This window comes from Protopterus annectens, chromosome 2.part1 (assembly GCF_019279795.1).
Source record: "Protopterus annectens isolate FY-2018-M chromosome 2.part1, PAN1.0, whole genome shotgun sequence".
In the NCBI taxonomy this organism is placed as follows: Eukaryota; Metazoa; Chordata; order Ceratodontiformes; family Protopteridae; genus Protopterus; species Protopterus annectens.
In genome coordinates this window covers 959,288,543-959,360,631 of record NC_056729.1, presented here as the reverse complement: position 1 = coordinate 959,360,631, position 72,089 = coordinate 959,288,543, and positions in this window count along the sequence as shown.

Below are 72,089 nucleotides of genomic sequence, written 5' to 3'. Positions count from 1 at the left end.
TGCATGCAGTGTTTGAGTCTCACAAGGGATAATTGGCTAGGCTGAAAATGGCTCACAAGGGCAATTAGCCTATTACTAATCTATGAACCTATTAAAGTGATACCAGCACTGGTAAAGCTACTACAGAGAAGAACTTGCAGGCCTTAGAAAACGTTCTTTAAAACTAATGGGCATAGGCTTGCATTTTAGAAAAATGAAAAACACATTTAATGATCCTTTTAAAAGAAGTGTTATCTTTATGGTAAACATCATTTGCATCCTATTTATACAATTATGAAAGACATTAACCATCTTGGAGATACAATTTTTACAGATATTACTGAACTAATGGGATAATAGGTTTTACTAAAGTATTATATTGTTTTTTTCTCTCCATAGACTTTTTGTTATTTGTTGATGAAACTGATTTCAAGATTCTCACCTAGAGACTAATGCCTTCGATTGATTTTATAGCAGTTATTTTACGGGAAATGTACCTAAGTGAAGTTATCGTGCATGTGTGAAACTTGAGAAGTTTCTCAAGTTAATGGGGAAATTAAACTTGCTTTTTTTGTTATCCCTTTTTCTAAAACAACAGATTAACTTTTTGATTTTGCAAATATAACACTAATAATGTATTTGTTTTAAGGTGGGGTGACTGCTCTAAACTGAAATGTGTCCAAGTAAAATTAAAATACCATTACTTCAAATAGTCTGGCTGTTGATTATATATTTCTGCCAATGAAAGACAAAAAATAGTTCTAATTTATTGCAGTTGTATTACTTGTTTCTGTCTGAGTGATTACAATGGTAGATAGAATGCAACACATCTTAGGTTAAACGACATCTGTTCAGGATTTCAGTTGTTATAACATTTAGATTATTCAGTTTATCAATCTGAAGTTAAGAAAATAAAGCTTCATGGCTTTAGACAAGATTAGCTTGCAAGGAAAAAGTTTTTTTTCACATAGCCTGTACAAATGAAGTCAGAAAAGCACATTTACCAGCTTCACAGTTAAGAATGTTTTCACAACACATGATAACCTGCCAAATAGCTATAAGAAAATGCAGTACTGCCTACAACCTGCAAATAAAGGTTCTTTTACAAACTGAACTGTTGAACAGATTGACAGATACAAACCCTGGTTCACCCTTGCCTTCAAGGCACATTTTCTATTAACTTCCAGCTGTTGAGAATACTATAATTAGTTTTGAAGGCAGCACTTCTTGTTCTAAACATAACATATCCAAATCTGATTATATCTTAAAGAGCCTTAATAAGACACCTAGCAAAAAGCTGTGCCTGTGTCTTTTTTCCATCATTTGTTGGGAATGATGGCACAGAAACATTATTCATTTTCAGGTTTGTACAAATTACTGTGCATGCTCAAATACTGAGGAAGCTTATTTTTAATTTCTTTTGCAGGAATAGAGTTATAATAAGGCTGTGATTGCTTCATGTGTAAGAATCTATCTTTATCAAGATTATTATTCAGAAAATAGAATCTCAGTGTAATAATGTTCTTCTCATGTTTTGAAGTATAATGTTAGCAGTCCATTTGTTACGTGATTTTACAAATATATTATCATAGTTAAATTAGTTGCAAATTTTATAATATATGTATATCCAATGGACATTCAGAAAATAACATAAACTAGAATTTCATTTCAAAAATCCAAAACTTCGCTAGAGGCTACAGAGTAATTGTTCATTTATACATTTCCATTCTGTGTAGAATTAGTCCTTTCCTGTGAAATTTTACACTACAGTCCAGAGGCTGTGCTTACAAACAGAATGTTAAAATGAGAGTAATAAATCCCGTTGTTTTTTGCCTGATACAGTGATGCCTGCTGAAAAAAAATACTCCAGTCAAAACAAAAATGAACTAACTATAATTTTTGGAGTCCAAAGAATTCAAAAGTATTTGTATGATAATATAGCTATACATAAACACATAGATAGTTACACTATATAGAGATATGGATATACAGTTTGCACATGTCTTATAAACTTGCTCAGGAAAAAGAAACTTATACAATGAGTGAATTAGTTGAACAGTGCTACTGAAAGTTTAAAAGTATAAAAACTGTATACATACAAGGAAAATATCCTAATGTTGATACTGTAATTATGCTACTACTTATAAAAGCATTCTTGTTTGGATATAGCTGATAAAGTATTCCTGTTAGATTTTATGGGCATTGTCATACCCATACTGACTAAAGTAAACACTGTACTGCCAAATATGTAGTTGTGTTAGAAGTGCAGCAATATGTTTTGAATAGCTGGTCCAAAATACATTTGCCAGTGTGTATGATAAAGCATTCCAAGAGCCTATCCTTAACTATTGGAGACAACTGTGTATTGACAGAGTTAAGAATCATATTCCATCTGCAACATTGTCTTGTAATACTGAAAATGTTGTACTATGTTCATCCTGGAATGTTCCAAGTGAAAGTCTAAACCATACCCTATGAGCAGTGGACTGACATGGTTCAAGGTGATGCTCTGCATTATAGATAAAACTGCAATGAGACAGGCAAATACATCATCATTTTACATGAGCCAGAAATAGAATAGGTCAGGATTATTCAAAGTAGGACATCTATAACTCAGTTAGATATGCACTAAATCAGAATGATATCTCATCTGCTCAGAAGATTATGTTTTAATATATTTATTGCATCAAGTGGATTTCTTGAGCACTTTTTCAAGTGCTTCTCTTTCAGAATGTACATATTTAATTTTTCCTAAAATTAATATATAATATTAAGCAACTAGCAGGCATTATATCAATTCCATCACCCAAGTAGTAGAACTACAGTTTAAGACAAGTGTAAAAATAACCATTTTAAACAGCATCCTCCATTAGTAGCAGCAGTCATAACAACACTGATAATCATATATTCAGTCTATTACCTTAATGTTAAATAGTTTCCAGTACTGTGACAAATAGAGGTAGAACATGTCAGTGTGTTCAAAATGAGACATGTTTTCATACATTATTAGAACATAAGCACTAAACATTGATGAGCGCTCTGACCACACCCACATATTAATTTTCCTACCTGACCAGACACCAAGACTTTGCCAAGTGTGTAAAAACTACTTCTGCCAATGTGATTCTAATTTCTTCCAAAATTTAATAACAACTGTTAATAATTCAAATAGAATTACTGTTATCCAAGTAAATATCATCATATTTAGTTTGACTGCTCTGGTTATTGTTTCTGTTTCATGTGATTGTGTTTTGGGTTAACTAACACTTTCACAAGGCTTGGAAGGTCTGGTGGAGTTTAGCTGCTGTTTTACTTTTATCAGTTATTTAACTGTTAGACATCTTTTTTTATTTTTAATGTGTCCATTTTTGTTAGTAGAGGTTAAAGTTCTTATTATTTTATGGCAGACTCTAGTTGTATTTAGTTATTGATATAGATTATTTTATTGTTAATGGCAGTCACGTACTTTTTGTACTTACATCTTGAATCTTCTATGGATTTAAACATCTCACCTGGTATTATTTTATGACATAGGTGTACTGCTTCTATATTCTTTCTGTTTCATCTACCTCTTTTTCCAGTTTCTGCCTCCTAGGTGTCTCAGAGTTACAGATGGTAAGCCTGAAAAGCAGGCGTCTATCCAAATAAACATTGTAGATATAGATGGCACCAATGTAAGACACATGGATATACCTCTTACCAGGCTGATCAAGGAATGAGTGATGGTGCCATGATCTGACTACACCTGCACTCAGGTCCTGCAATAATAAGTACCGGTATGACTCCACCATAGTTCATGTGGGGGTCAGTGACTTGAGATGTACCTTCCTGGACTATATGAAGAAAGGGATCAATGTGTATATTTATCAAAATGCTCACATCATCAAAAGCTGTAGCAGTCAGTTCACATCATCAAATGCATTATGTGGGGTGATATCACATAATCAAACTGCTAGCTCCTTGAATATATACAGTGACTACATTAAATATGGTGAAGTCTCATTCACACAACATATCTGATATTCTACTCAAGAGTGTCCAATTTACTGAATCCACATAACACATCAGGAAGTGATGAAAGTGTGCACACCACTTCACTATCAAAGAGAGAAAGCAGTGGATGTATGTATGTGCATGCTTGAGAAAACTGTCAGAAATAAGAAGTATTGAGCATGTAAACTAAAGCTTAGTGAAAAGTCCAAAGACAGACTTTTGACTACGTCCACTGTGTGTGGTGGTGAGGAACTACAGTGGAGCATTCCATGTCAGCACCCTCCTGGATCCCTGTGAGGTGGAGTGTATACTATCGTTTGCTGATTTGAAGTATCAGGCTGATTTTAAAAGGTATACCCCATTCCCACCCCATGTTTTGGACAGTGTCTTAAAATAAACAGACGTTTAATGACTCCAAATTAATGTTAGCGCTTTCGGCTAAATCAAATATTTAGCCTTCCTCAGACAAACAGCAGAACAGGAAATGACATTTCTTAAAATATATGTATAGAACCAATTGAAATAAAGTGCATTTAGTAATTAGTTGTAACTAAGGTTACCTTAAAGTAGTATAATCCATTGCAAACATAAGCCTTGAATAAAGGTAAAAATAGAGTGCCTCTATAGGCATTGCAACGGAACAGCAAGTGATACTTTGTTGCAAATAACTCCATTCATCAAAATATTTACACAGATGTTAAACTCTATAATTACTGGGTTATTTAATCATACAACTTGCTTCATACTTATGTGATGTGTTAAAAATGTTATAAAACAGTGAATGATAAACTAAAAATATTTGTGTATATTTTAAATTGTTACCAAAAATATTTCCACAATTTGGAACATTATTTCCACATTTAAACATTAAAAATACTGATTAGTTTTGCCCAGAATTCCTGTACAATAATCATAAAATAATACAATTTTACATTAGTGCATTCTGTTAGGGAATAATTGATGTTGGGTCCATTTCATATCCAAATGTGAGAGACCTTCCCTATATGTGTTATCTGTTATACGATAACCATTTTAATACACATTTTATTGATAGGTTGTCATTGATGCCAGGTAATAAATGTGCTCTAGTTCGTACCTGCCACATCAATTCATCTATCTCTAACCTAATTTGCCAGGGGCCACCCATGGATCTGGCATTCTTTGTTGGAGTATAACAAAGTTGAAGGAATGCCCTGTATTGCTAATAATATGCTTAGCTAGGGCATTGTTCACATCCCTTCTGCTAATAGCATAAATGTGTTCGTGTATTCTGGTCTTGAATCTACGCTCTGTCTTGCCAATGTAGAAAGCTTCACATTGGCTACACAGAGCAGCATATACCACAGATTTTGATTCACAGTTGTAATGCTTGCTTATTTTATATGTCCTATCTTTAATGTTGAACTGAGTGCCCACTCTAATAAATTTGCATTCTGCACAGGCACCACATTTGTACATTCCTTTGGGGCTGAGAAATGAACTTTTGGTGCCCTTTCCAAAATAGCTTTAAGGTTTTGGCCTCTCCTGTATGTTATGTTGGGTTTTTCACCTAATGCTGTAGACAAAGTACTGTCATGATTAATTACGTCCCAATTCTTATACAGGATCTCCTAATTTTTGAAAATCTAGCAGAAAGTGTGTAAAAAAGACACATTATAATTAGTGTCCTTACTTCTATCTCTAGTTGGCAGACTAACCGAATTAGTGCCAATTCTTCTTCCCGAAAGTTTTGTTATTAAGAAGGGGCATAAAATGGCCTGACTTCCGTTTATTTACTACTTCCTCTATGATGTTGTCAATCAAAGTAAGTGGATAGCCTCTTGCCAAGAACATATTTTTAGTTTGTTGCATTCATGTTGGAAATCCAGATCATCAGTAACCATACGCCCTCACTAACTGACCTTTTACAACCGATCTTTTTGGTAGTAGGGATGGCTACTGGAGAAATGCAAAAAACTATTAGAATATGTGGATTTTCTATATATGTTACTTTTCAGTCTTTTGTTATTAACATCCTTTGTAAGAAGAATGTCTAAATAACTGATCTCACTTTCCTGTGTGTTAAAAGTGAACTGTAAAAGTTTGTCATGTTGGTCATTCGTTCTATAAAGTTAGGAATGTCCTCACTATTGCCTTTCCATAAACAGAAAATGTCATCCTGGTATCTGGTATACCAGGAGACGTACTGTTTAAAAACCTCATCCTTAAATAGAAGTTCTTTTTCCCAATGTGACAGTACTGCATTGGACATGGCGACCCCATTGCTACTCGAGGTTTGAAGGTAAAATTGTTTTCAAAAAGAAAAGTTATTTACCAAAACCATCTCCAACAGTGTTTCAGTCAAATAAATGGTGTTATTGTCAACATTCTTGGCAACCATAAATTCTCTCACCCAATTAAGGCCTATATCCTGTGGTATAACTGTATACAGATCTTTTATATCTATTGTAAGGAAAACTATGTCCGGGTATATTCAATTTCGCCAATGTTTTTCAGAAAGGACCAAGAGTCCTTACAGATATGTGCCTCCTGTGCTAGTAAAGGTTTAATAATACTATCAACTAGTCTTGCACATGAACCCCTGCCATCAACAATAGGCCTGAACGGAGGTGAGTAAAGCTGTTTATGTAATTTTGGTGTTCCAAAGAAGGCTGAGATTCTGGGGGATGGCATCTGCAAATATCTATACGTTTCTGGAATAATGAAACCTTCCATAAGTAAATCATATAGTATGTTATTAATCTTCCTGTAGGCTCCATGTATCTCATTCAGAGATACTTCCTTATAAGCTGGTGTATCCAAGTGCTTCTTCATGTATTCCACATATTTAAAGTGGTCCATTAAAACCACCCCACCCCCTTTATCCGGTTTCATGACACGGATCCTACAATCCCTTAATAAATGGAGAAAATCCCATTCCAGTGTGGTCATATTGTTAAGATCTTTTACTAGCACAGGAGGCACATATCTGTAAGGACTCTTGGTCCTTTCTGAAAAACATTGGCGAAATTGAATATACCCCGGACATAGTTTTCCTTACAATAGATATAAAAGATCTGTATACAGTTATACCACAGGATATAGGCCTTAATTGGGTGAGAGAATTTATGGTTGCCAAGAATGTTGACAATAACACCATTTATTTGACTGAAACACTGTTGGAGATGGTTTTGGTAAATAACTTTTTCTTTTTTGAAAACAATTTTTACCTTCAAACCTCCGGAGTAGCAATGGGGTCGCCATGTGGGGTTCGTCGCCAATGCAGTACTGTCACATTGGGAAAAGAACTTCTATTTAAGGATGAGGTTTTAAACAGTATGTCTCCTGGTATACCAGATACCAGGATGACATTTTCTGTTTATGGAAAGGCAATAGTGAGGACATTCCTAACTTTATAGAACGAATGACCAACATGACAAACTTTTTACAGTTCACTTTAACACACAGGAAAGTGAGATCAGTTATTTAGACATTCTTCTTACAAAGGATGTTAATAACAAAAGACTGAAAAGTAACATATATAGAAAATCCACATATTCTAATAGTTTTTTGCATTTCTCCAGTAGCCATCCCTACTACCAAAAAGATCGGTTGTAAAGGTCAGTTAGTGAGGGCATGGTTACTGATGATCTGGATTTCCAACATGAATGCAACAAACTAAAAATATGTTCTTGGCAAGAGGCTATCCACTTACTTTGATTGACAACATCATAGAGGAAGTAGTAAATAAACGGAAGTCAGGCCATTTTATGCCCCTTCTTAATAACAAAACTGGGAAGAAGAATTGGCACTAATTCGGTTAGTCTGCCAACTAGAGATAGAAGTAAGGACACTAATTATAATGTGTCTTTTACACACTTTCTCGCTAGATTTTCAAAAATTAGGAGATCCTGTATAAGAATTGGGACGAATTAATCATGACAGTACTTTGTCTACAGCATTAGGTGAAAACCCAACATAACATACAGGAGAGGCCAAAACCTTAAAGCTATTTTGGAAAGGGCACCAAAAAGTTCATTTCTCAGCCCCAAAGGAATGTACAAATGTGGTGCCTGTGCAGAATGCAAATTTATTAGAGTGGGCACTCAGTTCAACATTAAAGATAGGACATATAAAATAAGCAAGCATTACAACTGTGAATCAAAATCTGTGGTATATGCTGTCTGTGTAGCCAATGTGAAGCTTTCTACATTGGCAAGACAGAGCGTAGATTCAAGACCAGAATACACGAACACATTTATGCTATTAGCAGAAGGGATGTGAACAATGCCCTAGCTAAGCATATTATTAGCAATACAGGGCATTCCTTCAACTTTGTTATACTCCAACAAAGAATGCCAGATCCAATGGGTGGCCCCTGGCAAATTAGGTTAGAGATAGATGAATTGATGTGGCAGGTACGAACTAGAGCACATTTATTACCTGGCATCAATGACAACCTATCAATAAAATGTGTATTAAAATGGTTATCGATAACAGATAACACATATAGGGAAGGTCTCACATTTGGATATGAAATGGACCCAACATCAATTATTCCCTAACAGAATGCACTAATGTAAAATTGTATTATTTTATGATTATTGTACAGGAATTCTGGCAAAACTAATCAGTATTTTTAATGTTTAAATGTGGAAATAATGTTCCAAATTGTGGAAATATTTTTGGTAACAATTTAAAATATACACAAATATTTTTAGTTTATCATTCACTGTTTTATAACATTTTTAACACATCACATAAGTATGAAGCAAGTTGTATGATTAAATAACCCAGTAATTATAGAGTTTAACATCTGTGTAAATATTTTGATGAATGGAGTTATTTGCAACAAAGTATCACTTGCTGTTCGCAATGCCTATAGAGGCACTCTATTTTTACCTTTATTCAAGGCTTATGTTTGCAATGGATATACTACTTTAAGGTAACCTTAGTTACAACTAATTACTAAATGCACTTTATTTCAATTGGTTCTATACATATATTTTAAGAAATGTCATTTCCTGTTCTGCTGTTTGTCTGAGGAAGGCTAAATATTTGATTTAGCCAAAGCTAACATTAATTTGGAGTCATTAAACGCCTGTTTATTTTACAAGTAGTCTCTCATAGTGTTCTTGTTCGTTACGCTCTTTGGTTCAACAGTTTTTCGTTTGTGGTTTGGTGTTTGATATGGCGCGGAACCGAGATACTTCCACGGCTTTAGGAACGCAGCAGAGCAGTCCTGAAAGGGTTGTGAACAGTTCCAGCAATAATTTGACCACTCTTGTGGAACTGCTTTTGGGCAGGGTTGATGCCCTAACACAAAAGTTGACGCCATTACTGCGCAGCTTCTAACCAGGATAATAGATCTTCTGGTTTGATTTCATCGCAGCAGAGAGACAACGATGATTTTTCATTCCTAATGGGCAGCAATCACCCATTACAGCAACATCATCTACTATACTCACATCAACGGAACGGGTTATACAGACTTCAATGAACAGCCCTGTCCTGTGATTACGCTATCTGGGGTACCAAATCCAGGTAACAATAATGCTAACTTTAATAATAACATTATCAATCAAAAGAACTGTAACCAGCAAGGAATACCAACAATGGCTGATTTTTAATGAACAATAATTTTTCAGCCAAGGGTTCAGTCAGCGTAATGAACCTAATGTAAACCACATGACTGACACAAATGTATTAGGGGATAAAATTGATGAATTTGACAACAAGTTATACAAATATAAAAACTGCAATTGGAAGTCGATATCTTACAGAATGTGTTAAACACAAGGTTGTCCCAAAAGGACTAAGACAATCACGTTTTCCATCTGGGCTAGTGGAAAATTCTCTTTTTCACCAAGAGCTGTTGGCATTATTTGATTGACAAGGGATCAATTCCTACAGGCTCTCATTGCTTTTATTCTAAAGATATTGCGGTTCTTGCAGCTGATTTGGATGCCCTTGAAAAATACATTACTTCCAGTGATGATTTCTTGCGTTTTAAGTACGACTATTGTCGATCTTTTCTAGCATTGAGGCTAGTATGGAGAAATTACTATTTAGTAAAAAGAAAAAATTAAGTTGAGATTTAACGGACTATGCGAATAAAACCGCTTATCCCAGGCCTCAAAATAAAACGCAGGTTATTCAAGGCCAAGTGCCCAATCAAACTGGACAAAATACGAATGTTATCCCAGTAGATAACACCAATAATGACAATAACCAAGAAGGTTTTACAACTCAACGGCAGGGCTATAGAAGGAGCCCAAGGCTGAATAATAACAACAGTACCAACGTTAATAACACCAATCAGCCAAACACCTCAGCAAATGGACTGAGGGATAACATTCAACCACAGGGTCAGTCTATGGTAGATTTTGACCAACAGGACAACCAGGATTTTCATCAGGCCAACAACAGCCGAGCAACCAACCGTACGTGGGCCCAGACAGGGAACAATACGAGGAACAAGAAAAGAGGGGGGAGGAGATGATCCAGGTTCCCTCTTTGGTTTGGAACCAAACATCCTGAAAAGTAGTAACAATGACTTTACAGTGTATAATTATACACTTATTGAAATCCATCAGGATATTGTCAACTTCTTTGCAAAGATCTATCGCTTGTTCCGCGCAACATATGGACATAGGGAAAACACTGGTGGACCTAAAAGTTTTGTTAGAAAACTTAACTTACATTCATTGTTAGGTAACAACACAGAGTTACTGAACCCCTTAGGGTATCTAGTACATATAATCCACCCTCCATCCGAGCTTATTAGTGTTTGAGAAAATGTGTGAAACAGATTTGTGGGCAATTAAAAATCGGATTATGTATAGTAACCAAAAAGATCTTAACAATATGACCACACTGGAATGGGATTTTCTCCATTTATTAAGGGATTGTAGGATCCGTGTCATGAAACCGGATAAAGGGGGTGGGGTGGTTTTAATGGACCACTTTAAATATGTGGAATACATGAAGAAGCACTTGGATACACCAGCTTATAAGGAAGTATCTCTGAATGAGATACATGGAGCCTACAGGAAGATTAATAACATACTATATGATTTACTTATGGAAGGTTTCATTATTCCAGAAACGTATAGATATTTGCAGATGCCATCCCCAGAATCTCAGCCTTCTTTGGAACACCAAAATTACATAAACAGCTTTACTCACCTCCGCTCAGGCCTATTGTTGATGGCAGGGGTTCGCCACTTACGCATGTGCAAGACTAGTTGATAGTATTATTAAACCTTTACTAGCACAGGAGGCACATATCTGTAAGGACTCTTGGTCCTTTCTGAAAACATTGGCGAAATTGAATATACCCCGGACATAGTTTTCCTTACAATAGATATAAAAGATCTGTATACAGTTATACCACAGGATATAGGCCTTAATTGGGTGAGAGAATTTATGGTTGCCAAGAATGTTGACAATAACACCATTTATTTGACTGAAACACTGTTGGAGATGGTTTTGGTAAATAACTTTTTCTTTTTTGAAAACAATTTTACCTTCAAACCTCCGGAGTAGCAATGGGGTCGCCATGTGGCCAATGCAGTACTGTCACATTGGGAAAAAGAACTTCTATTTAAGGATGAGGTTTTTAAACAGTATGTCTCCTGGTATACCAGATACCAGGATGACATTTTCTGTTTATGGAAAGGCAATAGTGAGGACATTCCTAACTTTATAGAACGAATGACCAACATGACAAACTTTTTACAGTTCACTTTTAACACACAGGAAAGTGAGATCAGTTATTTAGACATTCTTCTTACAAAGGATGTTAATAACAAAAGACTGAAAAGTAACATATATAGAAAATCCACATATTCTAATAGTTTTTTGCATTTCTCCAGTAGCCATCCCTACTACCAAAAAAGATCGGTTGTAAAAGGTCAGTTAGTGAGGGCGTCACGTATGGTTACTGATGATCTGGATTTCCAACATGAATGCAACAAACTAAAAAATATGTTCTTGGCAAGAGGCTATCCACTTACTTTGATTGACAACATCATAGAGGAAGTAGTAAATAAACGGAAGTCAGGCCATTTTATGCCCCTTCTTAATAACAAAACTTTCGGGGAAGAAGAATTGGCACTAATTCCGGTTAGTCTGCCAACTAGAGATAGAAGTAAGGACACTAATTATAATGTGTCTTTTTTACACACTTTCTCGCTAGATTTTCAAAAATTAGGAGATCCTGTATAAGAATTGGGACGTAATTAATCATGACAGTACTTTGTCTACAGCATTAGGTGAAAACCCAACATAACATACAGGAGAGGCCAAAACCTTAAAGCTATTTTGGAAAGGGCACCAAAAAGTTCATTTCTCAGCCCCAAAGGAATGTACAAATGTGGTGCCTGTGCAGAATGCAAATTTATTAGAGTGGGCACTCAGTTCAACATTAAAGATAGGACATATAAAATAAGCAAGCATTACAACTGTGAATCAAAATCTGTGGTATATGGTGCTCTGTGTAGCCAATGTGAAGCTTTCTACATTGGCAAGACAGAGCGTAGATTCAAGACCAGAATACATGAACACATTTATGCTATTAGCAGAAGGGATGTGAACAATGCCCTAGCTAAGCATATTATTAGCAATACAGGGCATTCCTTCAACTTTGTTATACTCCAACAAAGAATGCCAGATCCAATGGGTGGCCCCTGGCAAATTAGGTTAGAGATAGATGAATTGATGTGGCAGGTACGAACTAGAGCACATTTATTACCTGGCATCAATGACAACCTATCAATAAAATGTGTATTAAAATGGTTATCGATAACAGATAACACATATAGGGAAGGTCTCTCACATTTGGATATGAAATGGACCCAACATCAATTATTCCCTAACAGAATGCACTAATGTAAAATTGTATTATTTTATGATTATTGTACAGGAATTCTATGGGCAAAACTAATCAGTATTTTTAATGTTTAAATGTGGAAATAATGTTCCAAATTGTGGAAATATTTTTGGTAACAATTTAAAATATACACAAATATTTTTTAGTTTATCATTCACTGTTTTTATAACATTTTAACACATCACATAAGTATGAAGCAAGTTGTATGATTAAATAACCCAGTAATTATAGAGTTTAACATCTGTGTAAATATTTTGATGAATGGAGTTATTTGCAACAAAGTATCACTTGCTGTTCCGTTGCAATGCCTATAGAGGCACTCTATTTTTACCTTTATTCAAGGCTTATGTTTGCAATGGATTATACTACTTTAAGGTAACCTTAGTTACAACTAATTACTAAATGCACTTTATTTCAATTGGTTCTATACATATATTTTAAGAAATGTCATTTCCTGTTCTGCTGTTTGTCTGAGGAAGGCTAAATATTTGATTTAGCGCTAACATTAATTTGGAGTCATTAAACGTCTGTTTATTTTACGAAGTAGTCTCTCATAGTGTTCTTGTTCGTTGTTACGCTCTTTTGGACAGTGTCTTGTTCGGTACATATGCGGAGGCTTGCACTGCACTGCCATCTAGGAAGGCAATTTTGCTAAGAGCAAAATGTGGATTATGGGAAGCATGCTTTCTCAGAAAGAGTTAGACATTGCACAGTGGCATTTAAAAATGGTGAGTTAATTAAAAAAATGTATGTTATGAAGCCAGTGGTGTAATGGTGCCCACATTCAGTACATGATTCAGTATATGTGCTAATCTACACGATTAACTTTCAGTGCATGTGATAATCTGCATGATTCACATTTAGCGCATGTAATAATCTGTATGATTAATGTAGAACAAAAATATGGGTTACGGATGGAACATTTTAACCAAGGGCACAGTGTGCTGCCAGAGCGACAGTATGCATTTCTTCTTAACTTACTGTGGCATGACATGATCTGCACCATTAGTGTACTGTCAAATGTCAAGGAAATCATTCTTGGCAAATAACACTGTGATAGTGTGTCTATCAGCTTTGTCATACATGCAGACTTGTTCCAATAGTGCAGTGCATACTATGTGGCATTGTGCTGGCAGCATTATGGAGAGTAGTTAAGAATGTATCTAGATCTTTGGGGGTGTGGCTAGGATGCTGACAGGACAGCAGTAGAATTCTCCTGCTCTGCTATTTTATATATTTCTGATGGGAAATTTTAATTTCTATATACAGTATACAGTATACGGATTGATGATATAGATAATTGATCCTGCAGGAATAACATCAGGATTTTTAGTTTACCAGAGAGAATTGAGGGTGATAATATGGTAAACATTATATCATCTTGGTTACCAAAAATACTAGACTTGCCTGAAGCTTTGTCACTTGGTATCAAAAGGGCACACAGGTCTTTAGCTTCAACTTCTTCCTCAAACAGCAGTAATCTTTCAAATATATATTATTGTAAGATTTTTTTTCTCCACAGGACAAAGAATTAGTCTTAAAAACTGCTTGGTTAAAGTCTCCTATTAAACTTGGAAAAATAACTATCTGGTTGGATAATGACTATTCCTCTTTGGTTACATCTAAAAGAAAATGTTTTCTTCTACTAAGATAGCCGAAGGAAAAAAAAACAAATAAAAGTTTAAAAGTTCATCTATTGTTTCAAGCGAGATTAACAATCTTCCTTTCTAAAGAGACTAAAATATTTGATGATCTAGATGCAGCCTTAACACGCCTGAAAATCAACAACATCTTAGAACAAATAGAGGATATGGATTGGAACAGTGCTTATTTAAAGAGACAGAGAGATTGGGATGGAAAATGAGTGAAAAGAAGAACTATAGGACAAATAAATTGAGCAATCTCTAGCTTCATTATGTTAAATAGTTTTAATGATCTCTATATCTTCCCTTGTTTTCTACATATTATACTTACAAATGCCTCTTTTGACAGCCAGGTTGTAAAGAAAGGAGGCTCGGATCATACTATATTAAGATAAACTAATTTTAGTTACTTTACTTACATATATTTAGTTGTTAAGAAATGCTAACTATCTAAATCATTTCTATTCTTTCTACTTCACTATATACCGACATATATATAAATATTATTAACTGATAACTTAGTTTAACGTAAACATTAGTTATAAGTAAAGCTATTTTTTTTGGAGTCCTTACATTATTAATTTTAATACAATAAGCATTTCATGTATTTAATTTTATTACTGTAAATTCTTTAGATGTGGCTAGAATAGCTTATTATTCATGTTTCTTATCATTTTCTACAATTGGCACATTACGTTATTATTGTACATGAGGTCTATGACTATATCCCCAAGAATGTGTCTCTTTAGAGGGACTTTGGTAGTCATCTGACATTTGAGTGACTGTGGTATTTTTTGGTGGGATTGTGTTGTGTCTGTCCTTATTTGTGATGTGGCCCATGTTTTTATCTGCTTGATGGATGTGCTCGGCTTGGACGTGATTATGTGCATGGTTCTCTTTATGCGGTGGATGACTACTGGATTGCTGGGACTCCTACTGTGTGAATTGCTTTTGTTTGCCTCATGGCTGTGGAAGTGTGTGGTATTGTTACTTTTTTTCTACAATTATGATGTGTCGTTGAACTTTGTCTGGAGTGAATCTCATTGACGTTAAGTGAATGGGAGGCTTTGCAGGATTGTTGACTTTTGCATTGTGTCTTGTGCTGGGGTTTTTGTCTTGAGAGGAATGAAAGAAATGGAAGTGCTTTTGTAAAAACTGTTTTCTGATCTTGTCTAGTCATTGGATGGTAGAGGAGACATGATATTTGTTTTTAACTTGCTGAGAAAAAACAACTGCTCCATGTAATTTTGTTTTATTCTTTCTCAGGATTTGAGTTTTCTGCAGAGATCGCATAGGATGCTTAAGGGGGAAAAAAAGAAGTGTCAGTGATGTCATTAGGTACAGCAGTCAATCAACGGATGTGGGTGGGTCCTTGACCTAGTATGCTTAAACAGAAACTAGAATGGTACTGGAAATTTATAATAAGACAAGCAGTTTAATGTATTTAGACTTTTAATATTAGCAGCATTTGGATATATTAACATATTTGATGTAGAAGCTACCTATTTTTTTACATAAATTACATTTTTCTTTTTACATTTTGCTGCTCTAGCCAACTCAATTTATTACTTGTTATAATGCATTGACTTCTGATTACTTCATTGAAACCTTTACTAATCTAAACTGTGTAACTTTATATTCACTGTTAATTCTCTTAAACTACATACATTGATCTATTATTTTTATTTCTATTTAAACCATAATATATGGTGGTAGATAAATATTTAAATATTTACAAGTATGCTTAAATGGGTATTTTCTCTCGGATGTGATTCTCTGAAAAAAATGCAAGTCTAAAGTTTAAGGGAACCATTCTGTTTTTTTTTTTTTTTTTTTGTTATTAGTAAGAAATTAAAAATGTTTTTACAATGTAAAGTACTCAAGCAAGTTTACCATACTTTATACAGATTATATAATAGATAAGGCACACAAGTATTTCATTAAGTTGGTCATAAATGCACTCTCTCTCTCTCTCTTTATATATATATATATATATATATATATATATATATATAAACTTTAATGAATATATATAGTTCCTATTTTGCAGTGTTTAATGCTCACTATTTTAGAAAAGCCCATATAAGGTTTGTTATTACAAACTTTCTTGTTTTTTTTTTGCTTTTACCTACTTACAAAATACTATATTATTAGTTGGATGTTAAATATCTATATAACTAAAATCCTTTGTCAACATTTTTTAATTTTCACACTTACTATGGAAGGCTTTTTAAACTTCTATCTTGTTTATCTTACTTTTTATATGATGAAAAATATTATTGCAACTGTAGCAGAGAGGATGTTGGGTTTTTATTTTTGTCTTTTTTTGCACAGGTGGAAATGTTTGGAGAGTTACACTATTCAAGCAGGGAGTTTCAGACTCCATGTGGCATTTGAAGGGTTTTGTAAAAGAACGTTTGCATTCAGTGAGAGCAATTCTGTATCATTGAGCATTTACTACTGTTTTTCTTGTATGGATACCTAGCAGTCATAGGTTCATAGGTTCATAGGTTCATACTAGGCTATCTGCCCGAGGGCATTTACAAGCCTAGCCCATCGTTTTGTGGCTTATGCCACCCCTTTAGTATGGGGAACTATACCCATTATTTTGCTGTGCCTCTGTCGAGCAGTGACACTGAGGTGATCCCTGGGGTATATCTGCGATCTCCCATCCATTGGTCAAGATTTCTCTTGAACAAGGCCAGCGAGGTGCTCTGCCTCACATATACCGGGATTTTATTCCACAGCATAGGGAGTCTTTGGGTGATGAATCTATCCCTCCAGCACGTCCTATTAATAGCCGTGTCGAGGTTTAAGTCTCCCGCCCTTGTGGCTCTGACGGATCTAGATTTTTTGAGGTGAAGCATATTCATCAAATCTGGGTTTGACATGGCCTTGTATGTTAGGCAAAGGTCACCTCTGAGCAAGCAGTAAGTGACTGAATAGAGCTGGAGTTCTTTCAGTCGGGCAGCATAGGACAGATGTTTGAGACCCTTTATCCTTTTGGTGAGGAACTTTTGTGGCCTCTCCAGCTGCTGCAAGTGTCGGGTCAGATACATTCCGAATGGGGCATTGTACTCAATCATTGGTCTGATGAGTGATGAGTATAGGGAGACTATGACCTCCATTTATTAATTAATATATTATTTTGTATGAGATATGTATGGGCTGGGAAGTGATTCCAAGGTATATTCACTGTTTGGAATTCATGAAAAATCTTTACATAAAACCATTACTTTATCTCCATGTCTTGCTTTAAATGCATATCTTTAAATACCAGTGGCTTAAATAATAGTTGCAAAAAAGGTAATCTAAATAGATTTTTAGGACTTTTCAATTCCCAGATTATTTTTTGCAAGAAACTCATTTATTACAAACTGACATTGATAGACTTAATACCAAAACATACACAGTATTATCTAGCTCTCATCTTACTCATAAAAAATGAGGGGTAGTAATTTTATTGAGAACCCCTCATAGAGAGGTTCCTAGTTGAAGTGGGTGTACACCAGGGTTCAGCTCTGAGCCCACTGCTGTTCATACTGGTGATGGACTACATTAGCAAACAGGTCAGAGGGGACAGATCAACAAAGTTGATGTATGCAAACGATGTGGCATTGCAGGCAGACTATGAACTAGAACTTCAGCAAAGGATAGGGGAATGGAATTCAAAACAGAAAGCACATGTGATGAAACTAAGCACAGATAAGACAGTGGTAATGGCAGCAAATTGGGGAAATGAAAAGAAGCTGAGAATCGAGATAGAAGAGAAGATAGTGGAACAGGTAAACAACTTCAAGTACCTGGGAGGGGTGGTTGAGGAGAAGGGAAGTCTGAAAGAAGAGATCAAAGCTAGAATCATAGGGGATGCAGCCAACTGACATAGAGTGTCAGGTATAGTCTATGACAGAAGAATGCCAAAGAAGCTAAAAATAAGATGTGCAAGACAGTGGTATGACCAGTACTACTGTATGGTACAGAAACCTGGGCAGTAAAGGCAGAACAGTTGAAGAAGCTAGAGGTGATAGAAATGAAGTGCCTGAGAAGGGCAATGGAATGCACACTGTGGGACAGTGGAGAAATGAGGACATAAGAGCAGAAGCCAAAGTAGCTCCAATTGCAGAAAAGATGAAAGAGAACAGATTATGGTGGTTAGGACAAATGTGCAGAAAAGCAGAAGACAATCTGGTGAGGAAGATTTGGGACAGACAAGAAGAAGGTAAGAGGAAGGGAGGACATCCAGCAAAGAGGTGGATGGATTGTGTGAAAGAAGATCTGTGACAGTCAGATATGAGTGTTGAAGAACGCAGGAGTGTGGCACTGAATTGAGGCAGATGGTGACAGATAGCCTGAACCCATGTAGAAAAAGTGAGGAAAAAGGAAGCTGCTGCTGATGATGATAATTAATTTTATGGAGAAATACTATATCTATTCCTAAGATAGTAAGTTCTTATAAAGATGACAAAGGCTTACTGTGTTCTGTAACACTGGAAATTAATAGAAAAATGCATACTTTTATCAATTTATATTGGTTTCCTGGAATAGGAATTAGGACTTCTAGATAGCACTTTGAGCGATGTTCATATTACAAGATTCAGTATTTTAATAGCAGGAGACTTTAACTGCATTTTAAAGGATAAGGATTCTAATTCCACTAGAAAGAGAAGAATATTGGCACCTGCCAATGAATTAAAAAAAATTATTGATTTAATTCAAGTCAGAGATATACATGATTTTTTAGATCCAGACTCACTTTTTTACTCATTACTTACATAGGCATAAGGCCAGAATTGATAGTGTTTACGTATCAAATGACTTAATAAATAGATTAGATAAGGTTAAGGTTATAACATATTCACTCTCAGACCATAATGCTATACCTTTTGAATTAACCCTAGAACAAAACCACAGTATTCTTGTTAAACATATACTTGCTTATATAACTAATTTGAAAGATTTCAAGGAATACTTTCTGAAAAAAATTCAAAATGTAGTGCTTACCAGTTATATGAAAGATACATCTATGATGCATTTATAGGATGCTTTATGGGATGCTTTAAAAGCAATCTTATACTGTAGAATTATAGGGTCTATATTATATTGTCGCAAGCTGACAATATCAAATCTGATATTGTCGGCATGACACTATCAAAAGCGAAGAATATCGGCCAGGTAAACGGAAATCTCCATAGGGGGAGATTTCCATTTACCTCAATGTAGTGTGGTCTCAGAGTTGGTATATTTAAGTAGCGAGGGGGTGTGAGGGGTGCCGGGGGGGCTTGCCCGCCTGCCTACACCCTTTAGTTTTTTTTTTTTGTTGTTTTTTGTTTTTTATCCTTGTTCGATATTTTACTCCATCGATCAATTGTGTTCGATATTTATTGCTTCGATGCAGTAAAATTTTGATGAGGTAATATAAACGCAAATTATAACCTGGTATATTTCAAAGAGAAAACAGTAGGATAAAGAACTGAGTGTGTTGCAAGAACAAATAGATAAATTTATATTAGATAGCAAAAAAAAAATGCAAATATGATAAAAGATATACATAAATTGAATGGTAAATACTTAGAAATTTTAAATAATAAAAACCATGATCAAGCTGGAAATGATTAAAATAATTCATCATTCAGTTACCCCTAAATACATGCATAAACTAGCTATAAGAATGAAAATATTTACTAAAGCTAATCATATTAATGAAATATACTCCCCTTCAAAAAAAGTAGAAAGTCACTGAATTAGAGGACATCTTGAAAGAATTTAGGGATTACTTTAACACAATAAATGCCAATAATTTTAATATATTCTCAAGAAAAAATTAAGAAATGTATTAAGAAATATACTGAGAAAACATTATCTGATGACCAAGTTAATCTTATTGATAGGCCTATTTTAAATTATGAATTAAAAACTCAAATTAGAAAAAAAAAATAAAAACAAACAAGGCTCCTGGTAATGATGGCATCATTCATGAACTTTATAAGTTAATGCCAAAAAAAGCTTTGAATATACTGCTTAAAGTATTCAAGGTAGTAAAAAAGTTTGAAAATGTTCCCCCTTTTGGAAATACTCCCTTATTTATTCATTCATTCTTAAAATCAGATAAACATCCTGTAAAATTTTCTTCTTATAAACCAATTTCTTTGTTAAACATAGACTATAAATTATGTCCTCCATGCTGATATATTAAAACAGTTTCTTCTACTTCTGACTGATAATGACCAAACTGGCTTTATCTTAAATAGAAACTCCTATGATAATATCAAAAGAATCTTATCATTAATTGACTTTGCAAATAAAACAAAAGAGAACTTAACTATAGTAAATCTTGATATCAGTAGTGCTTTTGAATTGGTCAGTTGGCACTATCTCTCACTGATTCTCGGAGAAAGTAAATTTTCAGATACATTTATACAACTTATTAACCTTCTATATTTTAACTCTTATGGGTATGTCAACATAGTTTCATTCACTTTGGAATTAATTAAAATCAGTAAAGGAACTAAGCAAGGATGTCCCCTTTCACCTCTACTTTTTACATTAGTTAAAGAGCCATTTGCTAATTTAATAAGATCTCACCCAGATTTAAACGTGTTCATATAGATAAGAACCTAACATCTAAAATCCAGTTGCTTGCAGACGATATTATTCGGACATTAAATGAATGTAATAATTTGCTTTCTACCCTCTGTATTCTAATGGAAACCTTTCAGAAGAAATCTGGACTTGTCTTTAATGGATACAAAACAAAAATTTTACCTATAAATTATAATATTAATGACATGGGGAAAGGATTTAATAAATACTTAGTTCAAGAAAAAAGTAAAATTATCTGGGAATAATTATTGCTGAAAACATTAACAAAATAATATATATCAATTACAATAGTAGTCTAACTTCTATAAAACATCTCATAAATAAGTAGAATATATATTTTTACTATGAATGACAGACTTTCCATAATTAAAATGATGACTCTTCCAAAAAAAGATATAGTGCAATCGCTATCTTTACCCCCTTTTAAAACCTTTATAAAAAGTTTAATTCTTTAGTTTTTAAGATTCTTGTGATATCCTAATAAACCCAGAATAGCTTTAATTCATCATATTAGAGACTTATCCTTTGGAGGTACTGGGTTACCAGATTTAGAACTATATTCCCTCTTATCTGTTATCAACACAATACTTCTATAGTCAAATAGTTATTATACTGCTAAACTGAAGGGCATTTGAGGAAATGAATACAATCACACCTCTTAAAACATTCAAATTATTGTCTAATTCCAAACAATTCACTGTTACAGCTATTAAAAGAACATTTCATAAATAACCCTAATCCAACAATTAATTCTGATAACATTACTATTATAGTGAATACTCTGACAATTTTTCATTTGTAGAAATCCAATGTATAAAGCATGATTTTTCTTATCTTTCCAATAGCTTATACTCAGAATAATATTTCTACTTTATATCTAACTGTAATGACTACTTTTACAGAAAAAAATCTGATATATTCTGCCCAATATATAATTAAGATGTCTGATATGTAAGATGTCTTATGGTTGCATGTACAAAACTGTAGACAATTTGTAAAACATAGAATAGAAGTTATGCAACCATCAGTGAGAAATTATGTTCCTAATTTAACTGCATTTTAACTACCCTGGCACAACAGAAAATATCTGGGAAAGGTTTTTTGTCCAAAATTTATGAAGTGATAAAATAATTACAATACAATAAAGAAAACAATTGGAATTATTTTAAACTTATAAATAACAAACCTGCTAATGAGAAGAATAAAAAAGGTTATTTCTGTTATCATCTAAACAAGCTACATGTTGACTTAAATAGAAACTGTTGTCTTGGAAATTTTTACATAGCTCTTTACTCCACATCGAATAGAATTAATATCCAAAACTAAGATGGTTTGTTGGAGAAGTAAATTAGACACTAAAGCTGATTGGGAACATATTTTTTGTGTTATAATTAAAACGTATTGGAAACAGATTAATGACTTCCTACAAGCTTTATTTTCTGATAAATGTATTTTAACTAAATCATTAGTTCTTTTAATACTTCAATCCCTGAATGTATTATAAGGCTGAAATATCTACTTCTGTGGAACATACTATCAGTTGCAAGGAAAGTAATAACAAGGAACTGGAAAAATGAATTTATTCTCTCCTTCAAAGAATTTTTGAACAGTGCAACTGACATTTGCCATCTGGAATTTATTACCATAAAATCAATATCTACAAGAACCACTTCCTCATACAACACTTGGAAAGGTTTAAATGAAGTATAAAATAAACAATGATTGGTTTTCTTTGAACAACTGGAACTGCAGCTTTTCTCAATATATTTTATTAGTTAATAGACACTTTTGTAAATAGTTGTTTTATGTGTCCTTATACAACAGTTAATTACTTAGTTTTTGTTAGTTTTAATACTTTTATGCCTTTACTATGTCATTTTTTTCTTAAATGAAATGTTATTATTTTTGTTTATGCTTTAAAAAATTTAATAAAAAAAAAACATAACGGAAAAGAATGTATCTAAAGCCCTAAATAAGGGGGTGTATTTTCCACTTTGGGCAGAACCTTTGGAGGAAGATGCAAAGTCTCAGACTATCTGCCTTGTATTTCTCATTCTGCTCATTTCAATTGTGTGTTAAAAAATTAATCACATGAGCTTTCCTGAATATGGGTGGAGGTACAAGATGCTTTTGTAACTTTAAGATGTGACTTTCTGCCTGAGGCTGCATAACTACTCCATTACTTTGAGGAAGTCTACATATTTGGCAATCCAAAAATGTTTGCCACCAGAGGTACTGCTAACACTATATTCCTTTCTATATTTACAGAGCTTACCTGGAATATGTCATATCTCAATGTCTTATGCCTGTTGTACTCAGAATTCAAGCAAGGTGTGGTATAGGTGTGTATGCTGCTTACTAGTTAAGGCTATAGTGGATTTAGGTAATGTCATGGTAGCATTGGTATGTGAGCAGAACAGATTGGAGAAATTGCTAGTCAGGCACTTTGTTGGAATTTCACCTTTGCCAAATAAACAATGTCTGATGTTACAGGAGAAATATTTTAGGAGGAATGTAGCCAACAAAGACAGCTATAGTATAAGTGAGTTGCTATGTGCCATTGCACTAAATGTGAAGATCTAGTTTTTCAGCAACTGTCAGTGATCACTTTCTTATAGCACTTCATCTATAGCTCACCTTTTCATACATTATTTGGTTTGCCATGAGTTTTATGTTGGATTTGTGCTTTGGTTAACAATGGGCATTATTTCTGGGTTTTCAAATAGTCATTCTGCAGTAAACTGTAATGTTGTCTCAATGGTAGTCAGTCTATACATCAAACAGCTAATTCCAGATATGTGTCACCAGGTGCTTTTCCTTCAGCATGGTGGTTGTACATGTTTTCATGGTGATAGTGGTGTTATTCAACAAATCATGCTTCACTAAGAAGACATTCATTGCCATGACTGTTTGATGTTCCATTTTCATTAGTCCGCCATTCTCTATTTAGCACATTTGATAAATATACATTGATCCTAAGACAGACATGGTGGAGCTCTCAGACTATGTGTCCCAGGCAGATATGATCATTGCCTTGAGCAGCACGTTACCTTCTCAAGGATGATGCCACGATAGGAGCAAAAAATAATTGACTTCAGTAGTTTTTTGTGTCATTCGAAGGGGATCAAATATTTATCAGCACAGGAAGATATGATTAACAGATTTTGCTAGTTCACCAGCAGTGGCCTGTATCCATCCCATCTAGTATTATTGGCAAGGACACTGTCCACCCTTAACTTCCTTTTTTAGGCAATGCCAACCTGATAAACCTAACAATATAACAAAGCAAGCAAAGGAACATATGGACGTATTACTGATCAACTCTACTTTCTGCAAGCCTTTCTCACCATGGAGGATGTAGATGTGTGTAAAGTGGTTTAGACAAGGTTTAAAATGTCAGTGAGCACTCTGGCTGTTCAAGGCTACAATACCTTCCCAACATTTAAATAACTACTGTGCAGGAGGGAAAAAAGGTGGAGGTGCATCAGTCTAATTCCAGAAGAGACTCACATCAAGGCTGGTAAAGCAACATGATGTCTTAAAGCTTCTTCATGAAAAATAACCATCAGAAAGGTTGTGTACCATATTTTTAGCAAGATGTAGAACTCCTTCTATGACCCAAGAAAGCCACAGTGCCTTTCTACAGGCCAGGGAATCAGTCAGTATTAAACCCAATACCTTCTTCCTAGATTATCTAAACAATCAAACTGTAGTCTGGGAAACTTACAACACCACTAGTGCACAAGCGCATAGATTCATGGATTTTATCAATACAAATACTATGGAAAATGTAGTCACAGTAACCATTAGAGAAAGCAATGTCATTGACCTTGTCTTTACTAATATGTGTATATTTATCACTTGTTAAGTCTGACTATAAAGCCCTCTCCTTTGAAATAAAATTGAACCCAGTTACCCCTTCCACTCAATGTACTATTAGAAACTTCTGGAAGACTAATGACTTGCTCTTAAGTGATTTATTGGCAAGCTTCAAATCCTCATCAAACCCAGTTAACTCTGCAAAAACATACATCACCTCACTATACCAGCATGTAAACAGCTACATAGATGCAGCTGTACTGTGTAGGAAAAAATGCAGGGTAAATTCCAGAAACAACCCCCCATTCTGGAAACATGTTATCAACAAGCTTTACAATAAAATGAAGAAATCTTTTTGACTAAAAGTAAGAATACTTGTTTCCAGAATGACAGAACCCTCATCAGTGAGATAAGCAAACTATTCAAGAGTTTAATAAAATCTACTAAATCCAAGTTTGAGTTTAAAATAGCCACTCAAGCAAAAGATATTCACAAGTCCTTTTTTTAGTTATGTTTTTAAACTAAAAAACACAATGCAGAAATGCACTGGTCTTGATTGTGAATGACATTAACAACACTGAGGTTGATGATACAGCTAACCTACCGGCCAATAAATTCAACTCAAACATTATCCCTCTCACCCTTCCATCTATTATATAAGATATACCTAAAACCGACTCACCTCCAGCTATCACACAAAACCAAATCCTAAAAGTGCAATAAAAAGCAAAAAAAAAAAAAAAAACACTGCTATGATGTATCCTGACATTATCTCTGGATGCAGCTTAAATAGTATGATGCATGATTTAGCCAACCTGCAACATTGTTCCACCTCACCCTCTGTACAGGTTTTGTACCAAGTCAAGAGCAGCTATAATCATTTGCCTGCATAAGCGAGGACTTTCTCCAGACCAAACCCATAAGAATAACCAGCCTAATATTCAGAGCCATGGAAAGACTTATCATGGAATTAATCAATTACGACATAGGGAACCTCCAAACAGTGCACCTGTCTCAGTTTGTATTTGTTATGGATAGGTAATACTTAGTTAACACTTTTTTGAAAAGGACACTAAAGTAAAGGATAACCTAGCCAAAACTATTGGCACAATCACTCATTCAGGCATAGTAGAAAATCTCCATAAACCTGGGGAAAAAAAACCTTCATTACCCACTGAATTGTCAACTGACTTACAAATAGGATGCAGGAGATTAAAACAGGGGAAGCTACCTCCAGCTAGAGACCAGTTAACTGTGGAGTTCCTCAGGGTTCAGTGCTGGGACCTCTCCTGTTTAGCATCTGCTTCTCTGAATTAAAACGAATGCCAAGGGATGCTGGCTGACAACATTTGCAGATGTCTGCAAGCTAGAAGTAGTAATTGAATCACGCAAATTACTTACCCATCCTGCAGAAATGTTTGTCCTAAACAAATAACTCCTGCCAGAATCATGGTCTGAAACTAAATGCCAAAAATGCATTACTGTGTCCTTTGGGAAGTCATCTTCCCCGGAGAGCTACAACATTGGCAATATGCCCCTAAGAGTTTATCCATTTGTTTGGAATTTGGGAACTTATGTGGACAGCAACCTAACTTTTCACTAGCATGTCCATTGTCATAAAATAGTCCTTCTATATTGCACAGCTTATAAAAAAATGTATCTATATCAATGCCCCTTTTTACTCAACCCTCATTAGGCCAGTCATTGAGTATAATGCCTCTTTTGACATGTGTCTGTCCAGAAACATACAACAACTGGAATGTCCACTGAGATACCTTACTAAAAGGATACAAAGCCTAAACAATATGTCTTACCTGGACCACCTCAAAGCTCTGTCACTATACTCTGTGTCCTACAGACTGCTAAGAACTGACCTGAGGCTGGCATACAAGTCATCCTCCAACCCAGTATTGATGGATTTACTGCACATCAGTATGTCAAATGCCATCAGCAGTACTTGGTCCATGGATCAAAACCTCTTCTGTGACATCAGCAGAATGGTTTGGAGGCACAGGTATATTTCACAAAGAATACCACTGCTATGGAAGAGATTCTCCATCCATATAAAATAATGCTCACCACTGTCCATATTCAACAGCAACTTTGAATTTTAGATGGATGATTGAATATTAACCCCTGTGTTGTATAGATAGCATGGTGGAAATCACTAAAAGGACACTGGGGTTTCTACATGGTAGAATGTTCTGTTGGTGGTTAGGTTGACTCACCACTCTACAGGTATGAAACAATGTTCTTACTCTAACGCATTTGTTCTTTTTGCCATACCCAGGGTTCCAGATAAATATTGCAGGCAGGCAGGCTAGAATAGCCAGTCCTTTGATTTTCTTTGCAATGTATATGAATGCAAGGTCTTTCGCTAACAAGATGAATCTCCAGCTCACTGAATAGTAATACTAAGTTTACCTTCATAATGAGGAACTGACTGATTACACATTTGATCAATTTTGGTGGTTTCTGCCCCTTAGATAATACATTTAGTTGGTGAAAGTTGCTATTAGGATTGTCAAATATTTTGAATGTGTAATGGAAGCAGGAACAAACAGGAGTTTTCAGTATGACTGTCATTCATTCAGCTGTGTGGGTACTTCCCTACAAGAGTTTCTCAGTTTCCTCCTTGACTCTGTTATTTCAAGAGAAGCTGTTGTTTCTTGATAATATTAATACTTTTTGGCTGTCTACAGTTTATTAGCAGCTGACAAACACAATTTGTTGTTTTGTGGAGCTATTAATTAGCTGTGTGAGACCAGATAAGTTCATGGTAGACGCAGTGGAGCTATAGTTTATCTCCAGCCAATTGACATTCACATCACCTAGTAATATTATTTTCTTGTGGAAATGTTATGGACAGCCAATGAGGAGATATCTACCAGAATAGCTGTATTGTCACCAGGAGGGATGTAAAGGACAGTAACACATATTTGTAGTATATCTTCTAGTATTGTTGTATTGTCACCAGGAGGGATGTAAAGGACAGTAACACATATTTGTAGTATATCTTCTAGTATTGTTGTATTGTCGCCAGGAGGGATGTAAAGGACAGTAACACATATTTGTAGTATATCTTCTAGTATTGTTGTATTGTCGCCAGGAGGGATGTAAAGGACAGTAACACATATTTGTAGTATATCTTCTAGTATTGTTGTATTGTCACCAGGATGGATGTAAAGGACAGTAACACATATTTGTAGTATATCTTCTAGTATTGTTGTATTGTCACCAGGAGGGATGTAAAGGACAGTAACACATATTTGTAGTATATCTTCTAGTATTGTTCTATTGTCGCCAGGAGGGATGTAAAGGACAGTGACACATATTTGTAGTAAATATTCTAGTATTGTTGTATTGTCATCGGGAGGGATGTAAAGGACAGTGACACATATTTGTAGTATATCTTCTAGTATTGTTGTATTGTCACCAGGAGGGATGTAAAGGACAGTGACACATATTTGTAGTATATCTTCTAGTATTGTTGTATTGTCGCCAGGAGGGATGTAAAGGACAGTGACACATATTTGTAGTATATCTTCTAGTATTGTTGTATTGTCACCAGGAGGGATGTAAAGGACAGTAACACATATCTGTAGTATATCTTCTAGTATTGTTGTATTGTCACCAGGAGGGATGTAAAGGACAGTAACACATATTTATTTATAATTGTTTATTTTGAGGAAAGCAATAAGAAGCTCTGCTGAACTGAACTTTGGTGTTGGTTTGTTGTAAGGCAAAATGTGGTAGGTATTAGGAAATATTAAATCAATACCCCCACCTTTCCTCTTTATATGGTCATTATGGATGATATTATAGCCGGGAGGTATAATTTCAGAACCATTTATGCTGGATTGAAGCTAAGTTTCAGCTACAGCGAGAACATCAAGCTAATGTTAGGTAATCCAGGCATGTAGTTCAGCAGTTTTATTTCTTAGATTTCTAACATTTATTGCAGCAAAAATTAGATCACCAGGGATGGGGATTGAATGTTGTTGGATTACAGAAGTGTGTGGAAGGGAATTACCTTTGTGTTCATTGTGTTAGGTGTGGCCAGGATTAGAGTGCTTATCTCCTCTTTGAAGGATTATAATATATTTTGGGAATTATGCATACTTGTTTTTGAAGAGGATTCTTGCACTTAATTTTGTTTTGGTTTGAGTTGAAGAGCAATTAATCAGTCTATATTTGGAATAAAGGTTAAGGGGCAATATCATATAGGTTTGGTGTAATATGTGGAGACTGTAAAGAGGAAGTATCTATAGGTGGTTGGGACAGAGTTGGCAAGATGCTGCTATATATTACTGGGTCATGGTAGGATAAACGATGGCACAGTAGGAGAGAAGAATGAAGGATAAGCTGAAGAGTAACATAATTAAGTGCAGGAATCTGCATTTTATAGATGTCAGGCAGTAGGGAAGTAGCAATGGAGAAGGACATTAGGAGATTCAGTGATGATGGATTTTGACAGTTGGAAGAAGATAAGTAAGGCGAGAAGTATTTTCTATAAAACAAGAGAGGTAGGTAGTCCTGGTATCTTCTCTGGAATGTAAGGAATAGAGGTGTATTAAAGCCTAGAGTATAATGATATCGTGAAAATAAGAAAAAAATGAGGGTTTATTTGAGAAAATAAAAATAAAAGAAACAATATGGAATATATAGGTGCTACTAGAGAGGGCTGTGATTATAAATGGAGATAGTGAAAAGCAGTGTGGGAAGGAGACAGTTGGGAATGGGGCTAAAAATTAAATAGAGATAGGGAAGTAGGAAACATGAAACAGAAGTGTATTTATAGAAGTAGTAAGGTCATGTTGGGAGGGTTTGAAATAAGTATCACAAGTGCATTGTGTATGTAGGAAGGCTCTCAATAAAAATGTAGGAAGGCTCTCAATAAAAATCTACCAAACAGCAGAGACCTCCAATGTAGAAATGCACTCAACCACTACACACAACACTAATCACGAGACACATAACTCTCCTAAACAGTGTGCCACTAAACCAAAGCCCCTAAGGCAAAACAGCACACTAGTCACAGGTGACTCAGTAGTGAGTCACACTGATGTCCCACTCATTAGGTTGAATAAGGAGAAAGTAACAGTTAGATGCCTGTCAGGCACCAGGATCTGCCACATAATGCAAGCACTCAGGTCCCTCAACAACACGTCCGAATATGACTCTGTCATTGTACATGTGGGTGTGAATGACCTGAGACGTACCTCCATGGACTACATGAAAAGAGACATGGAGGAGCTCTCGGATTATGTAGCCCAGGTAAGTATGACCCTAGCCTTGAGCAGTATCCTACCATCACTCAGAATGATACCAAATAACAAGCAGAAAATGATTGAGTTCAACAATTGGCTAAGTTTCTGGTGTCATTCTAAGGGGATCCATTATCTGTCTGCCTGGGATGATGATTAACAGACCTCGATGCTTTGCAAGAGATGCCCTGTGTCTGTCACACCTGGGCTTCCAGATACTGACCAAGGCTCTTGCTACCCCTATAGTGCATTTTTTAGGTGATGTTCCAAAGACCAAATTACCACTGTAACAGCTACAAACAAATGCAATCAGAGGGTCATGCTGCTAAATGCTAGAAGTCTAAATCTCAAAATGCACTCTCTTAAAGCACTCCTAAAATGGAGAACATCGACATTTGTGCTGTAACAGAGACCTGGTTCAAGGCAGCAGAAAGCACCCATGCACTACCAGGCTACAACTCATTCCACACTTTTCGGCACCAGAACTTGGACCAAAGTTCCAAAGGCTGTGGTGTTTCCATATTCATAAAGGATGTGCACAACTCCAGACTGGTAGCCCAACATAATGCAGCTGAGATACTTCAGGTGCATCTAACATTAGGTAAGACAGCGATTCAGGTCGTAGCCTGCTATAGGTCCCCAACCATGTCCCAAGGCTTGCACACCATGTTCCTAAGCACCCTGGAGAACATTAGGGTCCAACCTAACACTCTTATACTGGGCGACTTCAACTACCCCTCCATTAACTGGGAAAACTACTCATGTACCAATACACCTGCCCAACACTTCCTGGAATTCATTAATTCCAATGCCCTGGACCAGCTTGTTCTTACACCGACTAGAGGTAGCAACATCCATGATCTTGTCATTACTAACATGGGCGACCGTTGATCTACACAATAGTCAACTCCTCCCTGATTACATCTGACTACAAACTAATCACCTTGGAAATCCAACCCCCCCCCCCCCACAAAGGTAACCACCATGAATAACTTCTCCAAAGCTAACTTTGGGCTCCTAAAATCAGAGGTGTCTAACTTCATGGCACCCATGCAAATGGAGAATAGTTGCATGGCTGCTGAATCATTCATCAGTCATGGACTGTACGAACACATACACAAATGCATGGATCTCATCATACCCAATAGAACCAAGATGCTCTCCTTAAAAAAAAGGAAGCCAATCTGGTGGTCTCCTGTCATAAACAAACTCTACGACATAAGGAGGAAACTGATGCGAAATAAGGTAAAGTCTCAAGACTGGAAAAACTTCCTTATCAGCCTCAACAAAAGGTTGAAATACCTCCACAAATCCTCTAAAGCTAGTTATGAAAACAAACTTGCAGCAGATAGTAAAGACAACCACAAGGCCTTCTATAGTTATGTAAAGATTCTCCATGGCAATACCCAGATTTTCTCTGTACTACTGCACAATGGTGCCTGTTATACTGAGCCAACAGATATTGCCAATATACTGACAGACAGATTCAGTGCCAACTTTACCGCTCTCACCCCCCCCCAAAGGACCAATCACAACACCACTAGATTCCCCTGCACCCAGTATTACTGCTGCACAGGTTAAAACAGCACTGTCTAAGGCCAAGAATACAGCTTCTATGGGACCTGACAATATCCCTGGCTGTGTTCTACATGAACTACAGAGTGAACTGGCACTTCACCTGTGTACCCTGTTCAGTCACAGCCTCACCTCAGGCTTTGTCCCTACCAAATGGCACACTGCTACAGTCATCTCAAGTGCCTACAGACCCTGGGAACTATTATCCCATTAACTTGACAAGTTTGATATGCAAGGCTATGGAACGCATCATCATGGACCTAATAAACAAGGATATAGAGAATCTCCAAACTCTGGATCCTACTCAGTTTTGTTTTTATGACAGGTAGATCATGCCTGCTCAACTTGGTCGACTTCTTTAAATCAGTCACCAGAGTTGTGGATGAAGCAAGGTGGTTCATACAGCCTACCTTGATCTGGCAAAGGCCTTTGATACCATTCCCTACTCAGGAATCATAGAAAAACTCACTAAGCTGGGCATCAACCCCTATATCACTAGGTGGGTTGCAACTGGCTGACAGATAGAACCCACAGTGTGAAAGTAGCTGACTCCAAGTCAGACTGCTGAACAATCATGAGTGGAGTCTGACAGGGTTCGGTCCTGGGTCCTCTCCTGTTTGGTATCAACTTCTCTGAAGTCCAGACCAACATGAAGGGACTCCGGCTGACAAAGTTTGCAGGTGATTGCAAATTGGGAGCAATTATTAACTCCACAAAAGGCCTCACTGAGACCAACGATGGTGTCAGAACCATGGCCTTAAGCTCAATGTCAAAAAATGTGTCATCATCCCCCTTGGGAAGAACTCAGTTCCCTTGAATTACCACATCGATGGTAGTCCACTGAACACAGAAGGAATTATAACAGATCTGGGAATGCAATTTGACAGCAACCTCTCTTTTGACCACTACATTGCCACTGTGGTCAGAATGTCCTTCTATGTGGCACATCTCATTACTAAGGGTTTTGCATCCAGGAAGAAAGAGGTCATTGTCTCCTTCTACTTTTCCCTCATTAAGCCAACCATCGAGTACAATGCTCCATTTGGCATGTACCTCACTAGACACCAACAACAACTGGAGAGGCTGCAAAAGTACCTCACAAAGAGGATTCTAGGCCTTAAACACTTGTCCTATATGGACAGACTCAAACAACTCCAGCTATTCTCTGTCTCATATCACCTACTTAGATGCAATCTCTGCTTGACTTACAAAGCCATGTCTGACCCAGCTCTGTTAGAAATGCTACATCTAAAGAAATCCCTCCACACCACACACTCCAGAGACCTCAACCTCATTACCACAATCAACAGAACATGCTGGAGGGACATGTTCATAACCCAGAGACTGCCCTTGCTATGGAACAGACTTCGCATACATGTCAAGCAGAGCACCTCATTGGCCTTCTTCAAGAGAAATCTTAATGAGTGGATGGGAAATAGAAAATTCACCATGGGGATCACTCCAGTGGCTCTACTCGACAGAGGCACTAGGAACTAATGTCGGGTGGAACAATGTCAGGGTAATCCTATGAGCTAGTCTTGTAAAGGCTCCTGGGCCATTAGCCTAGCACACACCTATGAACCTATGAACCTATAACATTAGAGAAAGAGGGAGTGGGTGGGAATTGGGGGCAGGGTTTATAAGGGAGAGCACTGAGTTTATAGCCATGACAAAACAATTAACAGGAGATGCAACAAAACAGTTTGTCTGTCAATTCCCGAGACAAAATAATTGGCATATGCGGTATAGTCTACTAGCCAAGCAAAAGTGGACAGTAGCCAACTTAATAAGAGGTCCTTAGAATGCAAGGAGTATCTCTCAGAGACTTTCAATCATAGAGCAGGCATATATTTAACTGATTAAAGTTAAAACACAGCAAGGTTCTTCACGATAAATATGCTCACCTTAAACAATGACAAACTTCTCAGTAAACTTGAAGGTGTAGGGCCTTGTGGAAGAGCTACTGCAATACTGAGGTGAGGTGTAATGATTGCAGACTATTAAATGATGACAAACTTCTCAGTAAACTTTTAGGTATAGGGTCTTTTGGCAGAGCTCCTGCAATAACAAGGTCAGATGTAGTGACTGCAGGCTATTAAACGATGATAACATTTTCAGTAAACTTTAAGGTGTAGGGCCGTGTGGCAGAGCTCCTGCAATATTGAGATCAGATATAGTGACCACAGGCTATTAAACAATGACAATATTCTCAGTAATCTTTTAGATATAGGACCTTGTGGCAGAGCTCCCGCAATAGTGAGGTCAGATGTAGTGACCACAGGCTTTTAAACAATGACAAAATTCTCAGTGAACTTGTAGGTGTAGGGCCTTGAGGCAGAGGTCCTGCAATAACAATCTCAGGTATAGTGACCCGCATGGTCTGCTCTATGAAGGAAGACAGTGTCTGAGTGCTTATGCAAGCAGCAGTTTCAAATTGTATGTGATGTGTAGTTGAACAATTAGCTTTAACTACAATTATAAGAACAGAAGGCAAATGTGTAAGATGAGGTACTTTCTTACACAGAAAAAAAGATACACATTCACTGGCTTTTGTTGTCCAAGTGCAAGACTATTAAATTAAAAAAGTATACTACAGAAATAAGCAGATCATACCACACACATAGAGTATACTACAGAAATAAGCAGTGTATACTACAGAAATTAGCATAGTATTATCTTGATTTCAATAAGAAATTTTCCTCAGTGCAAAATTATATGAACTGCCATTGCTGCTCCTTCACAGACCTCCTCTAGCTTTCTCTCTCAGCCAGCTCTCCCCACTCCTGTCAGAACAGGTGGTTCATTTATAATGATTATACCTCACTGCCTACCATCATTGAACAGTATACCTTGAGAAACTACTGTTGATACTCTGACAGGATGAAACACTTTTCTTATGATCAGCAAAGCTGTGGTCCAAATCCCCTGCAGCTCATGATAAAACTAGAACTGCACAATACTTGTATGAAAGCCATAATGTATTATGATATTCCCCACTTTCTGTACTTTACAGGTGCTATTTATGTTTCCCAGAGGAACCACCAGTGAGCAGGTATATGGTAAAGATTTTCCAGAAAATAAATTAGTCTGCAAAAGCTTCACTGACTTGCACCCACACGCGCCTTGACATAACTAAAATAATTTTAGTACCTTGTAATGAGCTGAATGTTGCAACCCACAGTGCAATTTTAAGGAATCATACAGGTCACTAATAAGAATAATATGTAGAAAATTAAGAACAAAACAATTATGACTTGAAAAAAAAAAACAAGCTATCTATCCCTGGCATGCCATCTTGATGAAAGCAGGATAATGAAGCAGTGCTACTGGGTTGCCTCTACTTTTCCCTACTAAAGAGAAACATAGTTGGCTGGTGTGTGACCTCACTGAAGTCTTTATATTATCAGCCATTCATTATAGTTATTAGCTGCTTACTACATTGTACATTGCAATGGCATGTTCAGTAACACCACCCTTTTACAGATATTGAAGTAAGAGTTACCATGTTTTGTTTTTGTCTTTTGGATTATCTGGTTATTAAATGAAACTATGATTTATGAGTGTTTAAGTCTAATACATATATATATATATATATATATATATATATATATATATATATATATAAATACATACACACACACACACACACACACACACACACACACACACACACACACACACACACACACACACACACACACACACACACACACACACACACACACACACACACACACACACACACACATATAGTTTATTATATATTTTTCAACAGGTTTAGCATATTAAATCTCAATGAAAAATGTACTTACAACTGGCCCAGCAATATCAAATTCAGATTTTCTTTTATCTCATTCTAGGTGAAAATCTCATGTGTGCATGTACGAACACCATTATGCATTCAGCAAATGCTACAGACAATTTGAGTTATGATTTTACTTAGTATATTAAAATGATGTGATAAAACTGTTATAAAATCCTGTTTCCAGAGACAGCTGCATCTAACAGTAAGTATTCACAGGGGAGGTGACAAATTGCAAACACTATCACTAATCTAGTTTAGAAATTTATTTTTAACATAAGCACAGATCTACATTGTACTGTAACATGTTTTCTCTTTTTGTAATTAAAAGGAGAGCATTATAAGAAAATGCTCTTTTTACATCTGCTGTGGAAGTAGGAAGCCAGACGTACCACTGTTTTGCCATTTCTTGACAGTGAAAAGCAAGGCCCCATTTGTCACTGTTCATGTCCTTTAGAAAGGTAAACAATAGCTAGAATATCTGGCACTCTGGGCAGTCCCCAGACTAGTGCCCTCTCAACCCAAATATGCCAGGTCCTTTAGATGTATAAAACATGTGTTATGAAAGTATCAACAGCTTTTGCAAATCAAAAATATGTGCTGTATTAAAAGTAGGTAGAAAAACAAAGTCCTTGAAAAATATATATTTTTTCAGTTTTCACTGCTTTATTGCATAAATACTGAAATAAATTGATACAGTTTTGACTGGTATGTATTAAGTAGACAACAGGGCTTCTACTCTCCTGCCTAGCCTCCCTTTCCACAGCCACAGCACTGTAATCAAAGAACAAATGCTGGGGTGCTCCAAAAGCAGTGTGACATTTGGGCACTTTGCTTGCTTGCACAATGAGACTTATCAGTTCAGTGAAATGTTTTGTCACAAATGTTGCACATTTCAGCATCTCAGTTTGTTGTCCTTGATGAATTAACTTCAAGTATTGTAATATTGCTGCATGATATGCAATATGCTGTCGAGGAAATTAGTTATTATTTCAAGTAGCTGATGGCTGAGTACTACACTTGATTTAATTTTTGATAAGTATAGACCCAGACCACCAGCACAAGATTAAGCATGTGGGCTACAAAGGTCACATACACAGAGTTGTGCAACAGTCACTGCTAAGCTGTATTGAGGGCCTTTAATGTTCAAAACACTTAGCAAAAGCTGTGCTACTGTTATACTGTAGACATACAGCAGGATTTCATTGTCAATGGAAAGTGACTATGTAAATGTACTTTTTAATACTTGGTGGAAATATCAAACATACTGCTTCCCCAGGCATCTATGGTCTCATCCAAGAAAATAAAGACCTTTTCTTCTTGAAGCTACTTTTCATGAAGGCTTTATTCTGAGGATGTAGATATTTATGGTAGGTGGCTTTGAGCAAGTCTAAGAAGGTAACCAATGTGTTTGGTTTACATATAGTGAAAAACTTTAAAAGCTGAAACTTTCAACAAATGGTGTCTGTCTTTGTTTGCACATGAATAATATACATTATGAATCCATTTCCTACTTCTGATTATGCAGTTATATTTGCAAATTAAATAATCAGTGCTTCTTGTCATTTTTTACCACCTACAATGTGAAAAGAGAAAAGCTATGCTTGTATGAGATCAACTAGGAAGCTAGAAAATGCATTAGGCAAATGAAGAACTGCAAGGTTAAAATTGGTGGTATCATAATTTCTTGTCAGCTTTTGTATACCTGTTTCATTCCAGATGTTTCCATCCCATTCCCTCCAGTGCAGCTCTTTTGAGTGTGTACCTTTAACTCCCAGTGGGTGTGGTCTGAGCTTTTATAAAATGAAGCTATCGCCTTACGGTTCTAACAAATAGTCATTGACAGAGGTCAAATATCAGTACAATTGTGTTTGCCATCATGTATGCTTCAAGATAAAATATTCTGATACCTTGTATGCAGCATGGGTTTGGAGTTATTAATGTGAACACGAGCAAGCAATATCTGATGCCTAGAGGAGCAGTAGAAGGTAACTGCAGAAATGTTTGGAGGAGCACTTAGCTGTAATGAGTTTGAAATGATTATAGTGTTCTTTTGAATAACCTCCACTATCTAGCAAAGAACTTTTCAAAATGCCTTAACTTTATCTGCAGTGAGAGAAAGAGAGAGAGATGAAAAGAGAGAAGGATGATGGGCAAATATCCTGTCAATGCCACAGACAATACTTGAGAAATGGTAAGCCTGGGCATGCTTGTGGGAAATGCATGGAAACTTTTCTTGTGTCATGGATGCTGTGAAGATAGGTGAAGGCTGCCAGCCTAGCCAGATAGAATTTTGTAGATAATTCTGTCATTTGCAAATATTAATATGTTCTTTTAAATGGGAAAAAATGGCATTAAATATGGAAATGCAAAAATGTAACAACAGTGCACTCTGCTGTAACAAAGCTGACAAGTCAATTCTTTGATGTTAAAATTCGGAGCCGGTATGTCTAGATGAAGGAATTCTGCCTATTGTTATAAGGCCAGTATTAATGGCTAGAATTTGCATGTATAATTTCTTTTGTTGCTCTGGCTCCTGACAAGCTAAAAGATCAAAGGGGCTATTAACCTCTGAGAGTCTGTTAGAAAGAAATGATGTAATCTGAAATTAATCAGTGGTACTGTGTTATCAATTTAAGGACAGAAAGAATGAGACTATTACAGCATTTGTCTTGAGAACATCCAACAACGCCAGCCCTGCCTGTATCTATATGTAAGTAGGAGCTTAGACTTTAGTGTTTCTCTTAGAAATAGCTAGGAATAAGGAAGATTAGACTGTGCTTTTTTGTGATGTCAGAACTTTTCTACTGTATTATTTTAAACATTTGTCTGTGATCTCTGAACTCTTGACTAGCACTGTGTAGTAAGATGTATTGTCTTGTGCTTTTATTATTTATTATTAAATATTTTTTAAACTTTCAACTGTGGCTGTTTTGTGTAGAGATAATTTAAGCTCTAAGAGTACATTGCATGTATATAGTGATACTGTACCAGGTCACTCCAAATAAGTCTTGACTGTTTGTTTGCACTTACCATTTGGATAATAATATTTCACAGTATAATTGGATACCCTTTCATAAGGGCCTTTCAGTAGCTGACAAATATTAGCTGGGTAGTGGCAGTGATTTCTCCAATATAATCTCGGTAATAGGGGCACAGCTGAAGAACCTGTGCCAGCCTTCCCCTGGAGTGCCTGTGTAGTTGTATAAACTATTATCTCAAAGTGTGTGTGTCAGCTACTTGGGCAGGGACATGAAACACTGGTTGAACAAGAGGGTGCTGGAGGTTTTAGCTTGGCCACTAGGCTGAGATTTGGACCCTATAGCTGTGCTAGTGGGGTGTCTTATTTTGGATCCGGAGAGAAAGGGAGAAACCAGCCCCAGACTGACTGTGATCTCTGTGTGTTCTTAAGGGAAATTGTACTTTACTGTTTGTGTATTTATTATCCTTTCCCTATATGGATCTCCCTCACTGGTGTTAGTGTTGAGGATTGAGGCTCCTTGATTGCTGGGCCAGTGCATGGGAATTACAGATGCATTGAACTCCTGAACACAGGATGAGGACACATGCAGTAGAAGGAAGTCAAAATGAGAGCATATTGACAAAGTCTAATATAAAGACAGCTGAACATTTCTGATATGTTCCCCAGTGTTCCTGATGACCTAGCACTTATTAATACACATGCTAGTGGGATCATCACTAAAATCTGTTACAACACATCTAAATATGTGCCCCATTTTTATTGTAAGTTTTAAACTCAGAAAAAAACAAATATCCTATCCAAATGTCATGCCACACTTTCTGGAAAACAGATGTGATTTTACTTAAAGTGGAAGTAATGGTTAAGATATTTATTTTACATAAAATGTCATTAGCACACGTTACCTTATATATTGAATGACAAGAAGCATAATTAAATATGATCACAAACATCTCTTCAGGAGATGAAGATGATATTCTTGCTTTATTAAAATATGATTGCCAAAAGAAAATGTGTTGTTTTCCAGTAATGGTTTATATATGTGATTGGAATCTTGGGATGAAGAAACTGATTCTTAAAGACAAACATCTTTTGTGCAGCACTTTCCACTCTGTTAGATTAGGGACTTCTTTTTTAAAGTAGTTATTAGACATTAAACAGGCTAAAGGGTAAAATAAATTGTGTTTGATTTATGGATAAAAGACAATTAAGCAGAAAGAAAAATAACCTTGCTGGTCAAGCATGACAGACAATTTATTAGAAAGGAAAGATAAGCATAAAGTGTGTAAAAAATACAGAAATACAGAATAATCTTTTCTCAAGGGAAATATACAATCTTGCCAGCTACAGAATGCTCCTTAATGGAATGTTAAATAAAGCACATACAAGACAAAGCCTGAGACCAAGGTTAGGAGGAGTAAATAAGGAAAATGAATGGATTGAAGCAATACAGGACAGTAGTTCAATTAAGGTTAGTTAGTTCATTCGGCCTGATGTTACGGGCACTCAAGCTTGAGTACAGAAGTCAGGTCAAATGAAGACTGTTTTAATTTACATTATTCAGGACAATCAGAAGATGTGTGTAGAAACTTAAAATATATTTAGCAGCACTGTTGATGAAGACAGTATTTGGATATTGTGAATATCTAATAAAGTCTTATTGAATGAACTACAGTGTTTGGAGAATTAATTTTGAAAAGTTCACAAGACTTGGCTCATAAAGAAGAGACTGGCACCTGCTCAGCATGAGTTTGGATAATTAACAGATAAAAACTTTCGTTCTTAGTCTCATTACAGTGTTTCCAACAATTACAGTACAGTACAGTCTTATCAATTCTTACAATGGCACCCAAACAGGCCTACTTTCTAGGAAGATATATAATTCTTGCAACCCAGCAAGCAGCTACTCTGGACAATCAAAAAATCAAAGACAGTTCTAGTGTGTAACCCTTTCAAATCCAGTTTTCAGTGTAGCATATATTTTCTTAATTTCACAGTGACTGTTTTTCCAAGTCAGTACAGCAAAAGTACTACTGACATTTCAACAGCACTTCAGAGGTTTTCCAGCTGCGAGGCCCCAGTAAAGGTAATCAATAATGCTACAGACCACCTTTTCAGTGAAGGCATTGTTCATTTCCAGACTTGGTCACACAACATGTGTTGCACAAAAATCTACAGAATGGCAGTGTTTCATTCAACTACATATGTTCTACAGAGTAAAACTGCCTTATCAGCAAACAGAGGCAGCTGCATTTCTCATTACAGAAAAGACATTTCAGTAAGACAACACTACTTCATCCAGAAAATGGACACAGCGCATGACCTCTGCATATAGTCAATGCAGCTGTTAACCAAAGTGCACAGTACCAGTGTTTATTTCAGAAAAGCCTCAAACAACTTCAGCAGACCTGTATTAAGCAGTGTTCCTTCAGATCATAAAAGACATTATCCAGTTAGCAACTATCCCTGCAAAAAGTTAGTAAGTTCCAGACAATGGCCGAAATTCCTTTAAAAATATAAAGTTATTTAAGACTTGATATGCGTTTTTTAGTTATCAGCTCAAAAAAGTTTATATTAATCAGCTAAAGTCATTTGCATATAAACATTTCAAGTAATACTGCTACAGTTAAAACATCAGTAAAACTTTGGTTTAAGTTTAAAAATGTTTTCTTAAACTTAAAAGTTATTAGTGCACTCATGTTAAAGATTTCTAAATGCAAAACGGTTAAATCACAGAAGCAAGCTTGTGAGTCAGCTTCTGTCACTGCGGGTTTGGATTTAATTAATCCTTGTGCAAATGCTTCAGCACATGCAATTCAACATAATACTTTCAGTTGTAATATAGTTTCACATACAGATGTTCAGAATGTAATACATGTAATTCAAAATACAGAATTATGTTGCAGTATTAAACATACAAATGTCAACACAGTCAACATACATTACATGCAGGCAATGCCTCAACTTACATTACTTCATCCAATTTCTTAATTTCAGAATCAAGTGCAATGTTTGCACTAAAGGTAGATAAGAGGAATCAAAGTATAGATTTTAATACAGTAAATGGCAGTATAACTGAAGAACGTACTTCAGTGTTAAGTAAAAGAATGCAGTCCATAGCTATCTGTAAAGATCAGAGTATTACTCTGTCATTGTTTTAAGTTAAAAGAAAAAACAATATTTCAATGTTTACAGACAAACCAATTTCAGTTACACACATATCTTCATTAAAAGACACAAATGCAGTTTAGTCAGAATTTAAAAGGTCAAAGATTACAGCAGCTAACAGTTCAAAATGTAGCAGCTCTGTTCTAGGTATAAACATGTCATTAGAGTTATACTTCATTGGCAAGATTTGTGCAAACGTATAGATTTTTTAAAAAACTGGTTATGACATGAAAATGCAGATTTTTGGGTTAAAGATAAAATAAATTCCAGTTCAGCTGACACAAGTGAAGTGCTCATAAAGACATATTGAGTGTGGTCAGTTAGAAAAAAAGGGTAACTGTGTACGTCTATGTGTTGTAAGGTATACCAGAATGAACAGTCAAATTAATTTGCAGAATAACGGGTTTACAATTACAGATTTGGCAAATCAATTTTTGTGCTATTGTTTTGTTTAAGAGTTTGTATTAAAATGTTGCACTGCATAAACAATAAGCAATGATGTAGACAGAAACAACATAATGTTTGCTAGTTTACAGAATGTAAGATTTAAAGTCAATGCTACATTGTAAAAGTGACAACACAGCTAGAAATTCAGATCCTATGTATAAAAGAGTACATTATGTAATAAGTATGAGACTGTATATGTTTTATACGGAGATGACAGTTTGACAAGAACATCACCTCAGATTACAGCCACCCTGGTAAACTGAATTAAAGACAGTGATATCCATTTAATGCATTTGCAGTTTTTCTATTTATCCAAAAAAAATTGTAGACAGTGATAATAAATTCTTACAGCATTTAATACTACTGAAAAGTTAAATGACGTCAATTAAAGAAGCGGTTATGGTAAGACCAGTGGGTGGAGTTTCACTCAAAGAATGGTATGCTAAAATCTAAGGGTCATGACATAAAATGTAAAAAGTGCAACAGTTAAAATTGATTTTATATAGGCACAGAAATGCACAGTGTTACATTACTATTTAGTTTCATTAGAGATTATCAGTTTGCTTACAGACTTGCAAGAGTTTATTAGCATCAAATGTTTATTTCATGCTGAAAAATGGAAATAAGGTCAGGGCAATAAGCAATGTTATCAGTTTATCAGTTTATAATTGTTAAAGCTGCAAATATTTCTTTCATGCAGAAAAATAAAAATAAGGTCAGGACAATAAGCAATACTATCAGTTTATAATTGTTAAAGATGGAAATGTTATTCTAAGGACCTGATACTAGATACAGTCAAGAACATTAGTCATCCAGCCTTGCACAAGAGATATAAAAAGGAGGTTTAAAGGCCAAACTATAAAAAGGACACTATAACACTCAACATTATAGGAGGCCTTCCTTTACCTCATCACTGACTGGGACAATGTAGAGTAAAATTTGTCAAGAGCTGTGGTGCAGACATTGACTGTCTATGTGTTTCAGTTATTTTTTCAATGTTTGTTTAATGAGTTAAAGCAAGTATGTATATTTTCAGTTATTTAACAATACTAGGTTTCAATTTATCAGTTAAGTCAAGTATGTGTGCTTCAGACAGTTATATAACAATACTAGTTTCAGTTTATGTTTTGTATCAATGTTCAGACAATACTATTAGAAAAACAGATTTCAGTTAATTTCTTATCTGTGTTCATGTAACACTGTCAAAAAGATCTCATGTTTTCAGACAATTGCACAATAGTACTAGCCTTCAGTCTATCTATGTTCAGACAATCAAAATATTTTCATGCTTACAGACAGCTGTACAAAAGTACTAGTTTTCAGTTTATCTATGTTCAGGCAATATATTCATTTTTTCAGACAATTGTACAATAGTACTAGTTTTAGTTTATATATATTCGACAATGCTGAAAAAAAAAAACAGATTTCAGTTAATTTTCCATCTGTGTTCATGTAACACTGTCAAAATGTTCTCATGTTTCAAACAATTTGTCAACAATACCAGCTTTCAGTCTATGTTTAGGCAATAATACTTTGGTTTCCAAAATATAACATGTACCAGTTTCAGTTATGCTTTCATCTGTGTTTATTTAAAACTGGCAAAATATATCTTTTAGTTTAGTTAGTTTCCAGAATAATCACAGCCATTTTTAAATGTTCAGTATACGCTAATGTAAATTTCAGTCAAGTTTAAGAACATGACATTCATATTCACTTATGTGTTTAGTATATTACATTTCAGTCAAATCTCAAAATCTAAAAATAATACTCAGTTACTTCACATTATTCAGTCATTAGTTAAGGGTAAAGTGACAGAATTATTTTGTACAGGGTTATTAAAATAAGTTATTTAAATAATAGATAGTAATAGTTATTCAGTATACTGAATGTATAACATGGCAGGCTTAATTTGTTAATTAATATACAAATTACAGTACACTTTACATAATTATGTGCATTAGTCAGAAACTTAAAAAAGGATACTAACAGACAATGCAAATGTATAGACTTGAAATATAAAAAGTATAGGTTTTAGTAAACTATTATAGCTCATAAATGCTCATAAAAGTTAATAAGGTAAGTAGCGTTATAGAGCAAATTTAAATAAAAAATTATAGACACAAGTTATCACAGAATATGTAATTATGCTTCAAGACCACTTACAAAGTTAATTCCTTAGTGCAAATTTCAGTTAGTCTTCAGAAAATAGCCATCATGCTTGACAGGCTATGCAATCAAAACAAACAGTACAATGTTTAAATATGTAAATCTATAAACGACAGAAAAGGTTTTCATTTGCTATAAGACAGAGACTTCATAGTACACTAAGGCACCAGTTCATAAGGTAAAAACATAGGTAATAAACAGTGTAACTTTACCATTACAGCATACAGAAATATACAAGAAAAATAGGCAGGGTTAACAGTTCATACTCTCTCTAACTTAAATAAAAATTCAGAAAAACAGGTTAATCAGTTTTAAAAGCCAGAGAATTAAAAGACACTCATTTTCAGAATAATGTAGATTTTAAATATCTCAGTCATACATCAAAACTTAGACTTAAAGATTCTAAAGACTATAAATCTAGGTAATATAAAAACTAAATCATAAAGTTAAAAGACATCAATCCAAACAGGCCACAAATGCTCATGTGGCACCTAGTGGTCAAAATTAAAATTGCAGTTTTAACAAATATTTTTTTTTTTATTTTCAGATTATGAGTCTGGTAGAATAATGCTGAATACAGTAGTTAGCAATATAAATGTAAGGTAACTACAGAAGTAGGTACATGTAGACTTTCATCACGGACCTTATGAGCAACTATTGGATTAGGGACTACCATTTTAAAGTAGTTATTCGTCATTAGACAGGTTAAAGGGTAAAATAAATTGTTTCATTTATGCATATAAGATAGTTAAGCAGAAAGAAAAATCACCTTGCTGGCCAAGCATGAGAAACAGTTTATTAGAAAGGAAAGATAAGCATAAAGTGTAAAAAAATACAGACTTACAGAATGTTCTTTTCTCAGTGGAAAGATGCAATATTGCCAGCTACAGAATGTTCCTTAATGGAATGTTAAATAAAGCACATACAAGACAAAGCCTGAGACCAAGGTTAGGAGGAGTAAATAAGGAAAATTACTGGAGTGAAGCAATATAATATGTTGTGTTCAGGATAGGAGTTCAATTAAGGTTAGTTAATTTGTTTGGCCTGATGTTGCAGGCACTCAAACTTCAGTACAGAAGTCAGGTCAAATAAAGACTGTTTTAACTGACATTATTCAGGACAATCAGAAGATATGCGCAGAAACTTAAAATATATTTAGTTTCATAGTTCATAGTTTAGTACTAGGCTATCTGCCCTGGGGCATTTATAAGCCTAGCCATAGTGATGTGGCTTTCACCACCCCATGTAATGGTACAAAAGTGTACAGAATAGATTTAGAATACTGTGCCTCTGTCTAGTAGTGACACAGTGAAGACCCCCTTACATAATAGAATTAGTTTACTGTGCCTCTATCTAGTAGTGACACAGAGATGACCCCTGGGGTAAACCTACGATCTCCCATCCACTCGTCAAGATTTCTCTTGAAGAGAGTTAGTGAGGGGCTCTGCCTAACATGAACTGGGATTCTGTTCCAGAGTATGGGAAGCCTCTGAGTTATGAATCTGTCCCTCCAGCATGTTCTATTCATATTTGTGCTGAGGTTTAAATCTTTAGCTCTCATGGTTCTGATGGATTTGGATTTTTTGAGGTGGAGCATGTCCATCAATTCCTGATTGGACATGGCCTTGTATGTCAGGCACAGATCACCTCTGAGTAGGTGGTATGCTACTGAATAGAGCTGGAGTTTCTTTAGTCTGGCAGCATATGACATATGTTGGAGACCCTTGATCCTCTTGGTGAGGTACTTTTGGGGTCTCTCTAGCTGTTGCAAGTGCTGGGTGAGGTACATACCAAATAGGGCATTGTACTCAATCATGGGCCTGATAAGGGAGGAGTATAGGGGTAAAATGACCTCCTTTGATCTGGATGTGAATCCCTTCATGATAAGATGGGCAAGGTAGAAAGTCTTTCTAACCACTTTGGCAACATGGGTGTCAAATGAGAGGTCACTATCGACCTGGGTCCCCAGGGCTCTGATTACTTTTTCCGTACTCAGTGGGTTACTGTCTATCTGATAATTTGTGGGTACTTTGTTTTTTCCAAAGGGGAAGACTATACATTTTTTGGCATTTAGTTTAAGGCCATGACTCCGGCACCAGTTGTCCATTTCAGTGAGGCCTTTCTGTAAGATGTATGTGTCAGCTGGTGTATCGACTATGGCGCCTAGTTTGCAGTCATCTGTGAACTTTATCAGCCACAACCCTCCCATGTTTGCTTTCACATCTGAGAAATAAATGCCGAACAAGAGCGGTCCCAGGACAGAGCCCTGTGGGACATCACTTGTGACTGGCTTTGAGTCTGACATGGCTCCAGCGATTTTGACTTTATGGGTTCTATCCTTTAGCCAGTTTGCAACCCATCTTGTGACATATGGATTTACATTTAAGCTGTTGAGCTTGTCTATGATGCCTGAGTGGGGTATTGTGTCGAAAGCTTTAGACAAGTCCAGGTAGGCTGTGTGGACTGGCTCTAGTGACTGTTTCAAAAAAGTCAACCAGGTTCAAAAGGCAGGATCTGCCCTTTACAAAGCCGAACTGGGTGGGATCAAGTGTCTAAGTCCCCAATGTCTGTTTATGAGTTCCATAATGATTCTTTCCATAGCTTTGCAGACCAGGCTGGTTAAGCTTTTGGGGCGGTAGTTACCAGGGTCTGTAGAGGTGCCTCTTTGTGGAGTGGGACTACTGTTGCTGTACGCCAGTGTTCAGGTACATATCCTGTAGTAAGGCTAAGGTTAAATAGCATTTTTATGTGCGGGTTTAGCTCCTCTTGGAGTTCACGTAGCACGCAACCCGGGATACCGTCAGGTCCCATTGATGTTGTGTTTTTAGCTTTGCTGAGGGCAGTTCTCACCTGGACATCTGAGATGACAGGGAGGTTACATTCAGCTGGGATAAGTATTTCTTCTTTTGGGGGTGAGGGAGGGGAGAAATTTGCACTGAACCTGTCTGCCAGAATGTTGGCAATATCTGTGGGTTCAGTGTATTTTTTGTCATTGTGAACTAACTCTGAACATATCTGAGGGTTTCTGCCCAGGTTTCTAACATAGCAGAAGAAGGCCTTGTGGTTATCTTTAGTATCCATAGCGATTTTTCTCTCAAAGTTGGCCTTGGATGTTTTTATGAGAGAACGTAGCTTTCTACTAGTGCTGATCAGAGATGCCTTCTCTTTATGGAATTTTGCTCTGTCGTGCAGTAGCTTCCTTCTTTTGTTATACAATTTGTTTATGGCTGGGGTCCACCAGACAGGACGCCTGCCCTTGGTGGAGAGGGTCTTGGTTTTATTTGGGATTGCATGATCCATGCATTCTTGGAGATGTCCGTAGAAAGCATTTGTGAAGGATTCTGCATTGTGGGATGTGGTTTCCACTGGCCCAGTGGGCTTAAAGGATACCATCTCAGTTTTAAGAAGTGTAAAGTCGGCTTTTGAGAAGTTTTTCACTGTAGTCTTTTGTATTGGGGGTGGTGGTGGGATATGTATATCATCAAGGGTGATTAGTTGTGGTCAGATCTCACTAGTGAGGGGTATACTTCCAGTGTGGAGCACTTTTATCCCATGTTTGTGATGATCAGGTCTAGTATATTATCTCCCCTTGTGGGAGAGGTGACTAGCTGTTCCATTGCATTTGAATTTATGAATTCCAGGAACCTTTGGGCTAGGGTGTTTGGGCTAGAATAATGCACCCAGTCTATGTTAGGGTAGTTGAAATCTCCCAATATGATGGTGTTTGGTGAGACATTCATATCCTCCAATGTCTTCAGGAAGGCTGAATGGGGTTCCTGAGATTGGGAGGGTGGTCTGTAACATGCTACCAGTTGTATAGCAGTTTTGCCTACGGTTGGTTGCACCTGGATGGTCTCTGATGCTTCATGTGTTGCCACTAACCTGGAGGTGTGGGTGTCCTTGATGAATATGGACACTCCCCTTCCCTTTTTGGTTTGGCCCGAGTTTTGGGGCCGAAAAGCATGAAACGAGGTATAGCCTGGTAGCACTGGGGTGCTCTCAGGAGCCTTGAACCAGGTTTCAGTTACTGCACAGACATCGATGTTCTCCATACTGAGGAGTGCTTCGAGAGCATGCATCTTGAGATTTAGACTTCTGGCGTGGAGCAGCATTACCCTTCATTTTTTTCCATTTTTGTTTTCTAAGGAGGTGGGTTTGCCTTTTGAGCCTTGCCTAAAAAAGGCACTATGGGGGTGGCAAGAGCCTTAGCCAATATCCGGAAGCCCAGTGGTGACAGATGCAAGCTGTCCCTTGTGAAGCAGTGTGGCTTGTCTACCATGTCATCCCAAGCAGACAGACATTGGATCCCCCTAGAATGACACCAGTATTTGAGCCAATTATTAAAGCTGATCATCTTGTCTTTGTATTGTGGCATCATTCTTGGTGAGGGCAAGATGCTGCTCAGGGTCAGGGTCATACCAGCCTGGGCTACATAATCGGAGAGCTCTTCTATGTCTCTTTTCATGTAGTCCAGGGAGGTACGTCTCAGGTCATTCATGCCGGCATGGACAATGACGGAGTCATATTTGTACTTGCTTTGGAGTGACCTGAGTGCGTGTGTTATGTGATGGATCCTAGTTCCTGATAGGCAGCTCACCGTTACCCTCTCCTTGTTCAGCCTGGTAAGCGGAACGTCAGTGTGTCTGACTATAGAGTCACCTATTACTAGTGTATCAGGCATTGTGTTTGGCCTTAAGGACTGTGATTGTTTGACACACTGATTTATTGAAGTATGTGTTGCATGTGTTATGTTTTGAGGTGGTGGATTTTTGGATGTCTGCTTTGGGAGCCTCTGTTGTTTTGGTAAGTTTTTTGTTAGAGCCTCCGAGTATGTCTTTGTGTTATTATGTGTTTGGTTTGCAGTTGTGGTAGGTCTATGTGGGACTGGGTTTGCTGTGTGTGTGGTTACCTTCTCCTCCTGTCTGGTCTTGCCAGTCCTAAGTTGAGAGAGTTCAACCTCCAGTTTGGCTATATAGTTGCATCGCTCACATGTATTTGTGTTTGTTGGGAGGAGGAGAGGGTTGTCTGTGTACATGAGACAATTGTAGCATTGTCTCAAGATTCCCAGATTAACCAGCTGAACCGGAGAGGATGCTAGTAATCTACCACTCGACATGCTAGAATATTATAAGGGAGCACTGTTGTTATCAACACTGTTGATGAAGACTGTATTCAGATATTGTGAACATCTAATAAAGTCTTACTGAATGAACTACAGTGTTTGGAGAATTCATTCTGAAAAGTATACATGACTTGGCCTATAAAGGAGAGACTGGCACCTGTTCAGCAAGAGTTTGGGTAATTAACAGATAAATACTTTTGTTCTCAGTCTCATTACAATGTTTCCAGCTAATTATGGTACAGTGCAGTCTTATCAATTCTTACACCCTACATATGAAATATGTTGACAGAAATTGTTGAGACTACAAATGAAGTATGTTACCATAAATTATTGAGGACACACGGTAGCAAGAGGTCTACTAGAAGACAGTTTAGAAATAGTTGATTATCACATGAATAATTACAAGTGCCCCATACAGTTAGTATACATGTTGCCAAGAAGAAGCCACCTGACTGCAAAGTCCATTCCAGCATCAACCTGTTTGCATAGAATGTGCACTGTGAACAAATATTTTTGTGGTAGTCTATGCATGTGCTCACAGAAATTTTGGTAGGAATGACCTGAATGTGTCCCACATTATTAACTCAAAATTAAACAGTCAAGAAATCCTAGCTAAGCTAGTTTTCACTGTGTTATACCTTAAACCTCCTCTAATAGAAGCCCATGGGATATCTGCAAACAACCCCTTAAGGACATCAAGTGTTTCAGCTCTATGGCTTCTGAATGTCCATGAGGTTTTACTTTTTTAATTTTTAAGTCTTTATTGACAGATTCAAGCCAATGCCCCTAACTGTGGACATGCATGTTTCTGCCTTCTTATGACCTCATCAGCACAGCATACGTGGACTGTTTGGCTACACTCAAGAAACAAAGGGTCTTTTAACCCAGCTGATGTCTATAACCATTAAGGTGTCTTCAAAATATCCTAACCAACAACTAAACCAAAAAGTCTCACAGACAAACCAATTAGTAAAAACTGCACCAGCTTAGCTATTTTTTTCTTGTGATTTTTACTAATTTATTTGTCTGTGTGACCTTTTTTCTTTTTGGTAAAATTAAACAGTCAAGTACAACTATAATATGTATGAACAGATCCCCCAAGAGGTAAACAGAATGGCCAATATACATGCTATATATAACACTATGAACAAGAAAACTTTCAACAAAAATTGTATTCCAGCAGTCTCTTTCCATGGTGTGGAAAAATGTTTGTGCCAATGTGCTCAGCACAACTATTTTAAGGGTGGTCTAAATGTGATCTGCCACTACACATATGAAATTAAACAAATAGTATCTATCATAGATACAACCTTTCCTGAGAAGGAAATAAATGCTCCAGTATAAATACTGTATATAACACTGGGAACAAGACACCATGTAACCAAAATTATGAGATGTTTTATGCAGTCTTAACAAATGTCCAGGAACACTACTATACAAGTGATTCAAATGTGGTCCCACACTTTGTATACAGAGTTAAGCATGCAGTAAACTACAACACATTTCTAAAAAATCCACCCAAAAAACAAGTAAAAGAGGGCAATATGAATACCATAACCATTACTTGGTAACTTCCTGCAAAAACATTTTACATGCCTGTATGTATATAGTGCAGAAAAACATTCTGTGCCACCTTATGCATATCTGTAGTACAAGAGCATTAAAGCAGACCACATACTTTTTCTGCATTATGCAAATGGTATTTTCTAGCAGACTCATGTGTTGCTGGGCTTTGCAATGTAGTCAAGAGGAGGGGGTCAGAGGAGGGACTGTGTCAGAAAGGAGCATTTTGATAAAAGTTTACAGTAATTGGGGGATGGGTAATTATAGTGCATGGGTCTGTGCTACTGATATTAATATATAATTTCTTTTACTAATTATTTATTTATTTAGTTAGTTACTTAGGAAAGAATAGACTATTTATTGAATTGCATTCATTTGATTGGTGGGCACCAGAATCTATTCCATATATGTATAATATTTATTTTATTCATGTAAAGGTTGATTGTAATTATGGACAGGAAGGTCATATGAAGTGATGTTTTTATTAACATGGTATTATAAAAATGTATTTTGTAAAATGGTCATCACACATGTTAAAAAAAAAGTTTACCTTAGTTAGACATAATGGCCACATTTTTTTTTTAAATAAAAACATTTTATTTAAGGGGGTATGGAATTATTTTGTATTTAATGTATTGGGCATACTTTGGTGTATTTTATGTGAGATACCACTTTAAATGAAAAATGATGAGTGATTTTTGTTCTTAATTGAATAATAAGTTCCTTATAAATATGAAATACTTTGGGGATGTTACCTGGTTTTGAAGAAGTCTCTAATATTACTGTATAACACAGAAGAGCTTAGCTGTGCTTTTTCATTACTTTCTTTGCTCTGGACTAAACAAAAGTTTTATTTTTATTTAGTTCACTGTGGAAAACTGCCTCCTTCACTCCAGAAATTGAGCACTACTATGTTTTGATTCCTATGATTTTTGAGCAGCGTTTTCACTTGCTTTTTAGTTTGGTTCAAGTATTTCAGTTATGGTGCAGTTCCTGGGTGGATCGAGCAGGGAGTGCAGCAGTTATTGACATGAAACTCAGAACTGGTGCAGTGGAGATGGTTCAGCAAGACCAAATATCTGTATCACAAATGGGCTTCTGACCATGTATAGCAAAAGTGTTAATTCATCAATTATCCTAAAGCAGTTGATTAATTTTCAAATGCAAGTTTCTTCCTCTTTGACCAGCATTTTGAATGGAAAATCCATTCTGCATTAATAAATGATCGAGAAGTATGTGCACTGACCTTAACAGGAAATGTGTTTACAGGCAGTGAAGAACAAGCTCCTTCAGGGAGTGAGATTAGAATGGTGCATCAGAATGGAGCAGATAAAAGGCAGGCGAATGGGATGATTAGCATATGTCTCAACTTCTAATAAAAGAAGTCTAGACAAAGCTATAAATAATGGGGGGACAATGGCCGAAAAATAGCTACAGATTTTAAATATTCCTCTTACAAACTTAGAAAGCTGATTGAATAACAGGTTTTGCATTAACATGAATTTTCTGAAGGGTATGAAGTCTGAAACTCAAATATCTGTCATTATATTCTGACTTAAATCTTCAATTATTTGCCAATGTTTGCTAGAAAACGCAAATTTTATGAAAAACAGACCAAAAATATGAAGCAAAAATCTGGACTTTCTCGTAAAATCTGTACAGGTGAGAGGTATTATCAGCATGAAGAAATTTGGATTGAATACAGATTTTGGTTTCCCAAGCAAACAGGTAGGTACTGCTTCTACTATTTCCTTGGGTACTGGATTTAGAAGTGGTGATGATATAAATATAGGATCGGTTAACAGATGTGACTCTAATTCTTTAGCCATGGGGTTGGACAGATCATTTACTGGTTGTATTAATAGTACCTGGGTTAGTGACTATAGACACAATGGTACGAGGAATAATTTTAATAACAGTAGCTATTTATCTTTAAAGAAATCTATTTGTTTATTGGAGAATAAACTATATAAATTATGCAGCCTACAAAGTAAAGTATTGTACCTTTATGAATGTATCAACCGCTGTATTGTATCTCAAGGTTTGCATATTGTCAGATTCCCAAACGTAATTAGGGTGGATTGTCTTTTTTTTTTTTTACAGACTTTGTTCAACTATTTCATAAATATGGATTTGATTTAATGAGGCTATTAATTAAAAGGAAACTAAAGATTATTAAGAACATTGAACAAATTAATAATAATATTAAAAGTTATTTACTGTTTTTTCAATATGTTGAGTCGTATCACAATATTTTGGTAGAACTGATAGGAAATGCACTGATATTATTAAAAAGAAAAATAAGAAAATTACTTGAGATGAAGAACAATATAGGAATTGTAAAGCTTATTTGGTTAAGGGGGTTAGGACCAACAAAGGAATGGTGGATTAATGGATGATGGAGTCTTTAGAACAGGTTTTATGGGAATTGCTTTAAACTTAGAACAGGCTATTGGTGGGGAACTTAACAATATACATCAGGAGTACACAGACAAGGATCCCCCCTCAACTAGACAAATCATTTGCCGTAACCCAGTGAGATGAACTTCCCCCAACACGTCAGGAGGGAGAGGACCTAATATTTCAGGGGATGTTTATTGTGAGTCTACAAGATAGGGGAAAGGCAGATGAAGAAGGAAAGGAAGTGTGTGTATCTGGGAGATTACCTCTGAGTATAATGGTCTAGTTTTAACCCACAAAGGGTTTTGATTTTTTAATTACTACTCTAGACTACTTTTCTTTATTTGAGAAGAGTTTTAAATGTATTCCCCTTATACATTTAAATATTGCTGACACCTTGACAGAAGTGAAATTGTTTACTAGGAATTAAATGTGAAGGTTCTTTTTAACAATGGTTACAAAAGGGTTACAGAACCTGAAAGTTCTGGGTTAGAGGGTTGTCACAATAAGACTGTGTTTAACCCCAGCCTAGACCCCACTACTCAGGTTTTTGGAGATGCTAGTATAAAGGATTGAAACAAGCTTGGTAAGATAAAAAAATCCTTTTACCTCAATTTAAGCAACGGTGAAAGGAGAGTGATAAGAGTTATGACCCAGGATAAGAGCATACATGTAATGAAACTGGACAAGGGAGAGTCATGTTAATTTATGGTTCAATTAGCTGTTCAGGGGTAATGATGAACCTATTACAAGAAGATAAAACATATGAATCTGTGTCTTGAAACCAAATTAATATTGCATACAGAAGAATTGATCTCCAATTAGAAGATTTAAAATTGAAGGGAAAAGTTGCCCCTGAGTTGCATGCATTTTTAAAGAGGACCAACCCTAGTATTCTAACTATTTTTGGAATACCAAAAGTGCACAGTGATCTTTTGGAACTTCCTTTTAAACCAATTGTAGCAACACAAGGGTCTAAAACACATTGTATAGGAGTCAGCGTCATTAGACAAATAATGGAGGACACCCATAGCGACACCATTTAATTGTCTGTAAAACTAGATGTCCAGTTAAAATGAATAAATAAAAAATGACAATATAACATCTGCAATTTCAATGTGAAGCTTAGGAAAAGAGTTAGAAAATCGTCCAGCTGTATTTATTTTAATACTAGCAAAAGAACAAATATCAGTTGTCACAAACAAATCAATTTATAGAAACTGAACATTGGCTATTTTTCTAAAATAAAATAAACTAATCTTTGACACAAACAATTTTTTTAAAACAAACTTTTGTAAACATTCTTCAACAAAAATAGCATAGCTTCAGTTGTACAGCCACCAATGGCCACAACTGACCTCATAGGAGGCTTGTACAATTTCTTTTTAGAATTTTGGCAATCCAAAGGTCCTACTTATTTAGATGAACTAATAGTAAAAAATTCATCCACACTTTTATCTATCCTAGCTTCCACTAACCACTCTTCAATAAGAGAAGCAATAAACCTGTAGGCTTTACAAATAATACCCTAGCTAACTTCTCAATAGAAATTGGGTTAATTTAAATGTTCTTTCATTCCTAAAGAGAAGTTGTTTGTTTGTCTTTTGGCTTTTTGCTGGTAAGGGGTCACCACAGCAGAACTCCGGTCCACTAATGATTGGCAGTAGATTTTTACGAAACGCCGAGGTGCCAGCTCGACACCCAACCTTCAACGAAGGCAGACCCATTTACGCACGCATGTCTTTCGAACACTACCCAACCGCGGGGAGGACATGCAGACTCCGCACAAAAGGCACTCCCAAGCCAAGCCGAGAATCGAACGGGAGAACCTCTTGCTGTGAGGTAACAATGCTACTGTTGTACCACCATGGCATACTCATTCCTAAAGAGAAGTAATATAATTTAAAACTAGTATCACATTACCCTTGTCTGCTTTAGTTATGAAAACATCTTTTTTTGTATTTTTGATTGCTAAAAACATCCCTGTCATCAAAATCTAAATTAAAATAAGTAAAGGACAACTTAACTTTAAGTAACGCTCTAACCTCTTTTTCATTGACCTTAAGAAAACATTGATCTCTGGCAAAAGAGGGGGGGGGGTTAAAAACACTCGGTCTCTTAAACAAATCAATCAAAGGCTTTTCATGAAGTAAAAATCTCAGTTTAAACCTACTAGCAAAATCTCTTAAAGAACTGATGGCCTCACTTACCTCAGCTTGGAAAAAAGGATCAAACAACTACCCTTTAACCAAAACCCTGAGTTCAGTAGCATTCAGAACATAATTAGATAAGTTAATTATTTTGAATGGAATTACGTCATTCATATTCACTGTCTTTGAACTTCCCTTTCCTATTCTTATACTTGTTTTTGTTTTACTCTCAAACATTTTTTGAATTATTGTTATTATTTGGCCTTTGAGCAGTAACCTGGGCTCAGTTTCTATTGACCAAGTCAGTAGTAGTTGAAGCAGAGGTGTATTATCAGGGGATATCCTGAGGCTATGGTGTCAGATGTTTTCAATGATGTTAGGAGTAAAAGCAATCTAAATATAAGTCATGTATACTTATCAGAATTTTGTAAAAAAAAAAAACAAACATGTCCTGTGCCCAATATATAATGGGTTGCAATGTTTTTTAAAGCTTCATTAGATGAAAGATACATAAAGAATATTATATATAGTAATTATTGGAAAATTTTTAATGGCTTCCCTGATGCAATGAAATTAATTGGGGATACTCTGTTATTTTTCAATACAAGATGAACTAATTTTAAGAAAGTTTTACAAAGGGGCCAACTGAAATGTTTTAATGCTTTGATTTTAGTGACTGTCGGTATATTGTCATTGGTATGAAGGTTGTTGTTGTTGTGTCTTTCGGCTTTTCCGGTTAGGGGTCACCACAGCGGAACTCCAGTCCGCTAAAGATTGACAGTAGATTTTTATGTGCCGAGTTGCCGGCCCTGATGCACAACCTTCAACGAAGGTACGCCCATTCATGCATGTCTCCACACAGAAGACGCTCTAGCTGAGAATCGAACAGGACAACGTCTTACTGTGAGGCGACAACGCTACCGCAGCACCTCCACCACAGTTGTCATTGGTATGAAGGTAATAAGTATAAATAATTATGTCTCTTCACTTGCAAATAGAGATTTGTGGTGTATGTTGAAAGTTGTTCCTTGTGCCAAACTTTTTATGTTGGCTGGACAAATAGGGAATTATTCTATTGGATTTTGTGAGCAAATGCATGCTATGAGGTATTTGATAAGAAAAATACTTTATACAAGCTGATATTTCTGAGAGCTCAAAGAAATTAATATATATTTTTTTTGTTTTTAGCTATGATAAAATATTTGATTTAGAGGATGAGCTAGATTTGAAGGAATACTTATGGCAAGTTAGGCTGAATGCATGCTGCATTCTAGGTTTTAATAATAAAGAAAACTTTACAGTAAATTTAAAAAGAAAGAAATTAAAACATTAATTAGTTGTGAAGTCATACGATTTAATTAGGTGATGCTTTGAGGTTATATAAGTGTTCTTTTTTTTAACACTTGTCTGATGAAGTTCAAAGTGAACAAAATAATTTGCTAAGTGGAATAAAACTTTCTTTTACAATTTGGATGGTAAATTATGCTCACACAGCTAATTTTTCCTGTTATTGATTTTTTTGTATTAAGCTGCCCAGATTTGTATTATTCCCTTCCCCGAAGTATGTCAAAAACATAGCATTTACAATATTAATAGAACTGGGTCAGACCTTGCCTCACAAAACAACAAAATCATTCTCCAAATAAGAAAGATTTAACACAAGATCATTAAAAATCCTTGAAGCTTTTCTAAATTCTTAGAATTCTTCTTCATGACATTATATTTCATTTGCTTGTTGAATGAGGGAGACAGTAAGTCTATATATTCTGCCTTAACATTCATCTTCCCCTTCAGTCTTCTTCCACCTATCTCATAGCCTCCTTAATGACATAGTAAATTAAATCTCCATCAAGCATTCTGGTAGGACCTTCCAGAATTCCTCAGTCATCACTCTGAAAAAGATCTATTGGAGATCTAGGGCATGTTATTCACTGTAATATTTTGTCTGCAACCCACCATTCCCACACTAGTCTTCTTGTTCAGAATGATCTATTCATATCACTCTGACATGGCCTTATGTACCAATATCATGCATCTCCTGATATTGAGTTAAAAAATCCTTAGATTCTCTAACCTCAGGTAATATTCCTTGTCCATCCCACTAAGTTTACTAGTAGCTTCTCTTGGAATATCTCCACTTAGCCTGTGTCCCTTTCCTTTTATAACCCCCCAGAAGTGCAGACAGTACTCAATGTCTAGGCTGATCAAGGCCTCACAGAATGGAAGCATTATCTCTTTACTTCTGAAGATACCTCCCAGTGGTGCAGCCCAGATGTGATAAACACTGACAGAGCCTTTATTCACTTGGCTGCCATTAGTTGTACACCCCCAACCAATACTTCACACCATCTTTTTTGGCCAAAGTTTAATGCTTTACATTTGTCTCACAGAATATCAACTGCCACCTTTATATTCACTTGCTCTGTTTTTCTAATCTTTCAGTAGACAGATCTCATACCCTACACTGCTGCACATATCATAGCATCATTCATAGAGAAACTGATCTTATTTCCTGTTCCCTCTGGGGTGTCTTATACAAACACACAGGACAGAACTGGTCCGAGACCACTCCCATGTGGTAATCCAAGTTATCTCCCTAATTACTGAAACTGCCCACCTCACAAAGATCTCTCCATGATACCAATAAATTATGTAGTTATCCAATTCTTCAATCTTGATCCTTCCAGCAGTTGTCCTATCACTATTCTGTGTGGGATATGGTCAAAATTCTTCTTTAAGTCCAAATACATTATATCCACTAGTGTTACTATGTCAAGCTCAGATGTAGCCCAGCCAAACAACTTTATCAGTTTTGTCTAACAGATCCATCTGGCGATTAATACACATAAGTTTCTGTTCTAGCTAATGATCTCCACCAGAAATGCAAACAGCCATTACCTCAGGATTTTCTCCATGACTTTCATTACCTTTGTAGTTAAGCTGACAGGGTTGTAGCTTCACTCTCTTCTCTTGCACAAGGTTATAAAATATGCTGCCTTCCTGTCCCCTGGTACTTCTCTAATAGCCAGTGATCTGCTGAAGATTACCACCAGAAGATGCATCAACAGTTTGGCCAGATTTCTTAGGACTGTACAAAGCAACATGATCGAGCCTTACATTTTATCTTGGCCATAAGCAGTAAGTTCACTCTCGCCCCTTTCTAAGCTGGTGTTTTTTTATTTCATTTGTTTTCATTCTGCCCTCTTTTCTCCCAATATGAGCCCATTCCTCCCCCTGTTGCTTTTCTTTGTGAAGACTGAACAAGTTATTAATTTAATACCTATGTTTTTTTCCCATCCTTTTGTGATCCCCTCCAATATTGGTTCAGTAAGGCCAGTTCTGTCCTTCTTTTTCTTCTTTCTGTTCCTTCTTTCTGCACATATACAAAAAAGGGCCTACTTTTCCTCTTGGTTCTTTCTCCTAACTCCATACCAGCTTTAGCTTGTGCTTACTTATGAGCTTTGCTTTAGATTTGATACCTCCTTGCACCATGCCTTTTCCAATCCACACCGCCCCCTTTCCACTTATTCAAGGACCCAACGTTCATCCTAATGGCTAGTCTCATTCTATTCATTTGAACTGATTTTTAATGCAGACAAAGTGTTGCCACATCATTCAATAGCAGAGGGAAAAGGCTGAGCAGCCTACGGCCAGCTATCCATCTTCTAGTACTAATGTGTGTGTTCCCCTTGTAGCAATAACATCCCCTTTTGAAAAATAGGGGTTTGTCATGTATAAAGAGATTAATTTCAATATCATAGCATTTACAGCTTTGAAAGATTTCATTAAAGAACTGCGTAAAGTAGTGGGTACTTGTTCATGGTGTCCCTCTCTGTCCAGATCTGTTATCTGCTTCTGGACTTATGACTCTGAATTATCCTTCTTCTAGCTTTTACCCAGTCTTCTTGCACTGTTTGCAAAGTTATCAAAATGATATGTGTGGTCTGCAAGAACTGTTTCCATTGAAATACTTTTCAACTTGTTGATAAATCCCTCTTATGTATCAGCATTACAGTGGTAAGACTCACTGACACACTATGAACCACACTGTACATTATACTCTACATACCAAATTATGTAATGTGAAGATGCTTTATAACTACTGCCATATGCCAGTAATGATTTTCAAGATTGTTGAACTTTGTAGTCTGCCTTTCAGTTTCCAAGACAGTAACCTAGATAAAAGCCTCCTGGACATGCCCTTTTTATTTGCCTAAGCTATATCTCTCAACTGTTCAGATTTTTGCAGAATGCCCACATTTCTGCTTCTGATTTCAGGCATGTTCTTCATAAAATTTATGGTTTTCTGACAAATCATTAAAGACTGAAGTCACTAAATAATGATATATTTTTTCAGTTTCATATTTCATGTACTTTAGAAAATGTATGCTTATGCAAGACTTGCTATTCTGTCAACTTTCTAAGTTTATAGGAAGAATATTTAAAAATTGTCCCTGATTTTGGGCATTTGTCCCCCCATAATTGTTGATTTTGTCCAAATTTCTTGGACTTAGAGGTTGACAGGTATGCTCTGAGCTATGAGTTATTACCTTCAAAGATAAGTCTTAGCCTCCATTCTACCATCAAGGTAAGTATATCTGCCTTTTTCCTTTTTTTCATTTGAAATGATTTTAAGCACTTCCTATATACTGAAAAACATAACTTGTTATAGATTAGTTATTCAGCTGCCATGATCACTCATCTGGTCAATGAAGTCCCATGGCATACATCTTATAAATCTTACTAGGTTCTTAAATTAACACAACATTTATTTGACAACAGCTGGATTGTAACCCTCTTTGAGGAGCTATGATGTTTATCAGTAACTGAAGTGGTGTTGATGGTTTAGAGCTAGTGAGTCTGCTGCCCTTGTATAAAAACGAATCTCATAAGGGGTCAGGTAACTGCAGACCTGTTAGCATCATTTCTCATCCTAGGAAGGTAACAAAGAAGATTTTGAGTGACTTTAGAAAGAACTTTGAACATCACCTTTCAGGAAGTTGCTATGATAGTTAGACATTATAGAACTGAGTCCAATAAAATGGCAGTCAAAAAACTAGCATTATGATCAGAATGAGTGACTGATAATGGAGAGGAACTGTTAAGGGACAGCTAGGTAAACAATGGATTGCAATTTCATTAATACCAAATTTAGACCTGTATAATGTCTTTGTGTTACATAGCATATTGAATTTGAACTGCAAGGTCTGCATTTTGATGATATTACAGCTTATGTATCAGTTATATATGGGAAGGTAATCTTCAGAAAGAGCTGCAACAATCTGTCTTTTAAGCACATGTGACAGTCACAACTTAATATATCAAGGTGCATAATTATATTCTTAAAGGGAGAAGCAAATACCTGCATGTCGTGTATACATTACGATATATTAGTGGTGTAATTAGAATATATGATATGAAGTTAACAGTCAGTAGTGGAATGTTGTGAATGAACACAATGGATGTTAATAGCATGTTGGTATACATGGCATACAGAGGGAACCATGGAGATGCCGAGGTCATTCCTTCATTTTACAGGGCACACTGGCAAGGTTGTGTTTGCAGAACCTATCTACAGTCCTTTTGTCCATTTAAAGAAAGTAATATTTAGTGGAAAGAAAAATGTGTCTGTCTGTCTATCCATCTGTCTGTCTAGTTATCTGTCCATCTATCTGTGTTTTTAGCTATCTATCTGTTGCTTTTTCTTGACAGGTAGCATCACCTGAGCTAGGCCATTTGCAATGGAATATAGGGAAGAAATGTTTCAAGACATACTATACATGTAATAATATAACAAACAGAAAAATGTGGTATGGATATTATGATATAATTAAGAAAATCTGTTTTTTAATCCTGGTAAAGTAAATGGTTGCATTGGTACATTGTATAGCTGTGAGCTGGTAAAGGACACACTTGGTCTTAAAACATAACCATCATCATGTATACATATTTAGAATGAAGAATGCAAATGCTAGGATGTTAAGGGAAGTGTTGGTCAATTAATCTAGAAGTGAGGAGGATGATCCCAAAATGGAGAAACAGGAAGCTAGAAAGCCGGACAGGAACAAAGAGTGTGGTAGGATGGAAAATCATAATTTAGCACTACAAAATAAGGTGCACACGGAGACGTCGGACTAAGTCTGGGACTTAAGGAGAGCTTGGGAAGTAGTAGGCATTGGTAGATATAATAAAGAGATTGAAAAGTAAATACAGAAAACTGACAACTGAGCACTGTGCAACCATTTAAAAAGACTGCAGTCAGTGACAGTGTGGAATAATGGAAAAGAAGGAAATGGAGGCCACAAAGAAAAGAATATGATAGGAAATATGTAAAGTCAGGAAGATTAAGGGAATAATACATGAAGGAACACTGAGATGAAGCAGTGCAGGTATGTATAAACCAGGTCCACAAATATATCAAAGGTAAACTTAAAGCCTGAAGCAAGGTGGTAATAATATGGAGCCTTGTGTTATCCAAGAAGATGTTTCAGTTCTTGTACACAGTAACTGTTTTATCAGTTACTGAGCAGATATTTCTAAAGTTTGGCACAGTAGACTGCTGTCTGTAAAATGAATATTACATTTTAAGACTTGTAATGTCACAAAAGCGGAAGAGCAGACAGAGTAGCATGGAATACCGTTTGACAGAGCTGCATGATGTGATGGTAATTTTTATACATGCTGTACAGTATGAGGGATGCATATTGCACACATACTGCTGAGTTCCCATGTGTGTGTTGGAAAGCAGTAGCCCAAAAGACTCCATTGCCCCTTGAAGATAATTGATTGTTTGTGCTGAGTTATATCTTTTTAACTCTTTGGAATTTTTGTATGGAATTTAATTTTCAGATCATTTATTTTTTGGATCCTTCTTTTAAACTGCTATGTGTCATTTGTAAATGTTCTTCCATTTACTTTCAAAATTCACATCTTGGATCTGACTTGCACATATTTAGTGCTCTCATTTTGGTTGTAGTGATTCATAAAGTCCGTGTTGAAAATCTGAGCCCAAACTGTTTTGTTTTGGTATTGTCAATGATATTTATTAAAACCAATGTTTATAAAAAGTATGATGTGCATTTTAACTGACTGCTGTACAGTATTAGAACTTTTTAACTAGATGGAATTTTTTTGAACAAAGTTTTTTCAAGCCACTTATATATCATCCCTTTTGCTTAACTGCCCTGTGCCATTGTGTAATATTGTTTGTAAATGTTTTGCAATAGCTTTAGCCTATTATATATTGTATCTGAGTTACACGAATTCATTGGCATCTTTTGGATGGTGGTGGTGGTCCATAACTGATATGTTGAAAATTTTATTTTATTTTATTATTATTACTGTGTTAATGTGTTTGTGTTTGACCCATAGGAATGTCTCCTTTTATCCCGTTCACGTATCCAACAGATCCATTCATTCTTGCATTGGGAAAGGAATCCTCCATCCCATTTATTCCTGAGTGGAGGTGAGTGGAGGTGACAGCCAGGTGATAGGGCATCAATCATTCCACAGATCCAGTGAAATATCCTCATCCCACCAACTTGGCTGCCTGTGAGCACCACTATAGCTAACTCAAGAGGTGTATGTGCACATCCTTCCAATTGTAACCTCCCCAAACAAGCAGCATACTGTTTCTGTACAGGCATGTTCAGCCTGCATTGTCACCAATGCAGTGAGCCCAGCTACCTCCCTCCTCACAGGGATGGGCAAGCTGGTGTTGTCTGCTCACTCCCACCCTCCCACCCCCATCTGGTCCCTCTACCTCCCATGCCACCAATCAAACATGGGTTGTCTAGGCTGTTGTCAGTACTTTATACTTCTGTGCCAAGGTATTGAGTAACTTGAGCTCAAAATGTTACATTCTAGATAAGTCATGGGTATTTGTTTCAACTAATGTTAAAAACAAAATGCTTTCTTCCCATGTTTTACTGTCTTTCTAATGGGGTTCACACATGTACTGGTAACAATTTTTAATTCTGGATTATCCATTTTTGCCATTTTAAGGGGTTATTTTACTTTATATGATAATCATTTTCCAGTACATGATAGTTAGTGATGAGATAAAGAAGTGTTGTCATTGAAATATTGCATGCGGGGAGGGAAACGGATCCATTTGAGAATCTGAGGTCTAGATAGTCTGCACTAGGTTTCTTCCATGACTAGAACACACCTGCTACCAATCTGATTTGTCAATTTTCCTTGCTGAATTTGCAATGGAAATTAATGCATGCTAAGCTGAACATTCTTTAATTGTTTTCTTACATAATTAAACCACAACATTATTTAAAAGGTAGCACAGTGGTATGTTGGGTTAAATTAGAGATAAATGCAGTCTGTTTATTTTATATTTCTTAACTAAGTGAAGTTGACTTACATTGTCAGCCATGACCTGGGCTAGATGCAAAAGTTTTAGGTTACAGACCCTTAATATTTCCCATTAGTAATTATATACGTAAATACATTTTATGAATAACAATTATGAATCATCTCAAAAAAGAGAATGTATATTTAAACAATAAATTATCAGTATAATGGAGCTAGCCTGAAAACTAAATTTTTACCTATAAATGAAGTTTGGCAACAAACCAAGTTGTCCCTGGACATCTTCATGGGCGGTTATGTTGATATTAGGGGGAGTTAGGTGGGTTGAGGAGGTGAAAGGGCTAAGTGGAGGCAGGGATAGTTGGGAGGAAATGAGATAAGGATGGGCAAGTCAGTTTTATTCATTTTACAAGAACTTTAGAGTCAGCTTCATAAACATTAAGTTAATTTGTTATTAACTTTTCAATGAAATAGGTGACACATTTTCAGTCTGAAGTTATTTTACCAGGTCTGTAGGGACTTAATTTGTAACACATGCAGGGTAGTTTTACATGCACCACATGCATTTTATGTGTGATATGAAGTGGGTGCTGTAGTGGCAGTGAGGAAAAATACAGGTGAGACCATTTCCTTTGTCTAGTCTTACTCCATGTCTTAGTGCCCTCAATTGGTTCTATTCTCATCACTTCCATACTTCCATCATGGATGTTCTCTTGTCCGTTACACACACACATATATATATATATATATATATATATATATATATATATATTATATATATACATATATAATGTATATTATCATAAGCCTTATTTTGTTCTTTGCATAATCATGAGATGGACATTGTAAGCAGAGTTATCTGACAATGGGTACATAATAGTATTATAACTTCCTATGTAATGTACTTCATCCCTGGCTGATTCTCATTTCATTACTAACATGAGGAAGGCTGCCACTATAATGGGGAACAAAGGGGTAAAGAGGACCCTTACTAATGCATGTCAGAGGATTTACATTTGTCTTTCTCTTTGCAGATGGTGGTGCTGAGATAAGCATCTGGAATGAAGCAGTGCTACAGTGGGAGCTTGCAGATGGTGGAAGCAGGTTGTTACAGTGGATATCCTAGTTGCTAAAGGTAAGGGGATCTCAATGGGAATGGATTCTTTGGTGATCGAAATTTGGGGTTCCCGCGGGGGGCATGATGAAGTTACAGGTAATTCATTTTATTTAGTGGACATTAAGGCAAGTCACTGTTGCTGGTGTTCAAGTAGGTGGGGTGGAGTCACAGCAATCTTAGGATCATAGGAAGTTACTAGGCTACCGGTTCTGGGGTGATGTTACCCATCCACTCATCAAGCTGATGTTTGGAGTGGACAACAGCATGCTGTGTTTCAGAGATGGGGGTAAGCTCTGGGAAATAATTTGTCTCTTTAGCAGCTGATAATGTCATAGATGACAGTTAAGCCTTTGGGACTTTGACAGGATTTAGACTTACTCATACTTCAGCTAGTGGTAGGAATATGGTGGTAGGCTACCTGGATAACATTTAAGATTACATACTTTGGTTAGGACAGTGCATTAACATTTTCTTTTCTTTTACAGACCAATGAGGGATGAGCGTATATTGACCATGGTGTCCATAGCTGGAATGATGGGTAGTGCGGTCGTGAAAAGGTGCGGAGAGTCACATCAGTTGGCGACCTGAAGGTGATGCATGCTGTTTGGCTGCTGTGGCAAGCAAAGATGGCACAGGCAGATTACTATTAAGTAGGCAAAGGGTGGTTTGAGGTCTCCTAGTGGATGTTTAGGGTTGAATTCATTATTGGAGGACAGAGGGCATATTGAGAGGAATGCTTTAAAGGGGGAAATCCAAGGGATATGCGATTTTGGTGTTTGTCAGTTTGCTAGGCATCATAGTTTTAGTGGGGGAAGTCTGAGGGAATAGGGCTATTTTAGGGGTTGACATGACTGTGGTATGGTTGCTGGTTGTCAAGTTGGGTTAGCAGGACCAGCCGCTGGTTGCAGGAATTTGGGGTAACTTTATAATTCAAGTAGATGGCGGAGGTTTTAGCTTGGTCAAGTATGTTTCAGTCACCTGGGGCTTCTGGCTTGTACACAGTGCAAGACGGTCCAGTTGGGCAATGAGGATTTAGCGGGGAATTTTGTATTTTCATGGGGGACAGGGTGATGTTAAGTTACAAATTTTGAATGGTGGAGTGACAAACCTGTCTCTTGAGTAGGGAGTGTTCATGTCACAGACCAAGTTAGGGTTTTTACAGAGTAGCGCAAGGATAATTTCACTTGTGGTTGGGGTGAATGTGGTAGGTGGGGTTTTAGGAAGCATGGTAGGTAAGTGGCTGTGTTCGGGTAATTTTAGAAATTGGGTACGTTGTTACAGGGGACGTAGAAGATTTAAAGGAAGCTTGGTTGCAGGATATGGCAGCTGTAGGCTAGGTCTTAATTACTTGCTAGTGCTATAGTTAATATAAGGGAAGAGAGCCTTCGAGGGGAAAGGCCAGGGACAAATGGGTTAAGGATGGTTAGTAGTTGGAGTTTTCTAGCTAGGATGGTTGCTAGGATGTTCTGAGTGGGATGGCCTGGGTCCTAGTTTGGATTATCATTTGGTAATGAATGAATTTGGGTGGTTATGGCTGGGCATGTAGAGTACTTCATTGTTGAGCATAGGCGAGTTTTCAGGAACTAGGTTAAGGGGTGCAGGTTTTCTGCCATCTAAGGTTAGGACATTAAAGTTTTGGGAGTTAGATTATTCCCTACGGTAATTGAGTTGTTGCACATCCAGAAATGGGTAGTTGGTGGGCTAAGGTGATATGCTACAGTTGACAGGGTCCTGGGTGTGAGACTTGATACTTGTGGTTTTGGCCGGGTATCGATTTGAGTTCAAGGGGTTATAGTTTGTGTTTTTTGTTGTAGTTATAGGTGGTCAATCTGTTGAGGTTGAGCCATGATTTCAGCTTTGAAGGAAGAGGGCTGAAAGGGTATGTATTCTATTGGTGGGGATGGTCCGGTGATACAGTGGGATCACTGTAATCCTACTTTATTTAGTTTCATTAGGGTGTGTTTCAGCAATGGTATGGTAAGGTGGGTTTATGACGGGATTCTAAGGTGCTTTACAGATGATGGGTACACCAAATGATGTTTGGCTTGACCTTTCCCTTTATGGGAAGTAGTGGGTTGAACAATTTTGGGCAGAAGAGAGGGGGAACAGCCTCGTCAGGCTGGTTGGTGGAGAAGAGGGATAGGCTTGCCCTCTTCTGTTCTCCCTCTGGTGTCTGAATGTTTATTTTAAGGATCTGGGGAAAGGAAATGCGTAATTGGAGGTAGCTTGCTGAATAGATAAGCAAGCTGAGGTAAGGATACTGCTTATTTGGTGGAAGGTAATTCAATGAATGGTGCATGAAGTGAGATGGGATGGTGCTTCGTAAGTAAAGTAAGTGAGCAGAGGTATAGATCTTGCTTGTTGGACAGGGTGAGTAGGTACTCTGTCCTGACTAACATTACAAAGATGGTGCTTCATAAGAAAAGTAAGTGAGCAGCGGTGTGGATGCTGCTTACTGGGGCTGGGTGAGTAGGTACGCTACGCTGATTAACATTACAAGGATGTATTGCTGTGTTTAGAATCAATTATATTATGAATAGTTGTAATTAATGAATTTAGTGAACAAAGCTATGTTATGGAAATAATAAAGGTCGTCAAATGTCATTTGATGTGATGTGTTTATTGAAGGGGACCAGGACAAATGAAGTTTGGCAACAAACCAAGTTGTCACAGGACATCTTCATGGGGAGTTAAGTTGATATTAGGGGGAGTTAAGTGGGTTGGGGAGGTGAAAGGGTTAAGTGGAGGCAGGGATGGTTGGGAGGAAATGAGATAATTATGGGGAGGGGCTTAAAAGGTTTAGTCTAGTCTAGCTGGGTTAAGCAATCACATTTTGGAATGAACTTGCTAACCACCCACCATCCCTCTTTTCGTTGGTGGGTTGGGGGGATTAGGGTTATTTATTAGTGAGGATAGGCAGAGAACAGGGATAGGCTTGCCCTCTTCTGTTCCCCCTCTGGTGTCTGGATGTTCATTTTAAGGATCTGGGGAAGGAGATGAGTAGTTGGAGGAAACTTGCTGAATAGATAAGCAAGCTGAGGTAAGGATTCTGCTTATTTGGTGGAAGGTAATTCAATGAATGGTGTATGAAGTGAGATGGGACGGTGCTTCATAAGTAAAGTAAGTGAGCAGAGGTATGGACCCTGCTTGTTGTGCAGGGTGAGTAGGTACACTGTCCTGACTAACATTACAAAGATAGTGCTTCATAAGGAAAGTAGGTGAGCAGAGGTATGGACGCTGCTTACTGGGGCTGGGTGAGTAGGTATGCTACCCTGATTAACATTACAAGGATGTTATGCTGTGTTTAGAATCAATTATATTATGAATAGTTGTAATTAATGAATTTGATGAACAAAGCTATGTTATGGAATTAATAAAGGTCGTCAAATGTCATTTGGTGTGATGTGTTTATTGAAGGGGACTGGGACAAATCATATTTATCATGTGTGCACGTCTTATATGAATGTTTAACAGGGATGGATATTTCTTCATTTAACTATGTCAGCAGGATTGTATTTATTCTTAATCAATGCACTGGGTATTCAATGATAGGAACAGTGAAGTATGTTTAACAGGACTGAAGAAGAATTAGTGAGTATAGTGGTTTTACGTCTTGCATGTGTCGTATATCCAGACAGCTGGTACAGTATACGGGTATAAGATTACATAATGCTGAATGTATATACCACAAACGTGTGCAAATGACAGGTCAGGGAATGGGCTAGATACAAAGTTTTCAACTTTGTTGCTCAAGAATCATAGACAAAGCCCAAATAATAAAGGACACATTCCCAACATCAAGAATAATTTTAAATATTGTTCTAATTCACTTAAAAACTTGATTAACACAGCAGATTTTACTTCAGCAAACATTTTCTAAACAATAAGAGGTACAAAACTCAAATGGTCTGGTATTATTGATTGACTGATTCTCATCCTCAGTTAGTTTTAGAAAATCACATTGTTTTTATGAGATACAGTGCAACATCATGAGGCAAAATAAAGGCCAGTTGAGAGATATGGTTGGCTATTAGATATTACGGTTAGATGTTTCAATCTTTGATTTATGTGGGCATGGAAACAAAAAGCATTGCTTTCAATTTGTCGGCATTTAGCATGTGTTTGATACTGGCCATGTCTTAAGGGAGTTAAATACCTTTTGCTTTGGGCTGTAGAAGCCCCTGATGTTGTGCAGGCAGTAAAAAAAGGAAATGATAGACGATGCCATTTGGTAGAAGTGTTTATATTTACAAATATTGTGAAGAGAGAATGCCCAGGAAATTTGTGGGATTTGATAAGTTATACAGATATGGTTTATAATATATTGTTCCATTTCACAGTTTAATGTCAATGCTTAGAGCAACTAGTCACTCCAGCAATATTCTGTGACTGAATTGTAATTGTTTGCCTGTAAGTTGGGATGGAGTTTTCAAGTATCCTTCAAACTATTAAGGACTCTATAAACAAGTTAGGGAGGATTCTATATTTACTGAGTTCTAGGTGTATAAAATCTTTAATCTTAGGACTACTGTAGCGATCCCATGTTGGTAGAAGCCTTGTTGACAATTACAATGGAGATTATTTCTAGTAATATAACTAAGCAGTTGAGAATGTATGGCTTTTACTGTTAATTTTATAACGAGTGTTAAGAGAACAATTCATCTGTCATTGGAAGGGGCAATATAGCTGCCTTCTTTGTGAGGTGGGCATACAATGTCGTGCATCCACGTTTGAGGTGCACATTTTCTGTGACGCTGCAATTAAAATGAATATAATAGAGTAGGAAAGTTGATAGATGCCTAGGCTTTTTGTTTTGGAGGTAGTTTGCCCCCTTCTTTGTGAGTGAGTACTGAAGTAGCAAAAAATGGAGAGAGGTAAGTATAAGACAAACCTCAAATGCTGACCATATATTCATTAGAAGACGAACTAGAAAGGCATCATAATTTGGATTTATCAGTTGTTTGTGGGCAAGTGGAAGGGTGATGAGGAAAAGCTTAGTTAGCTAACATTAATGGTCATTGGAGAATAGACGGTTCAAAGTAATTATTTGACAATGCTAAGCCAGAGTGAAACTGATAGATCCCTGGCATATCTTGTCTGAGGCAGTGGTGGAGTACAACTTAGGAGAAAGACTTAGAGATGTCTTATGCAGAGAAAAAAATGACAGGTTTCTGGGAGGAGCAGCAGTTTAAGGTCTAGCTCTGCTATTCATTTAGATCCAAAAAGCATGGGTCTTCTCCTGGTGGCAGATATGTTTCTATACTGGTGCACAACAAGAAAATAATTAGAGTTGCAAATGATGGAGATAAAGGGTTTATAACAGAAAAGAGTAAGACTTACAGGAGCATAAAAACTGAGAAGGAAGCTAAAATCATCAAAGGAGACCTAACAAAGAGAATGGACAGAGAAGTCAAGGAAGAGAAAATAAATGACATTCTTATGTGTGGTAGAGAAGGTTAGGAAATCTGACAGACTACTGGGTTAGTTGAAAGGATAATGGAAGCTGAAAATATTCAAAATGAGGCAGAAGTTATTCACATTGGTATTTCAAAAGAACAATGAGGAGCGGTTACAGTAAGGGAAGAATCCATGCATCTTTGTATGTTCATACGTAACTAAATAAAGGAGGAAGAACCGAAAGAATTAAAGAAACATGTCTCACCTGGGCATGTCCCACTCCCTTAGCCAAAGATTTAAAGGGGGATAGTATTCCATATAAATCTCTTTCCACTTTTTATTATTGCTTTACTCTGTATCCTTTATGCCTTTTGGGAAAGATAGAGCACCATCACTACAGCAACTATTCTGAAACACTGGAATTTAATTCCACACTTCTCAGGTTTGGGTGTCTTACGATTCACATCTGCACCAGGTGTTATTCTGTTGGAAAGAGACTAGAAAGAAGTGACAACATACAGAATGTAAGCAATAAATGGAATTGTCATATAAGACAAGAAGCAAACCAAGCCCACAAATACATCACTTGATCTCTCATTCCTACATAGTACTCAATGCTGCCGTTATCATTTTAGCATCTTGAGCTTTAAGACCTCAAGTAACTGTTTATAAACACACAAGAGTATTTTATTCTAAATTAAAGCATTGGATATTTTATTATAGGTAAAGTGAAGTAAGTTAAAGGAAAATTTTAATTAGCCTTATCGTAACTATTTTTAGCTGTTTAAGTATGTATAGGTCCAACAATTATATATAGATTAAATATGTAGCGTACTTTGAATTTCATTTATGTAAAGTTATTAAAAAAAGTTACCATATTTAATCATACAATCTGAAACTTTTAAATATTGCAGATTTTAGTAAACAGATTTAAATGTGACCTATGTATTATATGATAAAACATCATTTGAAACAGCTGTCATAGACATTAGGAGATAATAACATCTTGCTGCTGTTTTATGATGCGAAAATTCATATCTAATGGGGGGTTCCATATGAGGCAGAGAATTTCATATCAATATCGCATTTTCCTTTCTTTAGTTAATGTGCTTTTCATTCAAAAGCAATAATATTAGACTATGAATCTGTATCACCACATGCTGATGACAGGAGGAAAATTGAGTCAGTTAAGCTACTAGTACAGACTGGAAAAAATCATTTTTAGCTTGAGCTTGATAAACTCTTCCACATGATGTTAGGTCATAAGAGAATATCATTTGTTGATGCATTCTGTTTGATGGTGAGTAGATTCACAGCAGTATAGAAAGAAAGAAAGAAATCATTTCTGTTCATTTTCACAGTCCACAGTCCTGCCTCTCTCTAAACTTCACTTCACAAAAACCAATGAAGTAGAACATAAGTATATAAGTATGCTGATTCTCATATAACTGGAAGAGTCTAGTTAACAAAAGCATGAACGCATGAGAACCAGTTCATGCATTAAGTGATGAGCCGCGCCACTGTGAGTTTCTGTGTTACAGTAGGCATGTACACTGCATACTGATGACATAACTGATGCACTTATAATTTGGACAATATCATTGTTAGTCTAAATGAAAAAAGAAAATCTCAGGTGAGTAAAAGGGTTGTAAAAATGAATGAAACAGCCACTATAATCATTTGCCAGCACAACAATCCATTTGATGT